At 38.1% G+C, this 72,089-nt stretch overlaps 1 long non-coding RNA gene across 1 annotated transcript; it reads right to left on the bottom strand.

Annotated features, from left to right (window-relative positions):
• Nucleotides 1-12,951: 12,951 nt before the first annotated feature.
• On the bottom strand, nt 12,952-55,966 carry LOC122893339. Its single transcript, XR_006381616.1, has 3 exons — nt 55,896-55,966; nt 49,973-50,037; nt 12,952-12,986 (listed from the first exon to the last, which is right to left on the bottom strand). It is a non-coding gene; the product is annotated as an uncharacterized LOC122893339 (long non-coding RNA).
• Between the last annotated feature and the right edge of the window lie 16,123 nt (nt 55,967-72,089).

Here is a 72,089-nt window from a genome sequence, read left to right as displayed (position 1 = left end):
CACTAATTCAAAGGGATATATGTACTCCTATGTTTATTGCAACATTATTTACAACAAATTATGGAAGCAGCCCAAGTGTCCATTGATTGATGAATGTATAAAGAATATTATCCAGTCATAAAAATAAGTGAAGTCTTGTCATTTGTAAGAACATGGATGAAGCTAGAGAGTTTAATGCTAAGCAAAATAAGACAGAGACAGACGAATACCATATGATTTCACTCACATGTAGAGTTTAAGAAACAACACAAACAAGCCAAGAAAAAAAAGAAAGAGACAGACAAACCAGGAAGCAGACTCTCTTAAATATGGAGAACAAACTGATGGTTACCAGAGGGTAGGTGGGGAGGGGACAGGTGAAACAGGTGATGGGAATCAAGGAGTGAACTTGCGATGAACACGGGGTGATGTGTGGAAGTGTGGAATCACTAAATTGTACACCTGAAACTAATATAACACTGTATGTTAATTATACCATAATTAAAATTAGAAAATCCAACCCATAATTGCCCTCTTTGTCTAGGGAAAGATAGTCGTCCTAACCTAAGAGAAAGGATAGTGTAACTTACACTTTATTTCTATAAATAAAGTGAGTCAAACTCTAGGTAGAGTTTAGTCTCTTGCTTCCTTCCCAAAGGGTATTTTCCTCAGACCAACAGCATTGGTATCCTCTGGAGGCTTTTAAGAAATGCCAAATCTCAGGCTCCACCCCTAACTCCCTGAGTCAGTACCTGCATTTTTAACAAGATCCCCCAAGAGACTTTTTTTTTTTTTTTTTTGCACATCAAAATTTAAAAGGCAGTGTTTAATTTACCTTGTCAGAAATGAATAGAAAATCCTTTAAGGAAAAACTATAATCTTAACCTCAAACTAACACTTCAAAGATATTAAAGCTAAGTTTTTGGAAGAGGTAACATGAAAACCTTAATTTAGTTTATTTCTGATAAAACAATACATGAAGCTCAAAATCAATTTAAATGTTTGCTTATTTTTAATTAATTAATTAATTTAGAGAGAGAAAACAGAGCGAGTGAGAGAGAACATGAGTCGGGGGGAAGGACAGAGGGAGAGAGAGAAGCAGGCTCCCTGAGCAGGCTCCCCACTGGCTTGATCTCAGGATCCTGGGATCATGAGCTGAGCCGAAGACAAACACTTAACCAAGTGAGCCACCCAGGCGCCCCACTTACTTATTTTTTAAAAGGATGCAACTAACTGGTGCTAGAAGAGACTTTAGCATGTTCACTTAATTGGTATAGATGAGGAGCCAGACAACATTTATTCACTCAAGAAAACTTTATAGGGCCCCATAATATGCCAGGCGCTCCAGTGAACAGAATAGCCATTGGAATCCTAGCCATGCTACCTCCTGGGGTTATTGACCACTGTAAGCCTCAGCCTTCTCATCCATAAAATGGCTGTAGTAAGAGCTGACCTCAAAGGTTCTGGGGATCCAGCAACTATGTGGGTATACTGTTTAGCACAGCGTCTGGTGCAGGACAGGTGCCAAGCAATCCAAGCGCGCTGCTGTTCCAGCAGGTGAGTGCTCTAGTCTCTGTCTAGACTGGAGGGTGGCGGGGGATATAAGATGTGCACACTGACACGTACACCAAATAGCACACAAGTGCCAAACAAAAAAAGATAAAAATGTAAAACACTATGAGGAGGGAAAGACAATGAAGCAAGGCTTTGGTGACAAGGAGAGAGCCTTATGAAGGGGCCAGCACTGAGGTGGTTGCCTCACATCTCTGGGACTTGACAGACAACCAGGGAGAGAGCATCACTGTCCCTTTGAGATTGATGCAGTGGAGGGAACCTCTTTCTGAGTCAACGTGAAAAGCTGGGCTGGTTTCTGACTTGACTTGACTTCACAATCCCAGGTATGGCAGCCTGCCTAGGAAGCACTCGTCAGGACTCCAATCTGCAGCTGAAGCCTGCAGCTGGCAGGACCTCCTTCCTCTCTTCAGCTGTCACTGGGCCCTGCTGGGGAAATGGAATTTGGGAGACAACATAAGGAGATGGAGGAATGGTGCTTTTCCTCCCCTCCTCTTCCATCCCCTCCCTTCCCCTCACCCCTTCCCTCCCCTTTCTCTTCTTCTCTCCCCTTCCCTCTTCTCTCTTCTTTTCCGTCCCCTCTTCTTCCTCCACTTTCTTTCCCGTTCTTTTCCTTTCCTGTCCCTTCTCTTTCTTCTCGTTTCTTGTCACCTTTCATTTTTGATGATTGGTCTCTTCTGTTTAATTTCAGACTGATTAACCTAGAAAAGGACCGTGATCAGAATACCAGCCTGGGCCAGCTGCATTGCACCCCAAACCAGGAAAGGGACCTGCTCGGGGAAGATCTGCCCTCCCATGGGCCAGCTGGCCACAAAGGGCAGTCCTGTGTGCCTGAAAACCTACAAGTAATGGAGGCTAGCTCTTCTAGGGGTTTTCTTGAAAGATTCCCAATGCCTAGGACAAGTTTAACTATGATTCCTAGGACAGGCACATTACCTGGGGCGGGGGGTGCGGGTATTTCTTGATCTCTCCCAACCATCCCCGGAGTGGCTCCTGTTCTCCACTCTTATCCATGGGAAGCATCAGCACACCAACACTGACAGACTGAGAGGGGCTGGGACAGTTCACTCACCTTCCTGCCTTACCAGAACGGCCAGCTGCTATCACAGCTTCTAGGACTCCTACGGACCATCAGACCAAGGTGGAGATGTCTCCTGAGTCCAGACTTCCAGAGTATCATAGAAGGCTTCTCTATAATTTTGTGAGAGAAAGCAGAGAGCTGCACACACTTCTGGGTGTGTGGAAGGAGTGGGAATCCATTGCATGGGGGCTGTGCTCACGCCAGGAAGATCACCCCTCCGGTCCCCTCCGTTCTTCCTCTCTCTCTCTCTCTCATTTCCATGTTTTATTCTCAACAGGATGAGAGTTTGAAACTGTAGGATTTTTCTATTATAGATTCTGCATGAGATAGTCTGACACATCACTTTGCCATCACACTTCAACTGTATCTCAATGCTTATAAGAAACTTGCATTTTAACATACTGTTACAAGTGTTTTCATGTAGTAGACTCAGCTAAGAGGCTTGAGCAGAGAGAAGGTGGGAGCTGGGTCAGGTAGGGGGAGATTGAGGCTGCAGGTTGGACTGCAGTGCAGGGAGTGTCCAAGGGGGTATAACAAACTAGGGCCCAGTGTGGGCAGAACACTCTGCACAGTGGTGGGCAGGAGTAGACAAATCCAGGAATGAGGGAAGTAGGACATCAGATCCCACCTATGTGGCCAGAGATAAAGGAGGGATGTAAGTCTTAACGGGTGAAGAGACAAAGCCCCAATCATGGCAATGGTGGATGGACAGGTCTGTGTTTCAGGCTGTGGCTCATACACCTGATTCCAGCCCTTCCCAAACATTCTGCCTGTGCAGGCATTGGCCTCATGCACTGGTCCTCCATCCTAGCTGAGCAGTGGAATCCCCTGGGCAGCATTTAGCATGCTACCAATATCCTTTCCCCACACCTCAAGATTCTTTATTGGTCTGGGTGCAGTTCTTGTTTTTCTCTTTAAAGCTCGCATGGTGATTATTTGAGAATCCTAGAGGTGAAAGGTAAGGTTAGGGGAACCTAAGTGGGGAACCCTGTCACTAGGTGAGAAGGGCTGTAGAAAGCAGGGGCTGGCAGGAGGCTGGAAAAGTGGGCTTGAATTCCTTTATATAAAGCACTGAGGGCCGGACTATAATTTACACGCAGCACGGGGATCATGCTGACAAATTTGGGGTAGGAAAATTATATGATTGGAGCTGTGTTTTAGGAAGACAAGTTTGGCTGTTTTGTGTAAGATGGGTTGGCTAGAATTCAGAGACCAGTGAGGAAGCTACTGCAGAAGGAGATGTGTAATGAAGACATCAAAAGCAAGATAAGGGCCAGGGGGAAATTCCAAATCCTAAAAATATTTCAGCTCCAAAGGGCAGGTGTTGCAGCCTGAGCCACCCAGTGTGAGGAGGCAGCCAGCTTGTAATTAGCCTGCACACGCTTCATTGTCGCCTGAGATCTGGGTGGCTGCTGGCTAATTAGTGCTTCCTGGAGGACAAAAACAGCTGGTATTTTCCTTTCTGATTCCAGTAATGACATCCTACTTTAACATAATAAAAGGATTCACTGGCAAGGGAGGGGGGCTGATGAGATGAAAGGCCTAGGTGACTAGGGGCCCCTCTAGGTGCTCAGATGCTACTCAGAGGTCCAAGGAGCATTGCAGTTCTCACCAAAGGAACAGCCAGTGTTCTGCTACAGTGTCTGAATGTTAGGCTTGTTCTAAATTTACATAGTGGGATGATTAAAGCTCAGAGGAAGCTCAGAATCATCTGTATTATCTTTGATCCTTAGAATCCTAAATCTTGCTGTTTATGGTTAAGAAGCAGAGACACACACATGCCCAGCAGCAGCGCTGACCTGCCAGTCACCCTTAGCTCCCTCTGCCTGCTCACATGAAACAGGAAGGCAGGAGGAGCCCTCCCCACATCAGATAAGGCTCTAGTAAAATATTTTCCCCTGGAGAGTAGACTTTTGATATGAAGACTACTCAACCCTGGGTATGCATCCCAAAGATGACTTGTCCTCCTCCCATGCTTAGAGCACTGAAGGGATCTTCCTTGATTCTTCACAATGAGAACCTGGTGGAATTCCTGTAGGTAAAACACACACATAGGTAGGCAACAGCTTCCCTAATGCTGGGACCTCCAAACTTTCCCTCTCACAGAACATTTCATACTCAGAATGCTATTTCATTTTATGTAGCAACTTGGCCAGGCTATGGGTACCCTGTTGTTTTGTTAAACAGACATCTAGATGTTGCTGTAAAGGTATTTTTAGATGATAGTAACACTTAAATTGGCAGACTTCCAGTAATGCAAATTACCTTCTATGATGTGGGTGGGCCTCATTCAATCAGTTGCAGGCCTTATGAGAAAAATCTTGCCACTTACAATGAAATGGATGGAGCTGAACAGTATTTTGCTGAGTGAAATAATTCATTCAGAGAAAGACAAATACCATATGATTTCACTCATATTTGGAATTTAACAAACAAAACAAAACAGCCATAGGAGGGAAGGAAAAAAAAAAGAAAGAAAGAAAGGAAAACCAAGAAACAGACTCTTAACTGTAGAGAACAAACTGATGATTACCAGAGGGGAGGTGGGCAGGGGGATAGATTAAATATGTGATGGGGATTAAAGAGGGCTCTTGTTGTGATGAGCACTGGGTTTTGTATGTAAGTGTTGAATCACTAAATTGCACACCTGAAACTAATATAACACTGTATGTCAACTGCATAGGAATTAATAAAATAAAATAAACTGAAATTACCCTTCCAATGTTCCTACCAGTTTATGGCTCCAGTGGCTTCTGTTCCAGGTAAGCAGATGTCAGCTGTGGCTCTTTGTATTCTTCTGTCTCTCCACATTTCAGCCTGGTGGTTTGCCCTGTGATTATAGTTCTCTGGTGGTTCCAAGAAAAGTCATTGATTTTCCAGTTATTCAGCTTTTTCTTTTGTAATAAGGATAGGAGTGATGCCTTCCAAGCTCATTACATGTTGGTCCCCTGAAATTGGAATCCTCCAGAAACTTAAACTTTTTGAAACAGATCATTTTTACTAGTTGTACCTGTTTTACTGGAAAGCAGTTCTGCAAATCTCCTTACCCTTCCATTCCAGAAGTAGAATTCACTAGGCTTGTTTTCTTCTTTACTTTCTTTTTTTTTTTTTTTTAGTTGAGAGAGAGAGAGATAGTGAGCGAGAGCACAAGTCGGGTTGGGGGTGCGGAGCAGAGACAGAGGGACAAGGAGTTTCCCTGTAGGGCTCCATCCCAGGACCCTGGGATCATGACCTGAGCCAAAGGCAGCCACTCTGGCACCTTCAGTAGGTCTACTCTTAATGACATTCATTGCTAATATTTGTTGAGTGCTGAAGCTGGAATCTCCTCAAAGTTTTAAAATGCGTCATCTCATTTAATCCCTGTGAAGAAGGAATTAAAACACCCTTCTTATGCAAATACCATATGAAGAAGGTTTAATTATTATGCTCAACTTTTAAATGAGGAAAGAGACTCAGCGAAGTTAAGGTCTGCAAAACTCAAATTCAGAATCCTTTAGGAAAACTGCAAAGACTGGATTAGAGAAAAAGAAAGGATTTAGGCTCTAGAACAGGAAACATATGATGAATATCCAATGGAAATATAAAGAATAGAAATAGAGTGCATACCATGGTGTAATTAAGATTTTTTAACATCACATTAAAAGATAAAAAATAAACATGTAAAATTAACTTTAATAATATTTTAACACAGTATATTCAAAATGCTATCATTTCAATTTGAAGTCCATATAAAATTATTAGTGAGATAATTTACTTCCTTCTTTTGTATGAAGTCATTGTAATCTACACAGTATGTGTAGTTTGCACATACTGTGCATCTCTCTTTAGACTAGCCACCTTTGTAGTATGAAGTAGCATCCTAGACTACACGGTTGATATTTTTATATTTAAGGATGTTGTGCACAAAGGAAAGGCCTTATACAGACTTTAGGAATATCATCAAGGAGACAGTACTGGGGGAGAGGTGGATGGAAGAGGAACAAGACAGGAGGCTCAGAGATTAGAATGGAGCATTCAAGTTTACCGGGAAAGAAATTACAAAACCTGGGCAAAACAGAATAGAGAAGAGAGAACAGAAAACAGATATAAAAGAAAAATATCACATCCATATCTTTAGGATAAAGTTTAACTAGACTTGGTGACAGGTTGCATGTTGGTGATAAGGAAAAAGATGACTAAGATAATTTATAACTTCTTCCAGATGAGTATTTTCATCTAAGTCTCAAAGAGATATTGGACAACAAAGAAATGATTTGGAAGAAAAGGTTAATTAACTCTGATATATCTTTGGGCCTCCCAAAAGAGATGACTGCTGGCCAGTTTGTATAAGTTGAGTGTGGCAGGACATTTTGTTTTCTGTTTCTAATTGCATTTGTTGTTAATGCATCATGGAAAATCTAAGAGTTCTTTTTAGTCTGTTTTGTGCCTGGAAGTATTTTTGCTTCAGCTGTAAGCAAGTGATTTCTCTGCTGTGCTATTAACCAGAGAAAATTCTGCCTAGTAATCCATTCAGTAGTACTAGATACAATTTCTTTCACTTTGGATATAATAACAAATAAAAGGGGCACAAGTTCCTTCCTTCATGGAACTTATATTTTTATTGGGTTTGGGGTAGAGTATAAACTATAAATAAGATAAACAGTCTGGACAAGATGATGTAACTCTTTTCTCACTGCTGCTTTAAGCACAACTATAAAACTTGGAAATAACAGAAGAGACAGCCAAAGAACTATGAAAGGTAGTTAGGAAAAAGGTGATCTTGTTTGGGACTCCAGGACTGTAGGTACAAGATAATGGCAGAATATCTTACATCCCTCACCCAACAGAACTAGGCCACCCAGAGCTGGGATTCCTCAATACACAGCCTAGCAAAAGAAGGCAGCCTAGGCAGGCTCACTGCATACTACCAGCCTGGTCTGGGAAGTCCTTTGTCCTTGTGGGCCCAAGACCCGTTTCCACACTGGGCGACTCCAGGTGGAACCTACAAGAGATACAGCTGCAATATAAGCAGCACAAACTGGAAAGCCTCTTTGACTCCATAGACCCAATACCCTGCTACCACACTGAGAGACATTCAGTGGCCCAGCTTGGAAGAAACACTGCACACCCCATCAACAGTGCCAGCAAGGATTAGTGGGACCACCAAAGGTACCATATAAACCAGTCAGACAAAAACAGCACTGCAAAGGGTCTAAAAATTAAACCATCATTGGAACCACAACTCACAAAAGTAAGCCAAGATCTGAGTACTAAACCTGAACAGGGTGACTTTCCACTAAAATGAAAGGTTTAAATAGGACTAGGTATATCCTGGACAAAATTCCTGGATGTAGCAAAATATCACTTGCTGTGCCAAGACCCAAGAAAATCATAATTTGAATAAGAAAAGACAATCAGGTGCCACCAGCACCAAGATAAGCCAGATATTGAGATAATTTATCTCACAAGGATTTTAAGGCATCCATCCATTCATTCATCCATTCATATAACCTAATCTATAGATTTAAGAAGTGAAAAACAGAGTAAACCCCAAAAAATTCATGCCCGGTCATACTAATTAAAATAATGAAAATTAAAGACAAAGAAAAAATATTGAAAGCAGCTAAAGAGACACATGATACATTACTTATAGGAAAATAGCAATTTAAATGACAGTGGATTTCTCACATGAAACAATGGAAGCCAGGAGGACATGGCTCAACTTTTCAAGTGCTAAAATAAAAGAGCCTTTAAAAGTGAATTTTATGCCCAGAAAACCATCTTTAAGAAAGACAAGGAAATAAAGACATTCTTAGAGGTAAACTAAAATAATTTGTTATTAAAATACCTGCACTTGAAGATAAGCTAACGGAGTTCTCCAATAGAAAGGAAATGATAAAAGAAAGTATTTTAGAGCACTGGAAAGGAAGAAGGACCAGAAGAAAGAGCAAAAATATGGATGCATATGGTAGGTTATCCCGTTATTCATAAAATTCACAAATCACACTTGATAATTGAGACAAAAGTTATAGCACAATGTGATACTCAAAACAATATTTTAAAATAAAGAAAATAAAGAGTACTAAATGGAAGTGAGTTTTCCACACTTCATTTGAAGAAGTAAAATTGTGATACCAATAAACTGTTATAAGTCACATATGTAAATAATAATACCCAAAGCAACCACTATGGAAACTATGCAAAGAGATACACTAAAAAATCCTGTAAGTAAATCAAGTAAAATCCTAAAAATATATATACTCAATAATCCACAAGAATGCAAGAAAAAGAGACAAGAATGAGAAACAGAATAAACATACAGAAAATAAATACTACAGGGGCAGATTAAATCCTTACCTGGCAATAATTATTTTAAATGTAGCTTAATTCAACAATCAAAAAACAGAAATTGCCACAAGGTATAATGAAATATGTGCAATGAAACATAGCTCAACTATACACTATAAATGAAACTCATTTCTAATCCAAAAACACACATAAGTTGAAAATTAAAGGATAAAAGAAGATATACCAGGCAAAAATTAGTTTTAAAAAATCAGGATTCTATTAATACCAGATAAAATTGACTTCAGAGTAAAGGCATTATCAAAGAAAGTGAGATATAACTCATAATGATAAAATAATCATTCCACCAGGAAGGCATAGCAAACCTAAATGTATATGCACCAAACAACAAAATACGTGTGACAGAAACAGAAAAACAGAAAACACAAAGTATGGGAAGAAAAACCTAATAGCACTGAAAAGAGAAACAGAGAAGTCTACAATTACAGTGTGAACTTCAACACTCCCTTCTCACCAACTGATAGAACCATTAAATCACAGATTACCAAGACCTAAACAACACAATCAACAGAACCTAACTGAAATCTAAGGAATGCTCTACCCAACCACAGAATACACACTTTATTCAAGTGTTCATGTAACATTAACAAGATAGACCACATTGTGAAACATAGAATGACTCTCAACAAAAGTAAGATGATTAAAGTAATAAAGACTGTGTTTCTGACCAGACTGCTGACATCAAAGTAGAAATCAATAACAGAAAGATAATAGGAAAATCTTTATACAGGAAATGGAATACATGGAAATGATACAGCATACCTGCAAATAATGCACGGATCAAAGAGGAAATCCCAGAGGAAATACATAGAGTAGAATGAAAATGAAAATACAATGTATTGAAATATGTGGAATGCAGCTAAAATAGTGCTGAGAGGACATCTACGCCTAGGAGTTTACAATAGAAACAGGAAAAGGTCTCCAATCAACATTCCAAATTCTTCCATTTTCTTAAAGGAGGAAGAAATAAACTCAAGTAAATGAAGGAAAGAGTAAAGATAAGTGTAGAAACCAAGGATATGCAAAATAAGATAAAGAAAAGAAGAGAAAAAAAGAAAACAGGAAAAGTTCTCCAATCAACATTCCAAATTCTTCCATTTTCTTAAATGAGGAAGAAATAAACTCAAACAAGTAAATGAAGGAAAGAGTAAAGATAAGCGTAGAAACCAAGAATATGCAAAATAAGATAAAGAAAAGAAAAGGTAAGAAAAGTAAAGAAAGCTGCTTCTTCCAAAAATCAATAAAATCAGTAAGCCTCTAGCAACTGACAAATATAAAAAGAGAAAAGATACTGATCACCAATTTTGGGAAGTAATAGGGTATACAATCACAGATTTTATAGCCATTAAAAGAACAATAAGGGAATACTAGAAACACATTTACACTCATAAATCTGACAATTTAGAAGAAATGAACCAGCTCCTCAAAATCTACAAGCTACCAGAACTCAATTAAGATGTAATAGAATCTGAATAGTCTTGCTATCTTTAAAGAAATTGAATTTAAAATCTCCTGAAAAAGAAATAAGGAGAGGCCTACCTGATTTCATTTCAAAATTATATTAAACATTTTAAAAGAATAGCAAATTTGCATGATATTTCCAGATGATAGAAGAGAAAGTTTCCAACTCATTATTCCAAGACAGTATTACTCTGATAGCAAAAACAGAAAAAGACTTGAGAGAGACAGAGAGACAAAGAAAACTAGAGATCAATATTTATTAACTTTGATGGAAAATTTTTCAACAAAATATTAGCAGTAAAATCCAACTGTGTATAAAAAATATTATAAACCTTGATCCAATGGGAATTATTCCAGTTTTAAAAGACTAACTCAGCATTCAAAAATCAATCAATGTCAACCATCATATCAACATATTAAAAAAGAGAAATCATGCAATCTTATCAATTGACAGAATAGTATTTGACAAAACCCAGTACCCACTCATTATGAAAACTTCTAGCAAGTTGGGAATGGAGGAATATTACCTCAAGCTGGTAAAGAGTGAATTAGAAGAAAACAAAACAAAACTGTAGTTCTCAACATACTTATTGCTCATGAGGACATGATATGACCTAAGTAGAAAATTCCAGGACTCTAACCAGAAAAGACAAAGCAAACTCCTAGAACTAAGACAGGATTCCATTAAGTTCTCAGGGTAAGGAATAACCTATAAAAACCAATTGCATTTCTATATACTAGCAATGAACACATGGACAGACATTAAAAATACAATTCCATTTTCAATCTTTAAAAAATGAAATAGGGGGCACCTAGGTGGCTCAGTGGGTTAAGCCTCTGCCTTCGGCTCAGGTCATGATCTCAGGGTCTGGGATTGAGCCCCACAGTGGGCTCTCTGCTCAGCAGGGAGCCTGCTTCCCTTCCTCTCTCTCTCTGCCTGCCTTTCTGCCTACTTGTGATCTCTATCAAATGAATAAAAAAAAAAATCTTTAAAAAAATTTAAAAAATGAAATACATAGGTATAAATAAAGTAAGTCATGGAAAGAACTTGTATGCTGAAAATTACAAAATTCTGATGAAAGAAATCAAAGATTTAACACATGGAAAGATATACCATGTTTTAAATCAGAATACTCAACAAAGCAAAGATGTCAATTCTCTCCCAATTGATTTATAGGTTTAGTGCAATTTATATCAAAGGCCTAGAATGTGTGTGTGTGTGTGTGTGTGTGTACATAGGCAATCTTATGTAAAAATCTATATTGAAATGCACAGGCCCTAGACTAGCTAAAGTAATCTTTACAAAACAATAAGAGGAAGTAATCACTATATCTGATACCACTGAGATTTCAGGGCTTGCTTATTAATACAGAATACTTAGCTAGACTAATGAAAAGTTTTGAGCTGGGAATAAACATACTTGATCTACAAGTCAATAAGATATATCCAGGCTATTCTGAGAATGGGCTGAATAGAGAAAGCAGGGAAAGGATTTCAACAACTTAGGCAAGGTAACAGCTCCTAGCACAATGGTAATATTGGAGGTGCTGGTATCTAAATATATTGTGAAGTTTGATTCAAGAGCATGAGTTCAGCTTTGTATATGTTAAGTTTGAAATGCTTATGGGACATTCAAGTACAAGGGAGTGGTCTAGGTTAGGATTCCCGTGGTGTGGGGAGGTTGGAAGTTATGCTTTTCAGGTCTCTAATTGCACCCTGCTGTCAGGAGATGGCATGGCTATAAAGGTGGTTATTTTTCTTTCCTTAAGTGCCTTTCACCTAGGCCAATACAATTCAGATGCAAGTCCTGGTATTTGAAATTCACACTACTCATGTTTCAGCTGGAGATTACACAAAAATTTTCTCCTTGATGCCCCGTTTTTGTCTCCCAAAGAGTGAGAACTGCTGCTATTGAAAACTAAGGGTAAACTAAGACACTGGTACCAAGATGTGCTCTGTCTCAGAAATAAAAAATAGTCTCATGAAGAGAAAATATTCCTTCTGTGAACATGACCTAGACCTTACTCTGTAATGCAAGAACAGACCCCAGCTTTCTGTGGCAATTAGCATTTTACACTTTCCTGATTTGCAAGAGACACCAGACATCAGTGGGTTTCCCTTTGCCATGCAGCAGAGGAATGAGTTCAGATCCAATTGAAGTATTTTGTGTTTTAAATTCCCCTCTTTGGCTGAAGGTTAAGGAAGTGGAAGGTGGGGTGAGGAAAGTATTCTATGCCTGTGGTTATATGGTGATAGAATTCAGAAGAGCTGCAAAGGTATATGTTGCTGTCTGCAAGCCTCTTTGGGGGAAAAATTTTATTTTCCCCTCTTCACACCCTCTATATGAACTCACCTCTTTTACCACCAGGAAAAGGGGTCTTTCATCCAAGTGGGTCATATGGAGGAATCAGTGACATATCTGATTGTTAAAAAGTTCACATGGTTGAGTGTGTTGTCTCTTCCTCTTCTTTCCACATAGCTTGTCTCAGACTTTCACCCACTGAGCAATTGTCCTGCCATCTACCCATCTCCTATTTTCTCTCTGCACCTAAAATAAGAGTATAATAAGACAGGAGGGGTTCAGGTATCTAGATTTATTTTCCTTTAATGTTTCTCATAAACACATGTGGGCATCTCATCTTTTCAACATAGGGCAGCAACAGCTGGCAAGATTTTGAGTTTGGGCTTTAGACTGAAAGAGTTCTGGTTGGACCTAGACAGTTCTATGTATTGGAGTTTGGAAGACATGCTAAGTAGTAGATATGTAGTAGAAGTTGGATTTCCCATTTCCTGTTGCCTTTGTTCACATTTCTGATTGGGAACTTTTGGGGTGGGAGGGTGCCATGTTTGGGGGTAGGTTTGAAATATTACTCATACCCTCTGATTTAATGTGATAGAAATCTAACCACAGGAAATTTTAATCCACCCCTGACAGTGATGTCAGCAGTGTCTGTATGCATTAGGAGAATGAAGGTGGTGGGTTTTGGGAACCAGACTCAACCCACTAGCTGTTGGGAAAGTTATTTCTTCTCTTTATATATCAGTTTGCTTATCTGTAACATGGAAATCCCATTTTACAAAGTTGTATGGATTAAATGAATTAAATGTAAATCATTTAGAATTGTTTCTAGCATAGCTATGTGAGTGTTTGCCATCATTATTTTTGGCATGTAGGATTAAAATCATGAATATGGTGAGATACATCAGGGAAAATAAAACTGTCTAGATAAACTTTACTATCCTATCAAGCTCCAAAAACTTTTGAAACCAGGATTCATTTTTTAGGACTGGGATACATATATCTATCTACATTTTACAAGTGTCACTTCTTGTATAGGAAGTGTCAACCATCACTTCCTGATGGTTTCAAACTCCTCCTGACCACAAGATGGCAGTGAAAATCAGGGTCAGTGCATGAGGTTGAGAAACCTGCCTTAGATGAAGGATCTAGACCTCAAGAACTAAAAAACAAAACAACAACAGCAACAAAAAACAAAGCAACACAACAATGCAACTCCCTGTTCAGGAAGCATAATGCTCAAGTAATGGCAAAAGCAACCATGAGACTATACGAACCAGGTATTATTAAAAAAAAAAAAAAAAAAAAAAAGATTCTGGTGGGGATCAGGGAGCTTAAACATTGTCTAAAATTAAGGAGTAGAAGTAATGACAAAAAGAGAAAAGAGAAGAACCACTAGATCATCTGCATATCATTCCAGTGACCTAAAGAAAAAACAGGTCAGCAGACTGACTAGGTGAGAGAATGAGAGGTGACTGCTGAGCTTTTAATTTTGGGTGGAGATTCCTGATGCTGAAGAAATCTCAGGTAATGTCTGAGGTCAGGAAGCCAATGTGCACCTAGCTGCAACCTGACAGGTTAGAACTCAGAAGATATTCTCAATTCATAACAGAATAAGGGTACATTCCATCCACTCTGGCCCTGAAAATTGTTGACTTATTCGTCAGTGATAGTCAAACAGATAGCAACTCTATGAACATTAGGGATCACTTCTTCAAAGACGAGCCCACACTAAACCTTGCCTCAACAATGTCTCACTTCTTCTTCTTCTTTTCTTTTCTTTTTTTTTTTTTTAAGATTTTATTTATTTATTTGACAGAGAGCAAGATCACAAGTAGGCAGAAGCAGGCAGAGAGAGAGGGGGAAGCAGGCTCCCTGCTGAGCAGGGAGCTATGCTATGTTTTCATTTTTGTTTAATTCAAAATACATTCCAATTTCACTTTTGGTTTCTTCTCTGACACATATTTTATTTAGAAATGTTTCAATTTTTTAATATTTGAGGATTTTTCAGCTATCTTTCTGTTAGTGATTTCCAATTTAATTCCACTGTAGTCAGAGAATGTACGTTGTATGACTTGAATATTTTTAAATTTGTTGAACTTGTTTTATTGTCTATCCTGGTAAATGTTCTAAATGTAAATGTTGTCTGCACTCTTGAAAATAATATGCATTGTGCTGTTGTTTATCTACTTGTTTTGCAAATTATTGGGAGAGTAGTGTTGAAATTCACAATTGCAGTTATGGATTTGTCTATTTCTTCTTTAAGTTCTATCAGATTTTGTTTGAATGTACTTGGAAGTTTTGTCATTCAGTATATAAAAACCTTTAAGATTTTTCTGTTCTCTTAAAAAATTGACCACTTTATCATTATCAAATGATCCTTTTCACCTCTGAAGGCATTATTTGCACTGAAATCTATTTTGTCTAATATTAAAATACCTCTTCATGATGTTAACCTGATCTTTTCCCATCTTTTCATTTTTAACTTCTTTGTGACTTTGTATTTAAAGTGAATTTCTTATAGATAGCATATAGCTAGGTCTTGTTTGTTTTTTTTTTCAAATAATTTAAAAATCTCTCTGATGATTGTGATGTTTAGATCATTTACATTTAATGTAATAATTGATGGGATTGGGTTTAACTATAGCATGCTGCTATGTACATTCTATTTGTTCTGTCTCTTCTTCATTCCTATTTTCTGCCTTTTCTACCATCCTTTTAATTTAGTTTTTTTGGTTGTTGATGCTATTGTTGTTTATTGGTTTGTGAATTAAGTTTTTGTTTGTTTGGGCTGTGTGTGTGTGTGTGTGTGTGTGTGTGCATGTGCATGTGTGCTTCTATTCCATCTCCTTTGTTTGCTTTCTAGGTGTAACTTTCAAGTAGTAGTCACTTTAGGATTTATAATGCATATATCTTAAACTTATTATAGTCTACCTTCAGGTAATGTTGTAACATTTCAGATAGAGTATAAGAATCTACTTCCAATGTCCTTACCTAGATTTTGCTATCATGTATTACATTACATATTTCTATAATACATTATTATTTTTACTCAAAGCAGTTGATTATCTTTTAAAGATATTAAAAATAAGAAAAAATTATTTAAATTTACCAGTTTGGCTGCTCTTCATTCCTTTGTGTTGATCTAGATTTCTGTCTGGTATCATTTTTCTTCTGCCTAAAGGATTCCCTTTGATTTATTTTGTGGTATGTTTCTGCAGGTGAATTGTCTCAGCTTTTGTATATCAGAAATAGCAACTGTCTCCTCTATTCCTGTTGAGTAGTTATTTCCTCAATTTTGGATAGCTTCCTCACATACTTGTGCTTTACTCAGCTGGAGACTCAAGAGGTACCTGTTTTGGATCTTTGGTGCTCTCTCTTCCTATGTTCTGGGAATCATGGCTGTTGTGGGTGTCTCAGACTCCTAATTCCATCTTTTCAACTCAAATAGACTATTGCAGATGACCTGAACTTCCCATCCTGTGAAGCTTAGAAACTTTTTCCTAGAAGTAAGCCGGGTGATCATGGTAAACTCACTTGTTTTTGTTTTTAAGGAACAATATACCTTTACTGCACAATCTCCAATATCTGAAAACTATTGTTCCATGTATTTTGTCTAGTTCATTGTTTTTGGTTTTGTTTTTCAGGCAATTAAATCCAATCCCTTTCCTTCATCTGTTGATCAGAAACAGAAGCAAATGGTTCATTTAATATATTAAATAATACATGTATTATAATACTGCATCTAACCTGGATATTTGGATTTTGGATTATAATGGACCAAATGTGCAGAAATGACAACCAGTTAGTTTCATTCTATACCAAGATCTTATTTTCAGGGATCCAAAGTTCTTTGTAGTTCTTTTTTTCTCTCTAAATTATCCTATGACCTTCCTCTACTCTTGTTCTGTCACTTTCCTCTCTTAGAACTGAAATCCAGGGATCAAGTCCTACCATGGGCTCCTTTCTCAGCAGGTGGTCTGGTCCATGGCACATAAGTTTAAGGCCACTCAACATGCAAAAAAAGAGAAATCCCGTAAGTGGAATCACCATCACAACCCACTGTTGCTGCTGCTGCTGCTTCCTCTTTTTTTTTTTTTTTCAAAGATTTTATTTATTTTATTTACTTACTTGCTCTAAAGAGAGAGGGAGTACAGACAGGGGGAACAGCAGGTGGAGGGAGAAGCAGAATCCCTGCTAAGCAAGAAGGCTGATTCCAGGACCCTGGAATCATGACTTAAGCTGAGGGTATCTGCTTAATCTACCGAGCCACCCAGGCATCCCCCATTGTTGCTTCTTACAAACGGCCATCTTATACAAAATTATTAGACCACAATTTAATTGGGGTGGTCTATATATGGAGATGATGTAATTATAAGGGCATGCTGGATGGCTGAGGAATGAGGCTTTAACAGTTGCAACACTTCTGTGACTGGTTTCTCATTACCTCCACACCCTAGACTAGACAAAGCTAGAGCTATTAATTTTGATTGTTAGAGGAAGTAGTGATGCAACATGGGGGCTTAAGTGGGTAGGAGAAGAATCCATGAAACAAGATGAGATAGGGAGGGAGACAAACCATAAGTGACTCTTAATCTCACAAAACAAACTGTGGGTTGCTGGGGAGAGGGGGGTTGGGAGAAGGGGGGTAGGGTTATGGACATTGGGGAGGGTATGTGCTTTTGGGTAAATTGGAAGGGGTGGTGAACCATGAGAGACTATGGACTCTGAAAAACAATCTGAGGGCTTTGAAGTGGCGGAGGGGTGGGAGGTTGGGGTACCAGGTGGTGGGTATTATAGAGGGCACGGCTTGCATGGAGCACTGGGTGTGGTGAAAAAATAATGAATACTGTTTTTCTGAAAATAAATAAATTGGAAAAAAAAAAAAGAAATGCAAGTTCTTTCTTGGCACTTCCCTGTGACACATTGAAAATACAGCCCCTTAGTCACTGATTCCTGTCAGTGCCATCCTAGGATTTATCCCACACAGCTCCCTCATTATCAACTCCTCTTTGCCTAAGCAACCAGTCAATAGAGCCACCTGTCTTAGCAGCTTAGTTATAGAGAATTTTGTCAGTTGCATGCAAAAGCAAAGGGGTCAGCATCCCTCTTCTTTTCAAAGGATTTGTTTTCAATGCTGGAGTTTCTACAAAAGGCTGACTCTATCTCCAAAAACCATGTTTTCAGGTTTCCAACATCTTTCTCAGAGTTACCATGTCTCAGATCTGTCTTATTCAGACCCATATCAGCAAAGACTATTAGTATGACTACAGTTTGATTACACTTTATTTCATCACAAACATAGTATGCACCCTCAAACCATGCTGCAATTATAAGAATGAAAACATCTTGTTTGCTTCCAATATGCAGCTCTTACTTCTGCTGTTTCCTGGCATTGTATCTCCTTGCTTGTGTATACTTTCTCACTTATTCTGAGGTGATTGCTGCTTACTCAACAGGAAAGAGGAGAAATATTGATATTTAAACAATAATAGACTGCCAAGCTGAAAATTGTAATTGTAGGCTTTTCTTGAGAAGACTTTAAATAGAGAGTGTACCTGTTAGCTGAAAGGATTCTTTGTGAAAATGATGGAGTATATTGAAAGGGAAGGGTTTTGTTCACTGTTGGCCATCATATATGATGACAGAAAAAATGCCTCACATTTACTTCTTAGACACTTATACATTCTAATATATTTACTTTATCATATATTTTTCCAATTGTATAAAAATAATGATCTTAAAAATGCACATTGTGTATCTAAAGATCAAACTTTTTATGAAAAAGATACATTAAGATTATATGGCATAGCCAAGATTAGACCAAGTTAACTTAACCTTCAGAGAATTGCCATCTTAGGATATTTCAGATGGAAATCTGCTCGGTACTAAAAGTTTAGGTTCCTCTATGGATTCCCAGGGTTGTTTGAAAGATTCCATTTATGAGAAACTTGTAAAGCAATTTCTGTAGGGAATACTGCATTTCCTGAAGGATTTTTAAAAAATGTTTTAAATAGAGATGGAAATTGAGACTATGCTGCCAGCAACTAAGGAGGCCCAGGGCTAGGGATTTGCGAGGAGAGAATTCTCATCTATGTGCAGCTTGGGAGATTTCATAGTTTGACTTTCTTGAAAGAATTACTGCCTGAAGCAAATGGTCTCCTTCTTCTTGCTGGTCTTGCTGCTTATGCTCTTCTTTATCTGTGGTCTTTCTGAAACACATCTGTGTCAGTGGCCTGGACATTTTCCTTCTGCTATTAAGAACGTTTAGAAAACTCCATTCACACAAAGACCTTCCAGTAATTATTTCAAGTGAAACAGGGCTCCACTTTGGGGCCTGTGGCATCAGCACTTCCTCTGAGGTGAGCTATGCTTGGGTATGTATGTTGACAGAAAAGCTGTGATTTGCATGTTCTGAATTTGGGGTTACCTTTCTACCTCTTGTTATCAAGAGGGATCATTTGTTAAAGAGGGACAAACCATCTTCCAGAGAGTGGTTCATACACCTGAAATTAATATAACACTGTATGTTAATAACACCGGAATTAAAATTTAAAAAAAATAATTTCTGAGGATGTGATGTACAATGTGACTACAGCTAACAATATTATATTGTACATTAAAAAGTTACTGAGAGTAGATCTCTAAAGCTCTCATCTGTAGAAAAAATACTTTGTGACTATTCATGATAATTGATGGTAACTATAATTATTGTGGCAATCTTTTAGCAATATACACATATGTCAAATGTACTGTACACCTGAAACTAATAAAAATGTCTTAGGTCAATTTTAACAAAATAAAGTGATTATTGTTATTTTTTTAGTTAAGCTCCATGACCAACATGGGGCTCAAACTCATGACCCAGAGATCAAGATCTGCACTCTACCAACTGAACCAGCCAGGCAACTACATTTAATTGCTATTTGGATCAATATTTACATAAAGAATAAAACAAGTTGAGGGATTCTGAAGAGAAAGTGTGGAGGGATGCATTTAACATGGCAAAGAGACCCAGAATATAAACTTGTTAATAGACATCTCTGTGAAATCAGATGACAGGATGCTCTATATTTGCTTGACCAATTAGCAGTCTTAGACTAGACTTCTATTTTGACATTTGAAACCCAGTAAACCAACACCATTTAAATCCTTTTCTATTCCCTCATGTGTATGAAGAAATTGCATTTTCTTACTGAGTAGGTTTCAAACACACAGTGTCCAGAATGTGGGAAGAATAAACAATGAAAGGATCCACACATTGTTATGTTAAAGTATCCACATGATCAGACAAGTGACTACAGGACTGTTTATGAAATATTCAGATATCAGGGATTTTACTTCAAAGGAGAGATAGATGTTTGTTAGTCCCAATTCTCTCCTGGGAATTCGTTAATACATTCACAGCTGCAGATGTGGTAGTTATATTTGCCCTAGTTATGAGAGACATAAGTGGTCCAGCAAATGCTGGATATTTTTCCAGTATACACTGCAAAGTCCAGTCCTGCTTATGCTCCCCCCCAAGAACTGTGGTCACTATATAGTTGTTATTTATTATTATTAAATTTCCCTGATGCTTAGGAAATTCTCTTGAAAATATATTACTCACTAAAAAACGCCACACTTCCAGCTATGCAATGTAATGTTGTGGGGAATGCAATTCTCATGTAAACACCTTCTCTGAAACATTGTGTTTTGATAGCATAAGAAATATCTCACACAATTCTGTTTCTTTGTACTTGTGCACTTCCCTGTGGGTGTTGTTCAGTGGAGGAAAACAATCTGGGGTCTTCCAGGGTATTGAATGTCTCTAACTGACATTCTCTGCTCTTCCCTCTACATGCGGCATATGGGAAGGACACAACAAACGTTTATTGAAACAAGTCTGAATTTTTTTGGGGGGAAATGTTCTTTTCCTTTGACAAGCTTTGTTTTTGAAGCTAAAATTTATCTTATGGTTTAAAAATATCCCCCCCAAACAGCATTTGTTATAGATTGTCCTTCACCTTGTCTGACCACAGATAAAGTTTCAGGGAGCCTTCCTGATAATAGAAGGTCGATGGTAAAAGTTAGTGAAGCCCACCTAGTCCATGGGGGCAATCAGTGGAATCACTGGGAATGATGGGTTCATCCTATGAAATAAGAATTACGTACCATTTTCTAGATTAAAGAAGAAGAAGTGTTGTAGTCCTTAATACTTTACACTGGGGTTTTGATATTGGTTTCTGTTTTTCTCACTAAAAATAGTAGAAACAAAAACCTGTTCAAGTGTAGCTAGGGAATGGTCTCTCTCCTGGAACCAGGTCTATTCTCATTATCTGTTTCTGTGGTTATCTCTGCAAGCAACACACTGCTGTATTCCGGAGTGCTCTTTAAACTGCATGCAGCTAATGCATTAATATTTGAGCTGGCTTCTCCACCTACAGGACGTAGTGTTATAGACATTTCCTGGCCCTTTCTGGATGCCTTCTTCTGGAGAGGCTATATTGAAAGCTCTAGTTTGGACTCATATGGCTTTGATTTCAGGGTGTCATCAGCTTGTTTACAATAGTAGCCCTAGTCAAAAGGCCAGCACCACTTAGAGAAACAAGTGCCCACAAAGTGAACACAAAGCTCCCCCCAAAATCTAATGAAGAGTCAACTCACCCTTCCCTTGTCAGAGGTCCGTAACCTCTGTTGCCACAAATACCTCTTTCCAAACCTTACCTGTGTCACAAAGTATTCCTGGACACATTATAAAGAAAAACAAATTTTCTGGAAAAGCAACACTCCTCTCCATGAGGGTCAAAGTAAGTTCTTGGGCAAGACCCAAGCACCTTCAGCATATGAGTTCTATATAAAGGTGTAGGAATGGCTGTGAGTCACCCCCAAGGTACTATGTAGTTGAGAAAGAGGAGATCTCCTGAGTGGCCATGTACTTGCTAGTATTTCTCCCCTTTGCTCTGACTCTTGTTTCATTGTCCCCTTCTTACATATAAAGGACAGAATCTTAATTTAAAAATTTGAGTGTTCGATCACGTTTTGAGGAACTTTGGCAAGGAGTAAAGTCCTGAAATGGTAAACTTAAGGACAAGACATAAAATACTGGTTTCACAATAAAGGACACCATTTTATTGCTGAGGACCTTGCGACTTCCTGTATGATGCTGCTAGAGATTCTGGCTCTGAATTAGTCCAATATACACAGACACTGAAGAGCCAAACTCCTGAGAATTTTGCTGGCAGCTAGATAAAAACAAAGTAATCCAAGCCAGATTGTGGAAGACAACGAGTAATGTCACGTACACTAACTCTACTCCTGAACCAACAGGGTGGACTCCACAAAGTTCCCACAGAACCCTGTAGTAGAGAGACCACTACAGATGCAGAAACTACTTGTTTTATGCAATGGTGAAGAGCTAAGCCAAGCAGGCTATCTGTATCCTTTGAGTTCACCCACACCCCTTCCCCTGCAGCAGCCATCTTGCGATTACTACCTTGGGATCTTTCTTGAATTGTTGTTCTCTAACCCTTTTCTACTTGTCTTTTCAGTTTGTAAATGTTTATGTTCTTTGAGGAAAGGAGTCAACACCGAACACTCCTTTATAACTCCTATTATATTTAATACAGCGCCTTTGAATGTTCATTACTGTTTCTTCAATCTATGAAGAGAGAGTTGAAACAGGCACACAATCAAACAATCCATATCTATATGGAGGGCTTACTGTGTGACTCAAAGTGAAGCCATCGAAATGCAGAAGACAATCCCTGACTTCATGCTGTGTCACTGAATATCCACCTGTGGTCTTACCTGATTCTAAGAAAGACATTTAAAATCATGTTTTAACTTTTGGAACTGCTTAAATTTTTTTTTTTTAAAAGCAGATCCTTCCTTCTAATCTAATGGATTTGACTAAAATAACTTTATGAACAAAGGAATATATTCCATGCTTATAGAGTGAATAAAAATGTTCTCTACTTGATTTATTCTTTACTCAATTTTCCCCTCTTATCCATATTCAGAATCATTAACTCTGCTACAGAGGGCAATGTTACAGGCCATTTGTCAAGACTGGAATGCTGGACGTCTTAGAAAACTTTCCAAATTAATTAGCACTGGGTTTTTGGTGATTTTTGCAGTCCTAACTCAACTACCATTGTTAGAGCTGCTACTGTCTAAACAAGCCTGAGGTGTTAAGAAAGGTATCTGTATTCTTAGAGTAAATAGCATCTTTTCAATGTTCAAAATTATTAAGCTGTTTTGTTCTGTCCTCATTTCCTGGAAAAGCCCCTTCAGCATCAATTTTTTTTTTTTTTTTTGCTCCTAAGCACATTAATCAATCTTCTTGACACATGAGTAACCAGTGTCACTGACACCTTCATCTGAATATATAGTTGCCATGACCATCCTTAACTTTTTTCACTGGTGTGCCCTGGAAAAAATCTGGGAAGGAGTGGCTTTAACACAGCATAGATGTAAAAAGTGGGTCATATTTATTTATTTTTTACAAGATACCATGAAAAGAATTTTCTGCAGTGAATATTCATACATTCTGTCTTTGCCACTGTGATGATTTAGACCTTTTAGCAAAGGAGAGAGATGGGTCAGGAATGGAAACAGAAGACCAAACAGTGAGGAACACTGTGGTCAGGCTCAGAACTCCGGCTGGCCAAAGCCTCTGATGGTCACTGCCTCTGCCTCTCCAGGTCTGCAAGCCAACAAACATGGAGGCACTCTCCTGGACCAGAGCCTGCTTCGGTTTAGGGCCTACAATGCCACCAGAATAACCCCTGCTTCAAGAGAATAGTTGGATACAGTTGTCTTTTGGCTAGAGGTTTCAAATGAAAATGAACACATGGTTCAATAATGTCCGTGATCCTTAATTTGTATAATAATTTTCATAAAGAAATTGGCTAATACTTAAATAGAAGATTTTTATTGGCAAATGGACTATAAATTGTGTGGTTTGGATTTGATAGAAGAGGTTGAACAGACATAAACAAAGAGGATATTAGGAGGCTGCTTTCATGTATTTTAAAGGCCACATGGAAAAACAATACATCAATAGATAAATACACAGAAGTTTTCAACACTCAAATTTAACAAACTGCATTCATATATATTAAGTCATTTAGTCCTCTGAAACACCCTGTGAGGTTCAAATGGTTATCACCTCATTTTACAGAAGAAGAAACTGAAATGTAGTCACTTAGCCAGTTACCCAGGCAACAACTGCTGAAAATAAACTAAGATAAAGAGTCTAACATACATACACACAAATAAATTCTAATTGAAGATCAACAACTTTCCAGGGCACCACATTGAGAAAATAAATTATATTAATTTTATATTACGCTTGAAGACATGACAATTTGGGAAGGATGGAGAACAAGAGATTTCCAACAGAAAGAACAATCCAACAATGGGAACGATGCCCTGTGCAGAAATGAGCCCACTCCACCAAAAGCCACCCCCCCATAAACAATCACAAAACTTGGGGGACAGATTAGAAGGTACATGTGTTAGTTATTGCTTTTGTATCAATCATCACAAACCTAGTGGCTTAAAACAACACAAATTTATTATCTTATTGGTCTGGAGTTCAGAAGTCTAAAATGGGTTTTCAATGGGCTAAAAATCAAGATGTTAGCAGGGCTGCAATTCTCCTAGAGACTAAAGCTGTTCCCTTCCCTTTCCAAGCTTCCAAAGACTGACCACACTTCATGACTCCTGACTCCCCTTCCATCTTCAAAAACAAAGTCTCTCTAACCCTGCTGTCACCACATGCATGTCTTTGACCATCCAGGAAAGGTCTTCTGCCCTTTAGGATCCTTGTAATTATTTTGGGCCATCCTGGGTAATCAAGGGTAATCTCTTCATCTCAAGGCCCTTAACTTAATCACATCTGCTAAGTCCCTTTTGCCATTTAAGCTAAAATGTACAGGTTTCAGGAATTGGGACACAGACATCTTTGGATGACCAAAGCCAAAGGCAGATGCTTAACCCACTGAGCCACCCAGGTGCCCCACTCTCTGAGATTCTTGATGAAATCTCTGACTTATGCTTCCTGTCCATTCAAATAACTCTTTTAATGGAGTTGATCATGCTCCTGAAGAACTTTTATTATTATCTATATTATTAGCTCAGGCTGCCATGACAAAGTACCACAGACTGGGTGCTTTAAACAACAGAAATCTATTTTTAACAGTTTTGGAGCCCAGAAGTCCAAGATCAAGGTGCAAAGAGGTCTGGTTTCTCCTTCTCTTGCAAATGTCTTCTCACTGTGCCACAGAGTCTTTCTTCTGTGTGCACATCCCTGCCGTCTTTGTCCAAATGTCTTAATTTTATAAGGACACTAGTCATATTGGTTTATAGTCCACCAGAGTGGCCTCATTGTAACTCCATAATCTCTTTAAAGGCCTTATCTCCAAATACAGTCATAGTTTGAGTAGTAGGATTTCAAAGTATGAATTCTGGGGAACATAATTCAGTCCATCACACTAAGATTTTAAGGTATAAAACACATGGGCTTTTCACTCAAAGGCATATGCTTCAAGACTTGACCTGAGTAAAGACAAGGTAGATAAGCTACAAAACACTAGAGCAAATCATGCTTTCTGATCCTCCTGGATCATCTCTGTCTCTGCAGAAACAAGGATTCTCCCCTGAGGAGGACCCCTACTCTAAACACCCTTATAGACTCAGAGGTCCCTGTGGTCTGCCACAACAGTTCTTTCTCCTTCCCTCCTATCCTGTCTCCTACCCTTACCTGGGGACATAGAGATGTTGGAGGAGAAAGGAGGGAAAATGCCTCCTACTCCTGCTCCCTGGGTGAAAGATAGTCACCTCTTCCCCAATAAACTCCATACATTTAGCTATTCATTCTTTGTCCCATTTCAAGGTCCCTGTTGAGTCCTACCTTTCTCTTTCCTTTGTTCCATGTATTGGAGTTGAGGCTGAAATTAGTGAAATACAATGTTGTGATAACATTTTCCATAGATTACTCTTGGGAAAAAGAATTCCTTTTCTAGTTCCAGTCTCATGGACTTCACAGCATCAGCTTTAACTCCCTCTGAAAGTGGTAAATGTTTATATAATTTGGATTTCAGTGAGTGAATCTATTTGTTTAATGTGGCAAACTTTTTTCACTGATTTCAAATCCCAGCAGCCAATATAATATCTATGATATTTACTTAAATAGAACTCTCTACACTCTCTTTAAATGTTGTTTTGTTCTATAAGGACATTGGAAACCACTGTTTGAGACAGTAGTTCATTTTATTTAATAATGGCAAAATGGTCCACTTACTCATGGAATAGTCCTTTATTCCCAGAAGGCAGTGAAATACGACAATTAGCATATTGGTCTGGCCAGAAACCTGCCCAGTTCTATCTCTGTGTGAAGTGGTCTGTTAGAGATTGAGAGCAGCTCTGGTTGCCTACTAGGTTTTATCACCCAACATTTACCTGTGCTCTCTTGAATTCTTTGGTCAGAATCTGCCCTGATCACTCTCTCTCTAAGCCTTCTCAAGAAATAATATGTAACAATTAAGGCTGAGAGAATCTGTTTATTATTAAGGCAATGATATATTTAAAACATATCCTACACAATTTTGTTTAAGCACTGCAGTGTATTTCAGCCTGGAAAGGAAGGGAATAAAACTTACTTTATAACAGATGATTGATTAGTCCTGCTAGTCCACAATACTAGTACTTACCTGAGATTGAACAATCTTCAAAGTTCTGAAACCCAAATCTGTATTAAGTTTGGCACCAAAACTCATCTGCCAGCATGACCTGATCAGAAATAATGGAAAGCTATTGGTAGACCTTATTTATTCCACTTTTGGATATTTACTTATTTCACTGCAGAATATTACTGTGTTTGAGTCCACAGTGCTCCTTCAGATGACATAAAGGTGCAATATACATGGTAATATGCATCAAAAGCCTTTTGAGGTCCCAAATTTTTAAATTACCAAATATCCAGCTATAGTAGTTTTGTGTAAGGTATTGTGGACTTATATAGCTGATAAGAATACTTCACATTAAGATTTATTTGCAAAGTTATATTTATTTTTTTAAAAGATTTTATTTATTTACTTGAGAGAGAGAGAGCATGAGAGGGGAGAGGGTCAGAGGGAGAAGTAGACTCCCTGCTGAGCAGGAAGCCCGATGTGGGTCTCGATCCTGGGATTCCAGGATCATGACCTGACTGGAAGGCAGTCGCTTAACCAACTGAGCCACCCACGTTATATTTAAATTCTATGTACATGCTAAACAAAACAAGTGCTCAATATAGTGAATACATAAATAAAAAAATCAAACCAGTTGTGACTTGTTTTTAGACATGAACACTACCCAACTACACTTCTTCATTTTCAAACAGTCGGGTAAAAACAGCTTTAATACTCTGTAGGGAAAATTCTCTTTGTTCAGTTAAAGGAAATGTATATATTTATTTAATATGTATTGACTATATCATCCTTTGCAAGGCTCTGTGCCAGAACCTGCTGGAAAAATAGAATTACTGGTTACACAAATGCTAGAAAAATTATCTCCCATGAAAATTCATTTTTTTTAAATTAATTTGAAAGAGAGAGAGATCACAAGCAGGCAGAGAGGAAGGCAGAGAGAGAGGGGGGAGCAGGCTCTCTGCCAAGCAGAGAGCCCGATCTGGAGCTCAATCCCAGGACACTGAGATCATGACCTGAGCTGAAGGCAAAGGTTTAACCCACTGAGTTACCCAGGGGCCCCTGCCATGAAAATTCTTACATAAACCTTAGAACTGTAATTCTTCCACATGTTTGTGAATCAATTCAGGTGGTTTTCTTTTGGCTCAGTTTCCCTTTATTGTTAAACTTGCAAGTGAAGCTTATTAAGGTTTTAATAGTTTTACTATTATTATTGGTGTTACTATTAAGTTTGTCTTTTATTTTATTTCCTGAAACTTTTATTATAGTTATGTAAAAGCTTCAAAAAGTTTTTTAGAAGTTTAAATTAGGAATTTATCTTGAACTTGAAATTTATTTCTTCAATGTTTATCTGAATTTCTTTGATGTAACATCAGACTGAATTTGTAAAAAGAAGCAGTAGGCTTCTCTTTACAAATATTACTTCTGGTAGGATCAAAGTTCAATGAAAATAGTTTTCTCAAGGGATTTAGAAAGGTTTTCTTCCAGGCTAGGTTGGAAAACCATGTGAAATCAAACGGGGGAGAAACATGTTATTTGAGCCATTCAGAAACTCCAAGTAGAATGCACTCAGCTTAAACCCTAAGTCATAGCTCTAGAAAGCAAAATACAATAATTAACTTTTTTTTTTCAAAATGTGGGTATGTGTATTTATCAAGAATACTCATTTTAATTAAAAATATTTTGGGGGGATGCCTGGGTGGCTCAGTGGGTTAAAGCCTCTGCCTTTGGCTCAGGTCATGATCCCAGGGTCCTGGGATGGAGCCCCACATCAGGCTCTCTGCTCAGTGGGGAGCCTGCTTCCTCCTCTCTCTCTCTGCCCGCCTCTCTGCCTACTTGTGATTTCTGTCAAATAAATGAATAAAATATTTAAAAAATAAATTTTGTCATTTCAAAAGGTGTCTACTGCCTATACAAAGCTAGAAACTAGAGATCAACAAAAGTAAGACAGTGATGATATACTTTGTCACCCAAAGTAGCACTATCCATCCCCAGTGGATGTCTCTAGATCTTTTTATACATGTTCATCTACCATTATAGTTTTACCAAAATGAGTTTATACCAAAAATGATATTTTTAAACTAATAGTGTATATATTGTTATGTCAAAAATTTTATTCTATGCAAAATCAAATTTCTTCAGTTGTCTGAAAAATCTCCTCTACAATATCTTTTTCCAATTCATGATTCAAATCCATGACTATGCATTGAATTTTGTGGTGATGACTCTTACATCTTTATCACTTTGGTAGAGTATAACTTATTTTCTTGTTTTTATTCATCACACCAACTTACAGAAAAAAAAAATTCACAAGCTAGGTATCCTGAGAAAAATATTCAGCTAGCTGGATTTGCCTGGTTATTTCCCTATAGTCTTTGTCAGCTTAGCCCTCTCACTCCTATACTATCTACACACTGGCAGCTAGATCTGAAAGCTTGATAAATTCAGGCAAAATATTATTAGCCAGTGTTCGTTCTGTGGGATATTGTGTACTTTGTATTTCAGGACATCAGGAGGGCAGGACATCTCTTTGACAAGTGGTTAGAAGTGGTCAGTAATAGGAAATCATGACTGAATGACGGTCATAACAATATGATCTTTCCTATACAATTAAGTTTTTTCCTCTTGCTCCTTGAAACTAGTCTATGTGGGATTATGCTATCACTCTGTGAAAACCCAGTTCCCCATGAACAATATGTGGTGCCATAATGATGATTTTTCTAATTCTATGAGTTATCTCATTCTTATAACTATTAGTTGCTTTCTCGTATAACAAAGAGCTTCCTTCATCACTCAGGTTTATTTGTTCTTCTCACCTCTAGTTCCTACTAAAAAAGCAAAATAAAGACACCAATTTTCAAAACAATAATACGGGTTTTAATGATTTTTTTCTGGAACTCTCTTTTCTGAGTTCAATAAAATGTATTCCTATCTACTATGATAAAACACTTGGATCCCTTTTCTGTGACCTCATTGGTCTTTAAATGTTTTCTTGTTTTGTGGCACTAGATCCCTTATTCACCCTGTTCCTTCCTGTGTTCCATGTACCACCATTTCTCCATTCAGCCAGTGATTTACTTATCAATGACTAAAGGAGGTTAAAGTTAGATTCCTTAGAGCTTTGAAGATGGCAATTTAATGCTAAATCAATAGAAAGTTAAAAGCCATTTCTGTCAATTTCTATTGATTAAAAAGACCTCAAGTTTAAAAGACTAAACTACTATTAGAATAACGAGTACATCATTCAAAGTAACCTTTTCATACTTACACATTGGAAATTCAGGACAAAAATTAAATGATTTTTCAGGATATTTTCCAGAATTATAAAAATTTGTCTAAGGAAATTTTAGACATGCAGCCAGAACTGATTTAAACTTAGATCCAGAGTTTCTTTCACTGGGAAACTGAATCTAGACTCCCACAACTAAGTGTTCGACCCCATCTGTTACTAGCAACATTCCTCTAATATTTCAGTTAATTTAATAGGAGTCCACTGGGTAATGGTACAGCCAGCTGGACACGGGACACACAAGAAGAGAAAGGGTATTCTCTACAAGAAGGAACTGACCATTAGAAATGAATTAGATGAATAGTTCTTTCTGTCCCACAAGCCCCCAAGTTCTGGCAGCAGATCGCATGCAGTATTGGGGACATACTTATAGTAAAAATGTGCTGTTTATCTGAAATTCAAGTTTAACTAGGCATGCTGTAATTGATCTGATAACCTTACTCTTAAAGCCAATTCTTGCATGGTTGGAAGGAGTCACATCTTCTGTAGTTGCCCCATAACTTACTGGAATATAAATTTCCTCCTTGCTGGGATCTTTGCCTTACATTTCTATTACTCACCTGCTATGGCTCTTCCCAGATATCAAGTTGAGTCAGGGTCTCCTGATATTGGTCTCTATGCCCTACTTTTTCTTCTCACCCTGAGCTGAGCATCCACTTTCAGATCTTACGTCTTTAAATGCTTGGACCAAACATAACCAAACCTTACTCTCATTCCTGTGTTCGGATAACCCATATTTTCATGAACCTCAGTTCGGCCAGTTCTGGTTCTAGCCCATCCACAATCTGATGCACACTTCTAATGTCCAGAAGACAGTTTTGTAGCTCACATAAACTTTATATATGAAAACAGTACTAATCTGGCATTGTGAAGGCTTTACTTTATGCTATGTTTATTACAGGGATGGTAACAAATTATATTATATGTGCCTATTCTGCTTTGTGATAAGTGACTCGCTGTTGATTATGTTGTAAGGGTTTTTAAAGAAGTGGTTGCTTAGATTATCTCTGCTCAAAGCTAAATGGGTTAGATGGGTGTTGCCACTTGTCCTATTAACATTTTGACTGAGCTATCTTGATCCTGGAAACATGTTACAATGTGTTACACATGTTACGAGTTATACATATCATGCAGGGAGGTTATCTGGCATTTTTTTCTTTTGTTCAAATATTGCTGTCTTGTCCCCACTTCCAGAGAATCTGATTCATTTTGGTCTTGGGTTTGACCCAGATAGTTGTATATGTTAAAGTTTTCCTGGTCATTCTTATGTGCATCACAATTAAGAACAACCTAAAATGAAACAGAAATGGGATCAGAGTATCGCAGTTAACACTTACTCTGTTTATTTGGATGAAATTAATTTCACTAAAATTTGGATGAAAATAATTCTGGGAGTAAGCAGTTCTTAGTAGGATCTTGGCTAATAACATCTAAGAAAGAAAAAGAGGATTCTAGGTAGATAGAAGACAATCAAAGCACAGCTAATGAGGGAATGTATGCCATGTTTTGGAAGTAAAGGATAGATTGGTAGGACCAAAGGTACCGGTAGAGGAGACACATACATTTGTGCATGAGATTCTTTCTGCTTACCAGTCTTCTTCAAACAGCTTGTGGAATCAAAACTGAAGTGTTAAATACTATGGACTGTACCCAGAATATATAATGTTCATTAGGCTCAAAAAGCTAAGAAAATGTCCAGATTCTCTGTGAATTAAAATCAAGAATGAGGGGTGCCTGGGTGGCTCAGTGGGTTAAAGCCTCTGCCTTCAGCTCAGGTCGTGATCCCAGGATTTTAGGATTGAGTCCTGAGTCAGGCTCTATGCTCAGCAGGGACCCTGCCTTCCCTTCTCTCTGCCTGCCTCTCTGCTTTCTTGTGATCTCTGTCTGCCAAATAAATAAATAAAATCTTTAAAATCAAGAATGATACTAGAGAAGACTTGAATCAAGGTATTGACAAACACTCAGGAACTAGTACCAATGGATAAGGATGAATCACTGAAGGATGAGAAAGAGAACACTAGTTTGTATGTGAGATTGTTTCCAACAGGATATTATGCTCAAACTGGATGGCACATTCCAGCTTCTGGATAAGGCAGCTTGATAATGGAGCTGCTTCCACGCACGTGTGCTTGTCTGTGCATGTAGACATAAGACACCTTCTCAATCTCATCCACATCTCCTAAAATATTATCTCCGTTTTCACTCCAGCCCTTTCTCACCTTTACCTGTGGAAGCATTCAGAGCATTTCTCTCTGAATATTTTAGAGGAACCTAAGAACATAGTCATACAAATAATTGTAATCATTTTTTCATGTTTAATAAAAAGAAGAAAACTAATCTTTCTGGGAATTTCTTCCCAAAGAGAAATGACTCAAACTGAATATAGACCTTTCTCCTTCTTTGTATCATCAAGATCATCATCATCCTTCAAAGACTTCCAGTGAAGACGGAAGAAGCTGATTGCTGTTGTCTTCTGGAAGGCTTTGACATAGAGAAGTTTGAGTTCATCCTCTACACATGGGGATTTGAAGCCCCATGAAGCTTCTCTTCATTCTTTTAATCCTGTGACAATGATTCTGCAGGTAAATGATCACCACAGTATTCTCTAGAGATGGTTCTGTGGAGGTGGATGGGGGCAGGGACTGTGGTTAAACTGCTAACTTCACAGAGAACAAGGTTCCAGAGGTATAGCCACTTTGCTTGCCCCCTTCCCTACAGACTCACTTCCAAAGACTTGGTGCTACACATTTTTTTTTTAAAGATTTATTTATTGTTTGAGAAAAAGAGTTCAAGCAGTTGAGGGGCAGAAGGAGAGGAAGAGGGAAAGACCCTCAAGCAGATCCCTGCTAAGTGTGGAGTCCCACACCAGGCTCAGTCTCAGGACCTGGAGATCATGACCTGAGCTGAAATTGAGAGTCAGACCCTCAACTGACTAAGCCACCCAGGTCCCCTGGTGCCGCATATCCTGTACCAGATGCTCCCTTAGTGATCCTCATACAGTGTAGACCTTCTGCTCACTTAGGCACCAAAGCAAACATTTTTGTTTTGGTAACACCTTGAGGAGAAAATTTAATTGCCCTTCATCCTAGAAAGGAAAGTAGGGGGTTTCTACCTATATATTTTCTCCCTGTTATATTTTTAAGAATATGTAATCCTGAATCTTCCATAAAGGCAGGAATGGATCTAATTCATTTAGGACTATAGTGGCCCCAATGCCAGTACCACACCTGCCCCAAACCAAGTGTTCAATAAAAGTTTGCCAATAAACATATGAATGAAGGAAGGAAACTGAAAAGGAAATCTGACTTTACAAGAAAAGAAAATGTAACTTATTACCTAATATAAAATGTCACTAAAGTAGTGATTTAGTTTTCTTTTTTTTCTTTTTTCAAATTTTTAAAGCTTTTTTTAAAAAATTTATTTATCTGACAGAGAGATAGAGAGCACAGACAGGCAGAGCAGCAGGCAGAGGGAGAGGGGGAAGCAAGCTCCCTGTCAAGCAGGGAGCCTGATGCAGGGCTCCATCCCAAGACCCCGAGACCAGGGCCCGAGCAGAAGGCAGACCAAGATACCCAAGTCCCCCACCAAAGCAGTGTTTTAAATGTGAATTCTGAATGGAAAATAAGCTGGCCAAAAAAACATGTGTTTTTCCACAAAAGCTTAGGAAAGACTCTGTCCCAAGGAACTTAAAATTAATCCATCTCACATAGGCAAATATTGATAAGGCATGTACTATGAAAAGAGAAAAATAAAGTCAACATCCTAGATAAATGTTCTAATTTCTCAGAAAAAAATTATAAATCTATCCAATGAAAGGTAAGTACCCTTTACATAAATTGTGACTATAACAAATGGGCTAATGATAATGGAAATTAATATATTGCTGGATTTTTTTTCATTCCCATTTTGTTGAATAAACACGTGACTCATTTTATGATAAAATCAAAATCATTCATAAAACGTAGAGATGGAATTGGTATGAGTTGAAATGAGACTTTCTTCTCTTGCATTATACATGAGCAATTTGCCAAATTGCCAACTAACTGTCCAGAGGCCCATTTTTTAATACATGGATGAGCTAATGTAGCTGTACAGATGATGGTAAAAGGAGGAGTTCACCTTGCATTAGCCTTGACTCATCACAATAAATTTAAAATGTTACCAGAAATAGTCGTCCTCTTTTTGTAAGTGACCTACATGCTGTGATTTAAACATTTGCATGTCCAAATGCCTTGATGGAGGGCATTCTGCTTGCCTAAGAAGATATGTCTCTTGAGGGAAGAGTGCTCAATAAGGACCCAGAGGCAAAGTTGGTAGCTAGTGATATCATGAAGCGGGAGCCACTTGAGAGCGGTGGTCTTGTACTCCACCCACACCGAGAGACCCATTAATGAAGAAGTCAAATTATGAAGGAATTAGTATTAATGGGAATATTCTTTAAGTTAATTTTCAACCAGAGAACCTCCTTTTTAAAATCTTTAAAGGGATAGTCTCCTGCTTTTTCCATGTCTCTTATAGATTGAAATATATTTTGTAGCTACCTTCATTGTTTACACAACAATGATATACAACAATAGATAAATAAATGATATGAATTTAATGTGAGATATTCCTGAATAAGAATTTTGCCTCCATCACCTTATTGTGGTATATATCTGGATAAGTGCCCCAGTGGCCTAGAGTCCAGGTTTCTGTGTTTATGATGTATGGACAACCATTCCTACATAAGGGGGTGATGGTAAACAGCAAAAAAAATAATACTTGTTAGTTTCTATTGTAGCACTGGCAGCCTCTGATGTATGAAGAATGGACTACCTGATGGAAGCACACAGGAGAATAAACTCTCTCCCACCCTTCAAAAAGCTCAGAGTCTTGTGGGGAAGTTATATATGAAACAATATTTATACCATAGCCATATGTCCAATAACCTCAATATGGAGAAAACCATGAAATACAATGAAGGAATTTTCCACTCAGTTTTACTGTAGGGTGACTAAAATAACATAATAAAAAAATAAAAATAAATAAATACTTTTTCTTCTATCTCCATCTCTATTTCAAAGATCTTTGTAAAAAATGTGTGATTTCCTTGGAGATTCAATTCCTCTGATTCCTTTCTCATCATGAGGATGATGCTTACACCTTTGGGTATTGAAGTTTTTTCTTAAGCACACTATAGAAAATCCTCTGAAAACACACACACGCAATGATCAAGAGGCTGGAGTGTATAATAATAATTCAACTAAAAATTAAAAATCTATGGGATCAATACCAAACGAACGTCACAGACTATGAAGACTTAGAGAAGTAAATATCTAATTCTGACATTTCATATTTTAAGCTAGAGTTAGTGTGTTCATTGACGAGTTATTATGATACTGCAATGATGGGAGGTCATACTGCAGTAGTAAATAACTGAAAATCCGAATCTCTTACAACAAATAGATTGTTTTGTTTTGTTTTGTTTTGTTTTCACAGGAGGTCTCTGCATACCTCACTGTCAGCTATGTACCCAGGCTAACAAAAGTTCCACTGCTATCTTAATTCAAACCCTCAGGGTTTGTCGAGAGCTTATAAAAATTGGTTACACTTCTTAACTACATCCACTTGGAAAGAATACATTTCTTCACCTCACATTTCCTTACTAAAAACAAGCCATAACATCAAGGAGATTGGAGTGTGCCTCGGGAGAGGGAAGACTCAGTAATGAATGACATGTACTAGTGTCTACTACAATCTACCCTTCCTTTTCCAAATATAACAAGCCAACACTTACATAAGTACCCAAAGTCCCATTTAGTACATCATCAAGCTCTCAAATATGCACAGAAATGTCTTCATCAAGTACAAATTCAGTTTTTCTTGATCCTTTTAACCAATAAACTAAAACAAACAAACAAAAAAAGCCAGGTTGTTTCCCACTCCTCAATGAACCACACTCCACAGTGGTGGAACAAGGATGGGACCACTGCATCAAATACTGTCCTTTGGAGAGGGGAACAATAGGTACACATAGTCACTGGTACAGAGCAACACTGAAACCCCACTAGACAGATGATATGAGAGTCCCTGAGCTGTAAAGGGAGAATTTATCTTAATTCCCTTCCTTGGGAAGAATTCTTAATTCAACTCCCCAAAAAAGATTGTTCGTGTTTCTTCATTTTCTGCCTTCAGCTTGTAGAGTCTTCCTTTTCTATTTTCTTCTTCAGCCACAGTAAAGGAAGTGCTGAGGATGAACTTCATCGGGAGGGAGTGGAAGGAAGGTCTGTGAGAATTTCTATATGTTCTATCTAGGTGGTTAGGTGCTCAAGGGTCATTTTACACCTAGAATGATCTCAGCTTCCTGGTTCCCTCATCAGTGATTTGGACAATTTCTTATCAACATCTTATCAGTTTGATTATCAGTTTGATTCCAGTGGGTGGTGTATGCCAGTAATCATACTCATCTTCTTTTCTGAAATGGTCCAGAACAGAACTGCTTTTTCTTTTTCTTTTCCTTTTTTTTTTGGGTTTCTTGGCTTCAAGGAGTTTTATTCAATTTAGTGACCAGGGCCTTGAACCTTTGAACTTATCTAGCTTGTGTTGGGAGGACCGCAACAGTTATGATTTATCCTCTATCCTGATTTTATCCAATTGGAAAATGTGTACCACATTCTACTTCTGATCCTTTCCCTGAACCATTTTAAAAGGTTGGAAGTTTATACTAAACATTTGAACCTGGAAGACTTTCATAATTTTATCTTCTACTGTATGTGGTCAAGAATATTATTGTTTACCTTGCCAGGTTCTGAGTTTTTGGATGCTTTGCATTCCTTGTTTTTTTTAATTAATTGTTTTTATTAACATATAATGTATTATTTGCCCCAGGGTATAGGTCTGTGAATCATCAGGCTTATAGACTTCACAGCACTCAGCATATCACATATCCTCCGCAATGTCCATAACCCAACCACCCTCTCTATACACCCCTAACCCCAGCAACCCTCTTATCTGCTCATTGTTTTGTGAGATTAAGAATCTCTTATGGGGGTGCCTGTGTGGTTTAGTGGGTTAAAGCCTCTACCTTCAGCTCAGGTCAGGCTCAAGTCATGATCTCAGGGTCCTGGGATCCAGGGCAGAGTCAGGCTCTCTGCTCAGCAGGAAGCTGCTTCCCCACCCTCCCCACCCACCGCTCCCTGCCTGCCTCTCTGCCTACTTGTGATCTCTCTCTGTCAAATAAATAAAATCTTTAAAAAACCCAGTCTCTTATATTTTGTCTCCCTCCTGATCCCATATGCTTTGTACATTGCTCTTTCCTACGTTCACCTTTATCTTGTAGTATCTTGCCAGGTAAAGCTGACAGCAATCAACACTACTAACGTTATGTGTATTAACTTCAAGAGCTATAAATCTACTCGGTACGTGGTTCACAGGGGTCACGAGGCACAACTTCCTCTGAAGTTATCAAAGATGAGAATTTCAACAAATACTATGCCACTGCATAGTAAGGAAAGCTTTCTCTTAAAACTCTCACATCGATATCCTCACTTTTTGCCATATGATTGTGTTTTGTTTGTAGCTGTACTCTTTTAACCTGTGACAATTACTATATTTGTCAGGATAGATTAGATAATGCTATGTAACAAATAAGATCCAGATCTCAGTGGGTTTAAGCAATAAGAACTGCTTATTTCTTGATTTATTTTTTATTTATTTCTCGATTATGCCTCATGTCCAAAGGAGGTGGTAAAAAGTGGGGATGGGGGAAGAGAGGAAGGAGGTAAGCTCTGTTTGTCTGGGATCCAGGCTGACAGGGGTTCTGCTCTTAGTGCTCTGTAATGCCAATAAAGAGGGTGTGTGACCCAAACGACTTAAGCAGTTCAATTAAGGCAAAAAATCTAACTTACAACTTTGTGAATTGAAATACAAACTAAAATATTTTTATGATGCTTTTTTTAATGATGCTTTAAAACATGTTCATATTTGTAGACCCCACATATAGTACACCTGGTATTAGAGAATCAACACTTGAAACTTTTCTCACGTAACATTAATAAGCATCAGATGTTATTGGCCATGTTACTCAGAGCATCTATTCTTTCATTTTAGTTAATCATTGAATGAAATGGTTTGTTTTTTTTTTCCAATTTTGAGCAGTCGTTGTAAAAATATAGATAAACAATTGACCAAAACAAATGAAAACAAAGACCTTACATTGAAACAGTAAAACTGCCCCTAAGGGAAAGAAGTAACAAAAGACATTGTGGAAGCATGGATTACACAGGTTACAAAATAATGGCCACCCCAATTTTGGCTAGGGTTTTGCCTCTTTATACTTTCAGGAAGAGTTTCCACTGATGCAGAAATGGACCCTGGCCCACCACTGGGACCTTGCTGCTCTAATGTGGACCAGTTGCAGCAACAGCATACCCTGAGAGGTGTTTAGAAATGCAGAGTCTCGGCCCACCAGGCTTCAGTTAGAATCTGTGTTTTAGCAAGAGGCAGGTGTTTTCTATCCATGTTAAAGTTTAAAGAAATCCTGCACAGGAGAATTGTAAATCATTTCGACCCTGTTAAATTAAAGAAAGACTTTGACAATCCGTACAGCCCCCACAAAAACCTGTAGGCATAAAGAAATTGAAAGTACCTTTCTTCTAGTCAGTTTTGAAATTAGAAAATTCCTGAGAAGATAGACACAAACAATCTGTGCCCTCTTTCCCCTACCTTCCAGATCACGTAAGCCAGTAAGTGATCTATCGGCTTTGCAGAAACTGATCTGAAGAAGGACATTTGCATTTTCAAATATCATGTCAATAAGACTTGGGTGTTGCCTGTGTGTTAAGGACCCCAGATTTGTGTCAGACCCTCTGACTTGGCAGGGCACATTTGGTAACAAGCTGTGGAGGAGAGAGAAGCTTCTACTTTCTTCTAAACCGGTAGAGAAGAGAATTTACCCTAGGGAGAGAAAGGCCTGTGAGACAGTCTCTGGAGTGGGAGGAGGAATATCGGGGGCTACAGAGTATCAGTGGCATGTCAGTGCTACGCAGGAAACACTGATATATACGGCAGCCACATGTTCCTCCTTGCCCTTTCAAAACAGCTATCAGATATGCTACTCCTCTGCTGCAAATTCTGCCTGTAGAGACCAGACCCAGGCTCTGCCATGGACTTCAAGCCCTGCAGGACCTAGTTCTGGTGACCTCTCGGTCCTCCGGCTACCCTCCCTCCACCTTACTCCATGTGTTCCAGATGCACCAGCGGCCAAGCGTGTGCCAGTCTCGGGTCTGGCCATGACCTCTTTCTGGAATGTTCTCTCTCAGGCACAAACGGGGTAAGCCTTTTGTCAATGCATTGAGGTTTCCTTATCTAATACTCCTAACCCGAGCCCCAGCATGAATGCCCAGTGGACCTGCACCCACCCCAACCCAGATCCCCCTATTCTCTTTCCCTCTTTTATCCTTTATAACACCCATCCCTGTCTAACATATTTATGATTATTTATTTAATTAATTGTCCCCATCCACCAGAACATAAAATCCACCAAAATAGTGACTTTGCCTCCCCACTGCAGTTACCCGTGTCTAGTGTCCTGTGACGGGAGCTCATGAATGATAAAATCAGTGTCTGAGTCAGGGTGGCTGTGATGTTTCTATAACTCCCATAAGGCTCTCATCCCCCCATCAAGACCTGTCACCAGCCCCTAAGACCTCGGTCCACTCCCTTCTCCCAAACTCAAAACGTCTGGTTTACAAAGATTTTTTTTTTTCTTTATTTGACAGAGAGATCACAAGTAGTCAGAGAGGCGGACAGAGAGAAAGAGGGAAGCAGGCTCCCTGCTGAACAGAGAGTCTGATGCAGGGGCTCCATCCCAGGACCCTGAGCCTAAGGCAGAGGTCTAACCCGCTGAGCCACCCAGGTTCCCCAAAATGTCTGGTTTATAAATGAGCTAACTTTGTACTGTCATTTAAGAGGAGGACTACAGGAGATACCAAGGTATTACGAGATAACAAGGTATTAAGAATTTTTAATTTCTAAGGAGAACTTGGTTAGAAGTTATACCCTTTCCCATATATAGTTTCTGGTGATTTCTGTCACAAATTACCATGAACTTCATGATTCAAGACAACAGAAATGTATTCTCTCTTTTTACTGGAGGCTAGAAATCGAAAATCAGCACTAAAGGCTGATTTTGGTAGCAGCAGGGGCACACTCCCTCCAGATTTTCTAGGGGAGAACCATTTCCTCAGGCTTCTGGTGGCTGCCAGCATTCCCTGGCTTTTGGCTGCATCACTCCAATATTCAAGAGCAGAATATTCAAATCTCTAAGTTTCCTCTTCTTTTCATTCCTTTCCTTTCCCTTCCCTTCTCTTCTTCTCTCTTCCTTTCCCCCCCTCTCTCCCTTCCTTCTTTCTTTCCTCTCTCATCCTTCCTTCCTTCCTTCCTCTTTCTTTCTTTCTTTTTTCTTTCCTCCCCCCTCTTCCCCTTCCTCCTCTTTCTTCTCCTCCTTCTCCTAATAGGTTCTAGGGATTAAGGGATTAGGACAGAAATGTTTTTCAGGGAACCCTTTTCCATCTACATACTATAGATTTTGTAATTTATATTAAAAGACAATTCATAAAATAACATTTCAAAAAGGAAAAGAAATTAAGAATCAAAGAATTAATTTTTAGTATTCCAATGTAAAGTTGTATAATTTTTCTTCACTTTTTCCCCAAATAGTATGTGTTTCTTGGAACCACTTTGATTTTGGGATCATCCAATATGATAAAATTAACTATAACTGCTTCTGATTAAATGGCATATTGGCTTTAAAAAATGTCAACTAAAATTAAATCTTATTATAAAAATGAAACTTAATTATTTTAAGGAGGAACAATGTTTGGTGCTCTGGTTTTACAATGTTTGCACATAAAAGCAAAAATATATCTATGTAGTTTTTTTTGTTTGTTTGTTTGTTTTTTGTTTTGTTTTTTTTTAAAGATTTTATTTATTTATTTGACAGAGAGAGATTACAAGTAGGCAGAGAGGCAGGTAGAGAGAGAAGGAGGAGGAAGCAGGCTCCCTGCCCGTATGTAGTTTTGATAATATGAAGCCCTCCTTTTGTTTTTTATATGTAATTTGTACACAGAAAGCGCACTGCATAATACATGGATAATCATGGATAATATTTGAATGGTGATATAAATATATTTTTAGTCATGAATTTTATCTGTTTCACTTTAAAGGAAATATCATTTGCATATATTCATGGGTTATGAATGCATGAGAGACACTGTTTTTCTTCATTTAGTACTTTTATGCTGGTGGAGAACAGAATCCTCTAGTTATTAACAGATTTAGTTCTCTGGCAAAATCCTATAAGAGGAAATTGAGAATGCCATGAATAATATTGAAGACTCACACATAGATTCAGAAAATCTTCAACTGCCCTTGATTTTAAATGCTTTTAGAATCTTTTCAAAACCTAAAACAACATGTGGTTATTTGAAATGCCATGATATGTTATTCTGGCTAAAAAGGTATTTGTAATGAGGGTTGTGAAAAGAAAAGAAAATGATGTCAAGTTATATTTGGTTGAGATTATTTAAATTCCCTTTCACCTCTGAAGTCTTTAGGTCCTATTATTTTCTAAACAATAGGCTTCTAATAATCACACATGCCACATTTCCTCCAATTGTAGGATGCATGTTTTTATTTTTGTGTTTTAGTATTTCTGTACTTGAAAAACTCATCTGTTATAAAGGGAGAAATAAATTATGATACCCTGGGACGAATCCTTCTCCATCCAAGTGAAAACAGCCACTAGGGTGAGGGATGTTTTTGTTCTCTTTTCATGTTTATCTTCATTGGTAATTTCATAAGGAGTTGACCTGTAGAGTTTCTATAACTCTTGTTATTGTTTAAAATGCTTTTGGTGATGTATCATTCCTCACTGAAACAAAAAGTTGGACATGCATAATATTTCCAGCAGTGAAACTTGGAGCAGTGTACTTTGCCAAGGCTCTCGGAATGGACTGTAGAAATTTCAGTTAGTTGAGGTTGTATCTTCAAGTATCATTATTCCAGCATTGAAAAGCTCACACTGTACTTCTATAAAATATTGGATGTCAATTCTCTATGACTCTATTTATGATGCCTCCTAAGCCCTGGAAAGCATTTGGCTCAGGCTTAACTCATGGGCCATGGTTATTACAGATGATAGAATTGTCCCCTAGACTTCCTTCTTGTAGGCTAAGGTAGAGTCTGTGGAATTGCTGCTACATCCCGCCTATCTGAACTACTGCTTCTCTTGAGTAGAAAGGTCAATACAGAAACTGAAGGAAAAAGACATCTAGTTTTCTAAGGTGTCCCTGATAGTTTATGGGATTTATTTAACTCTTAACTCTGGGATCCTGGGGATATGGGGACCTGAATGCTTTATGAAACAAATTAAATGGATTTGGTTCCAGCCTTGCCAATCAGATTAATCAGAGTGACTGACAGAATGATATAGTCATGGGAAAATTTACCAAGAATCATGATGGTACAGAAATACTAATATTATGGATACTGCTATTGTTGTAATACACTGTCCTTCATCTTTGACCCAGGAGTCTTTTGTCTTCTGCCAGCATCCATGAAACAATGGAAGGCTACCATATAAGCTTACAAATATGGTGAAATTACAGACCTTTCCCAGTTCTTGACGTATTAGAGAAACTATTTAACCTTTAGCAATATGTTATTCAATTAAAGAAAAGATTGAAATGGATTTAACTTGATAGAAATGTGTACAGAATTTTCTGATATTCTTTAATTTCCCTTTGAAAATTATATAGTTGGTCCTAAAGGTTATAAAGAAGTTAAAATCTCAAGCACTAGGTAAAGAAAGAAAATTGCATATATTATGCCTTTTATAACTGCTAACGGCCAAAAGTAATTCAGAAATACCTTGAATCTACAAATACAAGCAATGTAGAGTCAAACTTTGATTATGGAAATGAAGAAAGTGGGAGGTAATTGTATGCAAAAGTGTGTACTATTGTTACACAGACTATTAAAAATATATTTAATATATATTTTTTCTCCAAAATTTTTATTACTTTGGTGGTACATCAAATAATTGATGGAATTTTGGACTCAAAAGTTTTTAATTCTTTATTTCAAAGATAATTTATTGCACCTACAAAAAAATAATACTCACAACTTTATACTCTTCAAATTGTTAAGAGAAAGAAAAAAAAGAGAGAAAGCTTATGGATGTACTTGAAACAAGTAACAGAAGAGAATTGGTTTAGATCAGAGTGAAGTCTGGAAAGTGAGAAAATTCTCATTTTTCTCATTGTTTGTATATTTCAATTTTTGTGCCTTAAAATGTAACACTAAGAATTTTTTTATGATTTACCTTATAAATTTTGGAAGCAGAATCACTCTTTGTTTCCATTTCTCATTTTACTTTGCACATATTTGAAATGATGAAGGAGTAGCCCATGATTCTTAAGCTATTTAGGCCAGTTAAAAAACCAAGTTGGTACCACACCGAAGCTGTTTCTTGATCTTCCCACAGTGAAAAGTACTGTTATCCATGGGAAATGACTGCAATAATTTTCAGTCTTCCCTGTAGCCCTTCCCAGGTACCTAGCCCTGGTCATACATGGCAGTAATCTACTTCTCTATTAATAGACTTTAAATTTACATATCCACATGTTGAACTGGACATAGTTTTACTGTATCTCAGCAATATTGATATTGATAAAAATTTCTGACTATAAGTTAATCGGAGAAAGACAACTATCATATGATCTCCCTGATATGAGGAAGAGGAGATGCAACGTGGGGAGTTTGGGGGGTTGGAAAAGAACAAATTAAATAAGATGGGATCCAGAGGGAGACAAAACATAAGGGACTCTTCGTCTCACAAAACAAACTGAGGGTTGCAGAAGTGGAGGGGGCAGGTGGGGAGGGAGAGGGTGGTGGGGTTATGGGCATTGGGGAGGGTATGTGCTATGGTGAGTGCTGTGAAGTATGTAAACCTGGCGATTCACGGACCTGTACCCCCAGGGCTAATAATACATTATAAGTTCATAAATTTTTTTTTTTACAAATTATAAAAAAAAATTATTTAATCCCCCAGTCATTGCAGCATTATTTACAATAGCCAAGACATGAAACCAACATAAGTGTTTGGTGAATGAATTAAAAAAAACAGGGGTGTCTGGGTAGCTTAGTCAGTTGATCATCTGCCTTTGGTTCAGGTCGTGATTCCAGGGTACTGGACCAAGCTCAGCATGGGCTTCCTGCTCAGCAGGGATACTGCTTCTCTCTCTCCCTCTGCCACTTCCCTTGCTTAAGTTCTTCAAAAAAAAAAAACATTTTTTAAAAAAAAGAAAAAATTTCTGATTATTCATGTTATGGAAAGCAACTATAAACTCATGACTTTTGCTCCTTTATTGCTGTGAGGAATTAATAACACTTGTTATGTTGTATTCGTACTACATTTGTTGTTTCTCTTTGAAAGGCAATACTACATTTTGTTCATCTGTGTATTCTTTACTTCCTTATGTAGTGGTCATAAATATTTATTTAATCAGTGATTGAAAGCCAATCAAAGGAAAATATGTAATACAGTCAATTCTTCTTATTCACATTAGTTACATCCTAAAAATTTGTCACAAACACTGAATTACTGAACACTGAATTGCTGTTTCTAGGGGAAACACAGGGTGAGATTTCTATGAGCCTCGGTCACAATATTTTTGTTAATGATCAATAGACAACCATGTATTTAAACAGACAGTGTGTGTCTGCTTAAAGAAACTTTATTAAATACATACTGTTGATTCATTAACATTGAACTCATGGCCAACAACACTATAAACCATGGTTGCAGGAAGCTTACCTAGATTTTCTCTATAAAGCACATCACAGCTTTCTTGTACTTGGAAAACATTAGACAGCCCTTTATCATTACATGCGGGGACCATTTTAAATGGTGAAATTACCAAAAAGCACAAAAGTACAAAAAATGACACTAAGTAGACCACAAAAAGGACACTTGTTTATAATATGAGAGCTGAAGTAAGAAAGCAGATTGACATCAACTTCAACATTAGTTGGGAATGTGTCCATGATGAGCCTCAAATTTTTGCTTTTCTGTGCATGTCTGCAAATGACCATGAAAGCACTGAGACTGTAGATTTGGGGGTGACAAATTTTAGTGAGTAAGAAAGTTTGCAAATATGGAACTTTCAAATAATGAGGACTGACTATACATATTAATTGCCATTCTGGTCACACTTAGTTTCCCAAAGCAAGGTTTGAACTTAAATTGCTTCTGAGACACAAGTGTCAGCACTGAAAACACTGAGTTTAGGACCTTGTTATCAAGTATACACTTACTAAAATCCCAACATGTATTTTACTAACTCTGTTTTCTCTATTATGCTTATGTAGTTCTATAGATTTTGGATGCATATTCTCTACAGACAGTTTTTTTTTTTGTCTATGGAATAAACGTTTAAATGTTTAAAGTATATTTGTTTCTTACTATCTGCATACAGAGATCACTCTTTATTTTCATTTCCAAAGAAGAACACTGAGTGAACCATAAGCCAGATGTGTAAGCACCAAAAAATTAGGAATTATAGCAGACAAGAAGAGCTAATCAGCACAAGTGATCACTCCTCATAGCTTGGTGGAAAGAGAAACAGCAGCATGAGAGATAATAGATTAACCAATGTCCCAAGAGAACAAGTATCCCTGCATCATCTGAATTAGTAATTCAGAATTACACTGAATTACTAAATTACAGAATTACTAAATTACAGAAAGCCTCTGAATTACTAATAGTTTACACTATGAAATAAGCTTTTTGTGGGTCAAAAATGGGCAATTTTATATGGCTTCAGGTAATAATTAGAATGGGTTATAATAAGTCATAACAGAGAAAATAGTAAATGGATGTGAGGCTTCCAATGACTGGCACTTCACTGCCAAATATCTACAGAGGTGGTTTCCAGGGAGGTGTTGAAGTGACAAAGGGAGGAAAGTGGGATGGTGCTGTGCTGTTGTACAATTTATAAGCCAGGTTCACTATTGAACTGTCGAATCTTAGCTACAATTGAAATTTCTGCTATAATGACTCGAATTGTTGGTGCAGAAGACAGTGAACTACCTGAAGGCTATCTGCAAACAACTATCTTGGTAACTGTGATTTGATAATGGTAACCACACACCCTTTAACAGGAGACGGCCATAAATTTTTAAATAAATAAACAAATTTACTTTGTGAATTGGGAGATAGATGACATATATCTAAATATAACTTCATTTTTTAATAGATCTCCATACACCTCCACTTTTAACCCCGAGTGAAATCATCACCAACATTGAACAAATATCTTCTATGGTCAAAGCATCATTTTAAGATCTAGAGAGGATACAGAGATACTGAGCATCCTTTGGGATTTTAGATTTTAGTTGGAAGCATGATATATGTGACAAAAATTAGAGAGGTTGGTATACTTTTTAATAATTTTTAGATTATGATATCAAAGAACAATTCATTAGTAGTAGCAGTAGTTAATATTATATTACATAAAATAAAGTTCACTATTTTGCTATGGAATCCAGTAGCTTGTCTGTGGTGGTTACCACACTGTAGGGAATCCTCTGGTGTTCTGCTTTCACATAGACAGTCCCCGGTGCTGACTGACCAGTGGAAGAGACTGGGTTTGGGCCTCTAAGATGTTCTTCTTTGCCACCCATTATCTAAACCAATATCTAATATCTAAATATCTAAACCCAATATCTAGATATCAATATCTAAATTAAAGCAAAGGCATCAGATGGAGAACCAAAACACCACCTTTTTACAGAACGACACTAAGTATGGAAGAATATTGGAAGTTTTCTTAAATCAAAGTGCATGGGGACTTTCCAGACCGTACCCTAGAACAGACTTCACGTTTTCAGTCATCCCCATGGGTGAGAGGGGGAGAGAGAAAGGGCTCCTCTTCTTAGAGGATGGAAGATGATAGAACTGGGTTTATCCTTCTGCCATTCTGAGTTATATCAACTTCTCTTCTCCCTTCAGCACAAGGTGAGTGAGTGGTGGCAGGGAAGCACACCATCACTCCTGCTGTCAGATAAAGTCCTCAGTGCACAAATATCAGTGAAAACAGATTATTTAACAACTTCAATTTCTATGCACTGCAATTGGGACAAAAATATAGATTCAGGATCAAAATTCAGGAGCAATAATTAGAGTGCTGCTTTGGACACCGCTGACCATGTAGGCCTTTCAAGTTACCAAAATAAAAATCCAGGACCAAGCTTTCAGGGACACAAGTTCCAGTCTCTCACTTGCCCTTTAATGAAATGCAATTTTCAATTATCTTGAAGACCTCGAGTTCTCAATGAAGAGGCAGAACTTCATGTTAAAATGTTAATTTCCACACATAAGTCACGGAGATGGTGGCAGAAGAACTATGAGCTCCATAATTGCTGCTTACAGGATAATTAAGAGATTAATATTAAGAAAGTTAATTATAAAATTATATTAATTAATTTTAATAGCCCTATGATCCTTCTGGAATTGATGTCTGGGAAGAATGTGGTCCCTAGAGAGGCCGGGAAAAAGCAGAGACAGACTGACATTTTCAGTCCCAAGAGATGCCCTCTTTGGTCTGAACTGTAGTCCAGGCTACACAGGAAACATTCAAGGGATGCATGTAAATGTCTCAAATTCTTGGCCTCCTGGGGCAGACAGGGTGGAGGAGTAACAGCTGTTTCCAAAGGTGAGTTGGTGGCAAGAAAATCCGTTCAAGGACGAAAGGTAAGATCTCCCCGCTCCACAAGATTTTATTTATTTATTTGTTTACTTTTGTGAGAGAGAGAGACAGAGACAGAGAGACAGAGACAGAGAGACAGAGACAGAGAGTGTGTATGAGCAGGGGGAGGGGCAGAGGGAAAAGCAGACTCCCCGCTGAGCAAGGACAAACCACCCCCCACACCAACGCCCCGATGAAGGTCTTAACCAACTGAACCACCCAGACATCCAAAAGGTAAGACTTACAATGACTTTATAAACTTTATCAGCCTTACATTATACAAGTGGCAATTTTTTTAATATCATGATGATCTTTCCTAAATGTAAGATTTGATGATGCATTCACTATCCAAATTACTACAATAATGAACTATCTTCTGGTCCATTTCTAATATAATTTTGAGATCTATGGTATGGAGAATTAGTTTAGTGTTGAAGCTCAATACTCTGTCACAGGCTAGAAGCCTTGGGTTTGCCCTGGTGATCCAAAACATTTTCATTGTGATATTATTTGTAGTCTGTCTTCCTCCCTAAAATTCATAAATTATGCCTTTTGAGGTTTGCTTTTCTTTCAGATTATGGAAAATCTTCAGTTATTAATTTTTCAAGAGAAAAGAGATATATGGAAACAAGAATAATAAGGATTTGAGACCTCATTGTGAAGAAAAGAATTTGTTTATATGAAGCCAATGATTTTGGTCTGACTGTCACACATCCCATGTCAGACATCTGAAAGAAGCCATAGTAGATGTTATGATTTAACCCTGAGCCCATGTAATTGAAGGAGTAAGCACCCTGGGAGTAGTTGGGAGCATGGGCTCTGGAGAAAGATTAATTTTTTCCCTACTACCAGACCTTGGATTGGTGTGCTGCTGGCCCCCAAGGCCACTCTTAGGTTCAACAATTTGATGGCTAGACTCAGAACTCAGAATTATAGTTTACTACCATAGAAGGACACAGATTATGTCTAGTAATACACTAAGTTATAGTTTATTACCATAGAATGACACAGATTGAAATTAGTAAAGAGGAAATGCACATAGGATGAGGTCAGAAAAAAGACACAAATTTCCACAGGGAAATATTTGTCCTTTCCATGTTGGGTTGCAAAGTAAGTGCTTAATTCTCCTGGCAGCAATATGTGACAGCACCTGCTAAGTGTTACCAACTGGGGAAGCTCACCTGAACCTTAGTTTTCAGGGCTTTTATTGGAGGTCAGTCATACAAGCATGCAGCAACAACAAGACTGATAGTCTTTCACACCCTCATAAGTGAAACTGATACAACATGCCTAAAACCTCAGGCATACAACAATGGGCATCACCATAAGTCACATTGTTAGTGTAAACCCTCTGGTCATACTGATTCAACCTGGTCCAGGACCTCCACCATACAAACCCTTTCTCATAGGTCCCAAAATGCAGTTCCAGGAGCCAGCCAAGACCACTCCTTTCTTTGGAATGTGTAGTGTAAATACCCAAGTCTACTTAACCAACCCTTCACTGCAATCACTCACACTCTCTGGGGCTCGGTGTCTTTTTGGGAAAACTGGTCTAATAAGAAGTAGCTGCTTCCAAAGCTTATCATGAGGACAAAATATATACATAAGTGTGTGATGTGTTCAGAAACATCCTTGGCTCATAACAAGAACCCCATGTGAACATTTTTAGGCTTTAGAAAGCCATACCAATTACATCCACTTCCAAGAAGCTGTAATATCCATGCATTTTCCTAAGCCTCCTATTAAGTAGAACTAAAACCCTGGAGATTATATGTGAAGCAATCACAAGAAGACTCAAGAAGACACAAGAAAGGTGGAGAGCAAAAGGCAGAGTTAGGGACCAGGAGACCCAAGGAACAACACAGGAGTGAGTTCTCTGGGCTGACTTTTTGCTTCATACAACCCTAACAAAATCTAAAGAAGCAGGTGAGCCAGAAGTGTCAATAGGAGCAAATAAAAATATTCCCAAGAAAACCTGCCCTCTCTAACCAAAGTGGCAAGAAAGGGGGAACTTGATAACTTTTAGACAATAACCTCTCTCTTGCAGCTAAGGACTATAGACCTACATCCACCCAGGTTAGCAAAGGCCAAGTGAGGAGCCTAAACTTCCAGTCTTACCAGGTACAATGAAGGGCCCAGTATCCTATCTAACTGAGTTAGTGTCAGAAAAGGCTGTTAGGGAGCAGGGATGTTCATCCCTGATGAATAGTAATGAGCCTCTTCCATGTGCCTCCTCTCCCCAACCACCACCATTGTGTCAGTGGAAACCATATAAGGAGTCTGAACTTCCTGGTCATCATGGTGATACCAAGCTGGGGCCACATCAGAGGAGACCTGAAGGAGAGTAAGGACTCTCATCAAGACCACATTACACCTCTCTCATCCCTATGGAGACCATATGGATGGCAATAAGGACAGTTATATACATTCCAGCCAGGGTGATATTAGCAAGGGTTTACTGTGGAGCTGAAATTCCTACCTTACCCATTCATCACATGGAGACATTCTTTTCCTCAAATGTCAATGGTGGCTGGATGTGGAGAGAGGAGCTAAAAAAAAAAAAAAAAAAAAAAAAAAAAAAAATACTCAAAGACATATTGGCTGAAAACATCCCAAATTCTGCAAAAGCCATAAACCTGGAGAAACATGAGGTTGCTTAAATCAGAAACAGGATGAAACTAAAATAATTTACTCCAAGACCTATAATATTCAAACGTCTGCAAACTAAGGACAATGAAAAGAAATTTTAAAAAAAATGTAAGAAATATTTATCAGTGATATTGGTCTGAAATTCTTCTTTTTGGTAGGGTCTTTGCCTGGTTTGGGTTAGAACCAAGATGCCCTTCAACGGACGAATGCATAAGGAAGATGTGGTCCATATACACTATGGGGTATTATGCCTCCATCAGAAAGGATGAATACCCAACTTTTGTAGCAACATGGACAGGACTGGAAGAGATTATGCTGAGTGAAATAAGTCAAGCAGAGAGAGTCAATTATCATATGGTTTCACTTATTTGTGGAGCATAAGAAATAGCATGGAGGACAAGGAGAGTTAGAGAGGAGAAGGGAGTTGGGGGAAATTGGAAGGGGAGGTGAACCATGAGAGACTATGGACTCTAAAAAACAATTGAGGGGTTTGAAGTGGCAGGGGGTGGGAGGTTGGGGTACCAGGTGGTGGGTATTATAGAGGGCACGGATTGCATGGAGCACTGGGTGTGGTGCAAAAACAATGAATACTGTTATGCTGAAATTAAAAAAAAATTAAAAATAAAATAGTAAAAAAATGTGAGAAATAACAATTTACTTATAGGAAAAAAGACAATTTGAACGAAAACAGATTCCTTTGAGAAACTGTGGGAGCCAGAAGAAAGTGGCATGACATATTTTTATGTGCTAAAAGAATTATCAAGTTATAATTCTCTATCTGGTAAAAGAGAACAGTTCCAAAAATAATATTCATTCCAAAGAGAATAAAACATTTAGAGGTCCCCCCCCCTTATCTGAGTTAAAGTCCTTATTTCCTGTCTCAGGTTTAATCTCTTACTAGAATTAATGCATACAGGAACATCTAGACACTTTAGAAGAAACCAACTATTAGCCAAAATAGTATATTTACTCAAATCCCATGGCTCTACATGGAAACCACAGAACAGCTTGACATTGGTACATTTCCCAAATTTAGAGATGACTTTTAACTTGTGTAACATTGTGCAAAACTGGAATTACATTTAATTTATATGATGTTTAATTTTCTTTTGTGAGAATTTGTTTAGATAACTACTTTTATAGCACTTACTTCTGACCTTCTTATATATGTATTTTTAAAACATGCCATGTTGTAAGGGGGAAACATCTTAAATATGCAGACTAGTCTACTTGGAAAAGTCTACATTAGAGAGTTGTACCTGCCAGTGCTATAGTTCCTAACCACATAGCCATTACAATTTGCATTTGGTAAAGTTAAAATTCAGTCCCTCTGTTGCACTAGGTACATTTTGAGTACTAAATCTTTCTAATGGCTCCCATATTGGCAGCATAGATCCAGAACATTTCCATCATCGAAGAAAGTCTCAATAACAGTACTACTTCTCGAAGGTATCTAGTTACTGTTACTTGGGACATAGTTTAAATAAATTGTGAATTGTAGAATTAAATATCTTTTTTTTAAAAGATTTTATTTATTTATTTGACAGAGAACACAAGTAGGCAGAGAGGCAGGCAGAGAGAGAGAGAGAGGCAGTTTCCCTGCTGAGCAGTGAGCCCGATGGATGCGGGGCTCTATCCCAGGACCCTGGGATCATGACCCAAGCCCAAGGCAGAGGCTTTAATACACTAAACCACCGAGGTTCCCCTAGAATTAAGTATCTTAAATGTATATCAAAGTTATCACATAAAAAAAAAATCTAGTTTGGCTTCAAAATTTTTTAACTTCCATTAATATCTCAGTCTTTTTGTCAGAAAAGTCCAGCTGCTCAATGGAAATATTAAGGGCAGATAGTGCAGATTATTGTACTTGAAGGAAAAACAAAACAAAACAAAATAAAGCCTTAGAAAAGTTAAAATATAAAGTACACAGATTTGTTTAAATTGTCCTTCTCCAAAACTGCACCACATGCCATCTCTCTCTCTCTCTCTCTCTCTCTCACACACACACACACACACACACACACACACAACATTAAGCAAAATTCAAGGCCCCCAAAGTTATTTGCGGACTTTGTTTAAATGTTATTAACATTTAATTGCAAGGTTTGCATGTTTCTCCTGCTATCTAAAATGCGTTCATGGTGCCCTCATGCAACTGTGTTAGAACTGGGACTGTATTTGGCATACAGATTTAATGGAATAATTGTATACAATGCCCTAAACAAGTATATTTGGAGTGAAATTATTAACATTAATTTCAGTAATTTGTTGTGACTATTTCTGCTATGTGGAGGAATCTTTTGCGTAAGTGACAAGATACAATATTCATGTAAAGATGGTGATATGGGGTTACTGCATTCACTGTAGGCCTAGAGTTAGGAAACAACCCCAATTATAGGAATTCTTCAGGCAGAATATCAGCAGATGCCTAATTATAAAGGTGAAAATCTAAAAACTGGTTAAGTTACAGAATCAAATCCAAGAATGCAGTGCATCCTTGATAAGCGATGGAGAGGTCGGGGTGCCTGTGTGGCTCAGTGGTTGAGCATCTGACTCTTGTTTTTGGCTCAGGGCATGATCTCAAGGTCCTGAGATCACTTAGCACGGAGTCTCCTTGAGATTCTTTCTTTTTCCCTCTGTCCTCCCCCCGCTCACACTTCCTAAATAAATAAATAAATACAATCTTTAAAAAAAAAAAAAGAAAGAAAAGAAAAGAAATGGAGAGACTACATTGACTGTCTCTCTCCATTCTGCTCTGCCACCTTCAGGATAATAGATTCTCAGTGATTTCTTTATTTTTGGTTAGGTCAGTGGTTCTCAAGCTTCAGTGTGCTCAAGCATCAAGTGGAGAACTTGTTAAAATGCGGTTTCCTGAGCTCTATCAACAGAGATTCTGATTCATTGGATTGATGTTAGACCCAAGAATCTGCAGCTTGGAAAATGCCCCATATTAATAAATGTAGGTATTCCAAACACACATGTATCAGACATCAGACACACATGGTAATTATTCTTTGAAAAACATGAACCAAAGTCCCTTTTTCTTCATAGATTCTCTAAATTTTGAACTATTTTATACATTTTTTTATAATTTGAACTGTTTTTATACAATGGATAATAACAGGAATTAGAGAATTGGACAGTCTAGGATTAATCTACATCTCTATTTGACTTTAAGCTTGAACAGATTACTTATTGTTTTTAATACTGAGTTTACCTCAATATTATTGTTCTTGTTATTACAATGTACCTTCAATAGCCATCATCAGTTTAGACACAAGCACATAGTTTTTCTTACGACCTTGCATGTGGCAGAAGAATTTCTTCCAGGCAACTATGTAACATCCTGCTGGATTTATAGCCCAGTAATCACTAGAGTCACAGTTATTTTCATCCTTTCTGTAGTTTTAGAATTGTCACTCTTTTCGTTTTTTGTCTTCTTCCATTCTACTTTCTTTCCTTCCTCCCTTCTTTCCAGCTTTCGTCCTTCCCTCCTTTTCTCCCTTCCTGATAGTTCTAATTCTGATGTTTATTCTTAAAACTATAATTTCTCTCATGTTCCCCCCAAATACCATAAAAATATATATGCAATCTGTTAGATTCAAATGAGAAATTTTATTTCTGGAGGTTTGCATTCTAACTTTGGATTTATTGAAATAAGATCATTTTATTGACACAAATGTTTAAAGATTTGTTAAAGATCTTAGCAAGGACGATCCTGGTAATTGCATGAAAAGAAAACTATCCTAAATGCCCAACTGCAGCTCACAAATATTGTGTCTACATCACCTCCTGATATATTTTTAAACACAATATTCATAATGTTAATTTTTTACTCACATTGAATACTCTGAAATTGGTCTGGTTTATATTTATTGAAAAGTGTTTTTACTTAATTTTTGCTTTGGTCCAACAGTGAAATCATTTTTTGTCCATTTGTGTACGGGTTGATGTGCCAGAATATTGAGTAATTCAGTTCATTAAAGGTCTAAACCTCATCTCAGGTAATTGATTCACTACAAAAAATAGAAGAAAGATATGATATAAATAGCAATGCATTCTTGATACCCTTTGGGTTCTCTTTTAATTGATATTGGCACATCATCTGCCAAAGCAGAAGGACATAGTGGGTTCTTCCTGTGGGCGTGCACATATGTTCATGGATCACTTAAATATACTACCCAAACAATGTAAGCTCTCCTAATTGAATTTCAACCAAGAGAGCAGTTATAGGGGTCAAGCAACCCATATTTGGTTACTCTACTTCCTATCAAACAAACAAACAAGGAAAAACACTGGGAAAATGCCTAGCCAAACCCGAGGCACAATAGGTTCATGACCCAGTTTTTTTCAAATGCTCCATAACTGGCCTGATAAGAAAAAAGCCTAGAGCCCTGTGTCCTGATCTATTGAAACTAATGACCAACCTAAATCAACAAATGGAATTTCTTATTTTTTCATGAGTTGTACCGACATTTATTTATTCATTATTTCATTTCTTTAGTCAACAAATTTAAATATATTTCATGCGCATGTCAAAGGTGATTGAAACAGTGGCCCTTTGGGAGCTCATAGTCTAGTCCAAGAGACAGGCTACTAGAGTTCCAATGCCATGTGAGGAGAAATAGTGAAACCCAGAACATGGCATAGATTTCAGACATCCAGGTACTCGATTTATTGTGCCAGGCACTTAGGCACACAAATTGAGCATGCCTTTGCTCAACTTGAACTCAGTTCCTACAGCCACCTTCCTGGACTTATGTGATAGATGAATTTAAGTTTGTTCTTTGACAGCTTGTTCCAATATGACCCTTCCCCTGAGGCCTTCCTTCATCCTTCCTTCATCATACTTTCCACACTGCCCCCAATCTCCCTCCCTCTGCAAAATCGATCACTCCCTTCTCTGAGCTCCCCAAATGCTTAGAACATGGTTTTGTATAGGAGCCACCCCATTTTATTACATTTGTGGCTTCTATTTGTTTCTCTGAATTAAAGGTAACCTTCTGGAGAGATGACACCAGCCATTCTAGGTCCTTGCAAAGCATCTGGTCCACTGCAGGTATTAAAAAACATGTCTTGGATTATATTGACTCAAACAGGAGAAAAGCCGTTGCCTGTGGGTTGCTCTCCACCCTCTGCATCAACCCCAGCACCACCTGTCTTCTTGTCTCCCTGAAGTGCTGCTGGGTGATTTTACAGCAAGGAATAATAACAGGTAGCCCTCTTGTGGATGAGTGTGAGATGAACCAGTTCTTATTTTTGTTAAATACAGAAAAGGCTTGTGCGTTGCTGCCACACTTCTTGGGACTCTCCCACCTTTATGTTTCAGTGCTGACCCCTCACAGGAATCCTGGGGTATCACACTGTGAGGCCTGTGTCTGTTAGCTTGGCTGATGTCTGGACTTACAGATAAATGGAATTTTGGGGATACAAGGACATTTTTCTGTGCTTGGGCCAAGAAATTGCTTGACTATGACACTGGAAAAGCAGCAACTTTGGGGATGATTAGCAACTTCAGACTGTTAATAAGAACTGTGTTTGAAGTCTCTCATGTTCTAAAATGTGGCCACAATCAGGCTGTGCGTTATAAATTACCTCAGATCAAATTGAAGTAAATACCAAATTTAAATAGAGAACCTAATTTACTGGGCCAAACGGTCCCTAAAATTAAACATAAATACTTCACCTCAGACTCATCATTTCCTTTTTCAGGTTATTCATAACACAATGCAAAAAAAAACAGTATATTTTTCCTTACCTTTAAGGCCTTTCTTTCCACTTTGGAATATTCATCTTTTTACGCCATGGGAAAAAATTGTTGTAAAAAATTAAATTTTAACTTACGAATTCTGGGCATGTTTCAGTGTAAAAAGAAAATCACTGCACATTTTGGGCAGTAAAACGAATCTGAAGTCTGTCACACGTGTAATTGTCTCCTAGGAGACCGAAGCGTAAATCATCACCATGGAGACCACTTCAGCCTTCACTGCTTGAAATCATTAGCATGGATAATCAGCTGGGCTTTGTTTTGGGGGAAGAAAGATTATAAATACTGGCCAAGCCTTACACACTACGACAGAAGTTGTGTGCCCGAGGGTGAGCTGTGGGATGCATGATTCCAAGTCTCTCTGGGATCGTGGGTGGGAAATTCCATGGGCTGTGCTCTTTTTTTTTTTTTTTTCCCAATTTATTTATTTTCAGAAAAACAGTATTCATTATTTTTTCACCACACCCAGTGCTCCATGCAAGCTGTGCCCTCTATAATACCCACCACCTGGTACCCCAACCTCCCCCCCCCACTTCAAACCCCTCAGACTGTTTTTCAGAGTCCATAGTCTCTCATGGTTCACCTCCCCTTCCAATTTACCCAAATTCCCTACTCCTCTCTAACGCCCCTTGTCCTCCATGCTATTGGTTATGCTCCACAAATGAGTGAAACCATATGATAATTGACTCTCTCTGCTGTGCTCTTAAAACACCTCTTGCACCCAACAACAGATGGGGACAGCCACAGAAATGCAACATCATCTAGGAAAGATATCAGGTAGGCAGCCAGTGCAGGAGAGAGAATTCAAATTCCTAATCTTGAAAGCAAGATTAGGAAGATGTTTACCTAGAAGCAGCCTTCTTTTGTTTTCCTTCTCTGACCTCCCCCCTTCTCTGAATGCTTCCAAGGTGGGGCAGACTTAGTCAAGTGCCCACCAAGATACAGTAATGCTCTAGAGCTGCCTAAGAAGAAGAAAAGAACACATGATGTTCTGTTTCTTGTTTAGATTTCCCAGAACTCAATTTTTACCTAATAACAACAACAAAAAAATCATATGAACAATTCTAATAGTCATAAAAATTAAAGCAACTTCTTATTGAGCTCCTGCCTTACCAGAGCTAGGCATGGACCGAGGTGTTCTTTCACCAGCGCACGGAGACCTGCCAATGAGGCTCTGCTGCAGCCCTACCCTCCTCGGGCTGCTCTACCTTTACTGATCACAGTGCTTGCAGCGCACCAGCCATATGTAGAGAATGGTTACCGTGTCAAGAAAGTATTTTGACAATGTTTCCAAATGGGAATAGTGGCAATATTGCCTGGTGATCCACTCCTAGGGACTAGTTTGGTGAAGGCTGGAAGATGAGAAGGAAAAGGAAAACATGAATTTACCTAAATAAATAAATAAACAAATAGGTATTAAAATAAGTGCATTTAAAAAGATACAGATGTAGTGAAAAGAAGGGTCATATGCACCCCAATATTCATAACACCAATGTTCACAACAGTCAAACTGTGCAAAGAGCCAAGATGCCCTTCAACAGATAAATGGATAAAGAAGATGTGGTCCATATACACAAAGGAAGATTACTCAACTAGCAGAAAGGTTGAATACCCACCATTTGCACTGACATGGAGAGAACTGCAGGAGATGATCCTAAGTGGAATAAGTCAAGCAGAGAAAGTCAATTCTCATGTGGCTTCACTTACTCATGGAACATAAAGAATAGCATGGAGGACATTAGGAGAAGGAAGGGAAAAATGAATGGGGAGGGGAAATCAGAGTGGGAGATGAACCATGAGAGACTATGGATTCCAGGAAACAAACTGAAGGGTTTGGATGGAGAGGGGAATGGGTTGGCCCAGTGATGGGTATTAAGGAGGCACATATTGCCTGAAATACTGGGTGTTACACACAAACAATGAATCATGGAACACTACATCAAAAACTAATGATGTACTGTATGGTGACTAACACAACATAATAAAAAAATAATTGCATTTAGCAAGATCACAGAATACAAGGTTAATATGCAAAAATCAATGAAGGGATAAATATGATGGAAGAGGTTCAAGACATACACATTAAAACTATAAAGCATGATTGATAGAAATGATTGAAGACAAGGAAATGAAGAGATACACTTACAGATTGGAAGATGAAATACTGTTAACATGTCAGTTCTCTACATACAGATCTATACATTAAACTCAATGCTAATCAAAATACCAGATATCTTTTTTATAAAAACTGTAGGCTGATCCTACAATTATATAAAATGTAAAGAACTTAGAATAGCCAAATAATTTTGATGAAGGAGAACAAAATTAGAGAAAGTACACTAACAGATTTCAACATTTACTCATCAAGACAGTGTGGTGTTGGCATAATAGGCATGTAGATTAATGCAGCAAGATGAATTGGCCTAAAATATAGTCACGTGTATAGGGTCAGTTGATTTTTTATTAAAGGTGGTAACATAATTCAATAAGGAATAAATGTGTGGTTGGTTGTTGGTGGTGTTTAAAACAATTTTTTTAAAGAAATAAAGGAAGAAAGGGAGGAAGGTAATGGAAGGGAAGGGAAGGGAAGGAAAGGAAAGAAATGACTTGAAAAGATAAATGTTGAAGTATTGGTCATTGCATAGCAGGCAGGCATAACATTCTCTTTAGATTCGGGATAGTTGGCACACAAGTTATATATAATACCAGGAAATGTGTTTTCTGATAATCTGTTCATATAAGTTTGGGTGCTGACAGTATTTAAATATATTTCTAACCCTTTAATAACTTATTTATTTGGTAAAGACATATTAATATGTCTTCCACTCTTCTTGAACCTCTATGAGCATTTTTCCAGATGTACTGTTCTCTTTGAAAACTCGTATGTACCTCCTGCTCCCTGATTCTTTGCAGACTTCACAGTCACCTCTGTCCCCCCACTGACTACTGTGCTTGTGTGGTACTTAGCGTGGCCCAGTTTCACGTACCCAGACCTGACTTCTCATGGGAGAGTTGTGCACATAACTGCTTCTCCATCTGGCTTGGAGTTCCTAGTGGGAAATGCCTCTGAGTGATTTATCTTCCAGTATTCCTTTCATTCATCCAATCATCCACTCAAAAAAATGCTTATCAAGCACCAAAGGGCCAAGCATTGACAACACAATGCTGAATGAGACTAGTGGGCTCTCCCCAGAGAGAAGCAATAAAGTTGCAAACAAAGGGTTCAAAGGAGCAATGGCCTGGTTCATGCTTTGAGGAGCAGGGACCTGCTATAGCCAACAGTCAGGGAGAGCCACTCTGAAAGACAACAAGAATTTAGCTCTGCAAAGAGACAAGGAAAGAAAGCAAAGCATCTAGTCTGAAGGAAGAGTGAATGCAAAAATCCAGAGGACGTGAATGGATCAGGACAGTTCTAGAAACTGAGGACAAACCAACATGATAAACATTAATACGAGAACATGTGGATGGGATCCGGGTGATGAGACTGGCAAGGAGCTTGGATTCTAGGTGTAATGAAGAGCCAGCAGAGGGTGTCTGGCAGGATGGTCACCATGGCATTTACATTTTAAATAGGGTCGCTCTAACCTTTCTTAAGAGGTTGAAGGAAGGCAAGAATAGAAATCATTCAGAGAACTTTGACCACAGTTGTGTCAGACTTCTTTTTGCCTCTGTGCAGCTATTATTAAGTCCCCAGAACCAGGAGAGGAAGACATGATATCATCACACCTACAGCCTCAAGTTACTGGTTTGGAGCTCTATTTGAAATGGGGAAAAAGTCTGACAAATCAGAGCTGTCCAGCTGGTGTGTCTGCAAAAACTCATACTGTAAAGGGGTGGCAAGTATATCCCAAATGTGGCTCCCCTCAACCCTCAAGGAGGCTGTATGGAATCTAAGGTTGCAGAAGCCTCCAGCTCATGTTGCTAGCCACAGCAAACTACTCTGTCCACCCCTGCCGCCGTGTTGGGCAAATATTAGCCCGTTCTGCATGTGCTATGGTGTAAAAGGATCTGGGGGCATGGCAGAAAGCTGTACTTCTCTAAGAAGGTTCCTTGGAAATCTGTTCCTGGGAAGTGATTTTGGGGGAGTAAGAGGCTTCCACGAGGAAATAAGTTCAGGAATATTTGGATGTTGCATCTTATATACATCTTTTGGAGATTTACAATGCATTACCATACCAGAGACAGAAAGCCCTCAGTAAAATGTCCTTTCTTAACTTTCTTTAACATGGAATTTCTCAGACATATTTGACCATGGGGTCAATTTTTAATTATGTGATGCATGTTAATATTCCATAGTATACACATTAGGAAACACTGTTACAGTTTTTCTTAGAACAATTGAGATGGGTGTTTGGAGGCATAGAACAGAGAAACCTGGAGAACAGAAACAGAATCACCAGAAAAAATAAAAAAGAAAACAACCAGAGCGAATGCTTACATAAAATATGTATAAATAGATCCTTTAAAAAGTATGCATTTTCAAAGCATGTTCACTACTAAGGCTTTTTGTTCTCACAACTATCGTGGAATAGACAAGAATTATCACAGATTACAAAAGGACAAGACTGAGGAAAGAACTGGCTTGCATAGAGTGAGATTCTTAGTAAAAGAAGATGAACCTTGAATCTGACTCCAAACCCATAGTCATTTCTACTAAGCAGAATGCTTCCACGTGTCACTGAAGGGCTTAAGGATTTCTAGGGAAATTGACATCCAACTTCGCATAGGTTGGAAGTGCTGTGTGTTTGGACAATGTTTCATTTATTTATTCTGGGTCGGGGGCACCAAGTGAAGCCAAACCATATATATCATTCAATTTAAACAACTAAGAGTAATTATTACTCTCCTCAAAGGCAACTAAAATGGAGAATTTCCTTAGTAGGATCTTTGGTTTTAGGAAGACCTATCTCAATTTTAAGACTGTCTTGCCTATACTGTTCAAATGTCAATGTTGGAAGGAACTGCTGGCTCTCACACACACAAACACCACACATGTTATATGGATCAATAAAGGTGAAGTATCTCCAGCCACATAAAAAGCTGGTTAGGAAAGGAGCTGATAACCAGATGTGATTTGCTCTCTGTTGTTGGGGCAGGACATCTCCTGATGAAACTTCCATGAATGATTGGTCTACGATGACATAACCTAAAAGCTACTGTCCTTGAAATTCTTAGAGTGCTCAAGGTTGGCAAAGAACTCATCAAGCACCTAAACAGTTGAAACCAAGCTATTCTGATGTTCCTATATACAGATTCTAAATGGAAATGTATAAAAAATGTATTAAAAAACTTTAAAATGCAATGAAATAAATGTACCCTTTAACTCAAAGAATGGATATCATGTTTTGAGAGCTGAAGGTACAAGACCTACACCTCAGGAGTGGTAATCTGACTATAGAAAGTATTTTTTTTCCAGACAAAAATTATATGACCCATGTTTCAAACAGCCATATTCTACCTGCCTTGTTGTCTGTTGGTTTTTTCCTTCTAAACATAATTGTGGTTCATTGTTCTCCCATATTATTCTAAGAATCAATGTAGCATTTCCTAACTCTTCTAATGTGACATCACTGCTAGAGAACTATAAATGTGGAAATTTCTATATCAGTGACTGTTAATCTGAATTTTTTTTTTCTACCTGCTTTGGAACAAAATCTGTTTTATCCAATTCTTGTGCCCTGAACTCTTTTCCTGAAATTGCTCTTGTTCTAATTAGAAATTTGGCATCCTTGGTTCTTCAAAGCATCTCACTTTTTCCTCTGACATTCATGGGTAATAAAAATGGTCCTATATACATGTGTGTCTTCTTTGTCAAGTATTTCTAACCTCTGACAAATGGGCAGGTATGACAATAGATGTTGCAATGTTTGAAGTACATTTAAGTAGAAAAATTCATCCATAAGACAGGGATGAAAGCAGATGCAAGAATGAAGTCCAACTGCGGGAAATTGAATGCGACTGAAGAAAGCCCATATTTCTGAGCTTCCAGATGCTCATTAAGGCGTACCAGACTCGGTCTATGTGTGCTAATGGGAAATAGCATGGCTCAGGTGTGCAAAAAGGAAACACCCCCACCCACAATGATGGTACTTGGTTGCTGTATGCCTTACACATCATGGCAGAAGTGGAGACAGAGACAGGGAGGAACATATAGTCTGAAATAGCATGTTTGTCCTTTCTCTGATATGGTCCTTCCTACTGTGCAAGGTGGCAAACAATGGAGTGGATGGTGAAGTGCTCCTCAGGAGGAAATGAAACAAAACCAAACCCTGATCTTGCTGCTAATTTAACTCTCCCTGCTTCACCATTACATATCATGGATTGTTTCTGCCAAATCGCTATTAAACTGTTAATCACAACCAGTACACCAACTATCAAAATAACATTTTCTACACCATAAGATCCATGTGAACATCTCTGACCTACAGGTATTTAGCATTTGCCTGAATGGGCAACATAAATCTCATCCCAAAAGATAATCTCTCAGAATGTCGTCAGAAAGAGAGGATGGAGAAGGTTACAAAGAAAATACTGCATCGGACACGGAAGTGTCAGGATCAAATAGAACTCATTCAGGAATGCCACTCTCTGCAATGAGTCCTGAATAATAAGGGAGTAATTTAACTTTATTTATCAGGTAATCAAGCAGAAAACCCACAATATTTACAAAGGGAATTTCTAGAAGTCACTTCCTTAATTATTTTATATCCTGGGCTCTAGTGTTCATCTGATGCATAAATCCTGTCTCATTTGTAGCCTTGGGTATCACTGTGTGCCTGCCACATCCCTTCCACTGTCATTGCCATAGTAACTAATGTACTTTAATGACAGCAAAGCATGGGAGACTAAAATGAAGTAATAAAAGTAAAAAGGATACAGTATTGTTAAGTTGCGTATCAAGCTAAAAATATACTTATGTGAAGTACTATTGATTTTATTAATATAGATTTACAAAGACATGTCAAACTCATGTTTTAGCTGTCTATAAATAACACCAATATTAAATCATCAAGATATAACTTGTATTTTTTCTTTAGGATCCAACTTTCCAAATTAATAACTGTTTTATTTATTTTCTTAAATGAAGCAACTACAAATTAGGAATATGTCCTGCATTTGGTCCCCATTTATTTTCTCACACACAGACTTAAATGAAGTCAAACATAATTTTAACATGGTTACATAATCAGATTTTTCTGTCTGACAGGGCTGGAGTTTGGGGGTAATTTTTAAATAAGGGCATAAAAATGTAAAGTAAAAATTAGTTTCAGCAAAGTTAATAGCAGAGAGGAGTAAAAAGAGTCAAAATGAATCTGGTTGAAAGGGAATAAAATAACAAGATAAAACAGGAAGGGAGAACATAGGCAGTAATCTCTTCGATATCAGCCACAGCAACTTCTTTCAAGATATGTCTCCAAAGGCAAAGGAAACAAAAGCGAAAATAAACTTTTGGGACTTCATCAAAATCAAAAGCTTCTGCACAGCAAAGGAAACAGTCAAAAAAAACAAAGAGGCAACCCACAGAATGGGAGAAGATATTTGCAAATGACAGTACAGACAAAAGGTTGATATCCAGGATCTATAATGAACTCCTCAAAGTCAACACACATGAAACAGGCAAACATATCAAAAAATGGGCAGAAGATATGAACAGACACTTCTCCAATCAAGACATACAAATGGCTATCAGACACATGAAAAAATGTTCATCATCATTAGCCCTCAGGGAGATTCAAATTAAAACCACATTGAGATATCACCTTACACCAGTTAGAATGGCCAAAATTAACAAAACAGGAAACAACATGTGTTGGAGAGGATGTGGAGAAAGGGGAACCCTCTTACACTGTTGGTGGGAATGCAAGTTGGTGCAGCCTCTTTGGAGAACAGTGTGGAGATTCCTCAAGAAATTAAAAATAGAGCTTCCCTATGACCCTGCAATTGCACTCCTGGGTATTTACCCCAAAGATACAGATGTCGTGAAAAGAAGGGCCATCTGTACCCCAATGTTTATAGCAGCAATGGCCACGGTCACCAAACTAGGGAAAGAACCAAGATGCCCTTCAACGGATGAATGGATAAGGAAGATGTGGTCCATATACACTATGGAGTATTATGCCTCCATCAGAAAGGATGAATACTCAACTTTTGTAGCAACGTGGACGGGACTGGAAGAGATTATGCTGAGTGAAATAAGTCAAGCAGAGAGAGTCAATTATCATATGGTTTCACTTATTTGTGGTGCATAACAAATATCATGGAGGACAAGGGGTGTTAGAGAGGAGAATGGAGTTGGGGTAAACTGGAAGGGGAGGTGAACCACGAGAGACTATGGACTCTGAAAAACAATCTGAGGGGTTTGACGTGGCGGGGGGATGGGAGGTTGGGGTACCAGGTGGTGGGTATTATAGAGGGCACGGATTGCATGGATCACTGGGTGTGGTGAAAAAATAATGAATATTGTTTTTCTGAAAATAAATAAATTGGAAAAAAAAAAAACAGGAAGGGAGAAAAATGAGAAATGAGAGAGCGGTATAGAGAAGTCCTGAAACACTTCTCATCATTTTGACTTTAGCTAGCTCACAGCCCAGTGCACTGAGGACCTGTTGCACTTTACAAGATGCTCCTGGGAGGCAGAAGGGGGGCAAAAGCAGCTTATAGGTGTCCTGCATTTTACAGACATGATAGAAGGATCAGATAGATACGCCAGTTTTTCTTAACATTGAATACTCTTTTCAAAGAATTGCTAGACAGCAGACTTGCCAATATGTTTTCATTTCCACTAAGCCTCAGTTTTGAAATGATAAAGAAAGAACAAAGGGAGACCTTACCTTATTCTCCACCTCTCCTGACATCATCATCAGATTTCCTAACCACATAAGAGTAATAACTGTTATTTACTGAATATTTAAAATATGCCAGGAACAATACCAAGGCTTCATAAGCATTGTCTTACTTTATCTTCACAATGACAATTTGGAGGAGGTATGGTACTTCTTCCCGTTTTCAAATAAGGAAACCAAATGACCCATGTTGGTCTGGGTTCTAACACCAATACCCACTGCCTTGCAAACATACATCCTAGCTTTCCAGGTTCCAATGGCTTCTACTCTGGAATAACATGGCACAGTGGGAAGTGGTAATGAGTGGAAAACCCATCACGTGGCATAATCCTAAAAATGTTATTGAATGCCTCTGAACTTATTTTCATTTATAAATGGGGAAAATAATAATACCAAGCTGGTTGAATAAATTGCAATAAAGCATAAAGAAAAATTGTTTGTGAAATCACATCTCTCAAATGGACTCAATGCAGAAAGAAGGTTTCTTTCCTTCTGGTTAGGGTTGGTCTCTACTCTGCCTCAGCAACTGCCTTGCAGGCACTGAACCTTGCCTGAGATCCAAGTAACATATTCTGAAAATCCCTTCTCTAGCCATGGCCAATGTTCATCCAACACTGGCTCAAATCCACTCATCATTCTCATGGCAACCCCTCCCTACCAGCAGTGCTGTGTCTTATACTCCTCTCTCTGGGTTCATGGGCTCCAACCATCAGAATGGCTCCCTGTGAGTCAGCTTACCAGCATAGATCTTCTTTAGGTTTTTGCTCTGTGTCATGGACTCACTCTCCAACTAAAATATTATAGTGCTTTCCAAAGTGCAGGTGCCTTCAGGATCACCTGATTGCTGATTAAAAATGCAGACCTCAGGGCCTGAGCCCAGACTTATCAAACGAGATCTTTGGGTGTGGGAAGAATAATTTGATTTTTAATAAGTGTCCCAAAATAAGTATTAGATTTATAAAAGTGTAGGGAAAAGAAAAAAAAAGCTTGATCTTAAAATCAAGAAACTTGAATTCAATCCCAGCAGTTTCTACAGATTATACTGTACCATTATGCCGATGTTATACTGTGACATTATCATAATTAGAATAATGTAAACTATACAAACAAATAATTACAGTAATACTTTTATTGTGGTAGAGGGGAAAAAAGCAGCAGGCTGAATGTGGGCATTACCAGATAATAGGGTCAGATAAAAAGAAATTCAATCGAATGTTTCCCAAGACTCTCCTTCAGAGAGCAAGAGAGAGAGAACTACTATAAAATCCTTTCTTCTAAAAAGTCTAATGTAGAGTACCAGTGTCTAAGCCAAATTTATAGTGGGTCATCTAACAAGATTCAGAAAACGTGTATTCAGACAGATATCGATATGAACAGGAGGCCTTGGATCCACCAAACAAATAAAACTTCTCACCCCACAAGTTGGGATTATTCAACACTCCTGGATTTAGTTATTATTTCTTCCAATAGTTTATGAGAACATTTTTCAAATATACAAAAGTGTTGGAAGAAGAATATAATGAACACCAAAGTACTCTTTATCTAGATTCAACACTTGTTAACATCTTGCCATATTTGCTCTCTCTCTAAATATATGTGCATTTTTTGTGTGTGTGTTCAAACTCATTTGAAATCATGTTGTAGACATGGCAACATTTGAGCTCCAAATATGTCTTAGGATGTAAGAATAAGGTATTCCTCTAATATCATCTAATATATGTTCCATATTCAAATTTTTCAAATCATTCCCAGAATTCATTTTAGTTTTTCATTATTTATTATTATTATTTTTAAAGATTTTATTTATTTATTTGGCATAGAGAGATCACAAGTAGGCATGGGCAGGCAGAGAGAGAGGAGGAAGCAGGCTCCCTGCCGAGCAGAGAGCCCCATGTGGGACTCGATCCCAGGACCCTGAGATCATAACCCAAGCCAAAGGCAGAGGCTTAACCCACTGAGCCACCTCGGCACCCTCAGAATTCACATTTTATATATTTTTTTTCCCTCCTAATTCCCAGAAAAGATTCAATCAAAGGCCATGCATGCATCAGACTGTTAAATCTCTTTTATTTTTTAGAAACTGGAACCTAGAACATTATCCCACTTATCCAGACTTTGACTTTCTCAAAGTCCGGATGGTTGTCTTATAGAATTTCACATTCTGAATTTGCTGTTTTCCTCATGGTGTCATCTAGTATGTTTTTGTCTCCTTTATTTTCTTTGTGAACTCTAAGTTGTATCTAAAGATGTGATGCCCCTGGATTAAACATTTTGGCAAAAATACTACACAGGTGATACAGGTATCTCAGAAAGAGTGTAATGTCTGGTTACCCACCATAGGTAATGCTAACTGATCTTTTAGCTAAGAAGGTAACTACTTGATCTCTCAGCTTTAACACTACATCTTCTTTGAAGTCCACATGGGTTTGGAGGGGTGACACTGTCAGCATTAGATGTATACTGCTTTCCCCAAATCCTTCACATAACAATTTCAGCACACATTGGTAATTCTTGACAGAATCAGTTTTTACATTTGGATTTGCAAGATGGTTATATTCACATTCTATTATTGATTTTGCATTTATTAGGTGATATTCTTTTAAAATAACAGCTTTTCTTTTTTTGGGAATTTCATTCTGAACTCATGAATTTTTGTTTTTAGTTATTATGGCTGTGTAAGATATTATATCAATGGAAAACAAAATGTTGTATTGTGTACATATATGCAATGAAATGTTATTTGGTCTTAAAAAAGGAAGGCAGTCCTGACACCACTACAACATGAATGAAGCTTTGAAGATGTTAATCTAAGTGAAATAAGCCAGTTACAAAAGGACAAATACTGTATGATTCCACTCATATAAGCTACCTCAAGTAGTCACATTCATAGAGACAGGAATGTGAGCCGCAGGAGTGGCTCGTCTCTGCCTATCTCAGCTGGAAATTTGAAGGATAGGAAGTGGAATCATCTGAAGGGTCACTCACTCACATGTCTGACTGTTCCAGACTGTCCTCTCCATGTGGTCTCTCTGAATATGACTGTCTGGGTTCCCTCACGGTATGGTGTCAAGAACAAGTGTTAGGAAGGGAAAGGCAAGAGGTAGGCTTTAGGTTTTATATTTTTTAGGACCTAGGTTTAGAAGTCACTCATTTTCTCTAGGTCCATAGTTTTATAAAGTTTTTCATACCTTCTTTGTTTTAATTTTTTAAATCTTACACTAAAATATTGGTTCCTAATAATGTTAACATTTTTATTCATTTGCTCTATCCTATAATATTCATTAAAAATTTCAAACACCAATATTAACAATAATATTACCAAATGAGCTTCAAAAATTATTTTTAGTTCAGGAGGCCTAGGTGGTTAAGTCAGTTAAGAATCAGAGTCTTGGTTTCAGCTCAGGTCGTGATCTCAGGGTGGTGAGAATGAGCTCTGAGTCAGGCTCCACACTTGGCATGGAGTCTGCTTAAGACTCTCTCTCCCTCTTTCTCTACCCCTTCTTGCTGTGTGTGTGCACACACACTCTCTCTCTCTTTTTCTTTCTCTAAGGTAAGTAAATATATCTTTTAAAAAATTTTAGTTCTCATTGCCTATAGAATATGTCTTACTAAATATGTTCAATCAGACTATAACTAATAAATTTCTCTACACCTTTATGTTATCAATTTCATATATATTTAGATTTATATATATCATTTGGCTATGTTCTTATTTTATTATTTTTCTTATAATCTTTGTCTTTTTCTTCTGCAATTATGAGCCCACACAATTTTCTACATGTTACCTTGATTTGGAAGAATGCAATAAGATATCACAAAATGGAGGAATCCTGGCCCAGATTCACATCATGAAGAAACCCCACTCTGGCCATTATTAGGCTTTGCATGAACTTACATTCAAGCTTCATTGTGCTCTGCTATGACATTTCAGAGTTTGTTACTGCCCACAGCCTGACCCCCTTTTTAATTTCTTATCTTATCTTATCCTGACCCCCTTTTTAATTTCCACTGCCACTGAAGTTACATGATTCCTAACACAAATGCTTAAGTCCCTCATTCTTTCTTTCCTGGACCACTGACCTCATTTCCTAAACAAGCCCTGATTCCTGTTCTTTTACATTTTGATAACCTAGACACTATCTTTATTTCCCTAAACATAAGTATCATGAAGATCTTTCTTTCTCCCCAATGTAATTTTCATATTACTCCTCCATAGTCATTTAAAAACTCTCCTATGCTACCAACTATCCCTCCAAATTCTTACCATTTATACATCTCCGTGATGTTCTCATTTATTCAGTAAATATATTAGACCTTGGTTCACCCCTTCCTTTCCATCCCCAGTGATCCTATCAATGTTATCAATCTTAGATAACATCACTGTTCTTGTGACTGACCCATGCAAAACTTAGCATCTTTATTCCTTGACCTCCATGTCCTAACAATTTTCATTTTCTCTCCATTACCCATTTTCTTATAAGGAAGAGTTAAAAATCATGATAAAAAATTAGAAATATTGTATCAATTAATGCAAATATTTACTGGAGTCTTCTTACATAACCAATGAAATGCATATTGTTTATAATCCTGCCCAGTGAATGTAATAAGTTATTGATGTAGATCTGAACACCTGACAGGCAAACTTTTTTGTTGACCTTTATAATGGTCCTGGAAACCTGATTTAGTCACAGCAAAAGAAGCATACTTAAAAATATTGACTAATGGTGGATGCATACACTCCTGGAGACTGATCCTTCCTCAGGGCTAAATCACTTTACATGAAATAAAGAGAGAGTTTGAAAAGGGAGAGGAACAATCTGGAAAGGAAGAGTCAGGAGCCTTGTGGTTTGAGAAATGAAGCAGGAGAAAGGCAAAGTATACATGGTAGCCATGCAGCAGAAAAAAGAACCTTGGGCAGGAAGTATGTCTACTCGAAATGTCCCCACGTGAAATCTTTATACAGAGTAAACTTCCATCTCCCCAACACCGTCTTTGTTAGTTTTTTCAACTTTTAATAATGCTATCATACAAAAGGAGTTTTGTTTTGGAAGAGTCCGATGAACATACCTGGGTGAGAGCCGACATATACGTTAATATCCATGAAGAGAAAAAAAGTTGTTAATGAAGGAACACTGAAGGAGGACCACATCATCAGCCTGCCATGGGGCACATACTGTCTAGGTGACCCTCCTGCCTGACCTAGGGAACCACTTTGATGAAAAACAACTTCCAAATAGAGTAGACATCTTTTGCTTCTTACTTTTATTAGCTCTTGGCAACATCTTATGTAACTGTAACTCACACCGTCCTTGTTGAAATAGTCTCTTCTCTGGGCATCCTCAAATTTCCTTTATGAGTCCCAGTTCCATGTGAAAAAATGGAATTTCTAGGTATTTTGAAAAGAAAAAAATTATTTTAATTCAGGGAATCTGTTGCTTAGCAAAAATCACTGACTGGACTATAAAAGCAGAAGTCAGCATCTTCTACTGGGACAGAGTTTGAGAGTACATCACTAAAGGAGTGATCTTAGAGACCAGAAAGGTGCAGCTGCCACACTTGTGCCCTTCACACCTGCCTCTCATAATGTATAAAGTTGGTGACTACATGCTGGAATGCTGAGTTCAACCACTGTAACTGCCACCAACACTTATGGCTTCACAGATTGTTCGCCAATAGTGCCAGGAGGAGGAAGATAGCCTCTATTTCCTGCAGCAGTCCATGTGCTACACGGGTGCATCTAGGTAGCCTTAGTTGCAAGGGCCTCTGGGAAATATTTTGGATTGTTTTTGCTTTTACCTTTCTAATTTCTCACACTAGAAAGAGAGGGAAGTGAAGGCAAAGAGTGAGCACTGTCTTTACCCAACTCCTGTTTGTAGATTTTCTCCTGCTTCTAAGACCATTCTGGTCCTTCTAGCATTGGTTCCTCACAGGTGTCCTAGGTCCACATGTAACCACATATTCCCTGGGACAATCTTATTCCCTTTTTACTTTCAACTTTAATTTGTTAGAGTCTCAAATTAGTGTTGCCTGCCCTGATCTCTCCCAGCTGCCAACAAGAAGCATTAGAACAAGTGATGTTGGATTAATAAATTGCTTCATTCAGTTCAAACAAACAGAACAAAATACTAAAGTATTTTCAGCTCTTCAAATCACCAAGTTCTCTCTTTCCCATTTTTTCACATTCTGCTACATCTAACCCGACCTCTTTCACTGAGTTCATCCATCTTTTACCTGACATCCTTAGGTGTCAGGTTAGCTGTCTCCCAGATGGAAAACATCTGAATGGGAGATGCACTTATATCCTCCCAGGAATCCTAGAGTCTGGGGACTTGAAGCTTATAGACTTGAAGCAGGACTAGAGTTGTATTGTACACAATGCTTGGGCCACAAGAAACATCTCCTCCAAGAATGACAGTTCTCAAAATCTGTTAATGGTCAACATTTCTTACAAGTTAAATCCCATATTCCAGGCCCTCCACACCAGAGCAGCAGCTCAACCTGTATCCTTATATTTCTGCTCTGCAGCTTCCCTCTGCTGCAAGGAACTCAGACTTTTCTCTGATGACTGAGCATTTGCCAGAGCTTTCCACAGATGTGGAAACCTTCTGGGGTTTTCCACTCTCTCCTTTCTACTGGGAGCCTTCTCAATCTCAAATCCTGCTCCAAGCAGAGCTTCTCCTCTGGGTTTTCTTTTACCTCCTCAGTAGGATTGAGTCTTCTCATATTTTTTTTTAAAAGATTTTATTTGTTTAGTTGACAGATCACAAGTAGATGGAGAGGCAGGCAGAGAGAGAGAGAGAGAGGAGGAAGCAGGCTCCCTGCTGAGCAGAGAGCCCTGTGCGGGGCTCGATCCCAGGACCCTGAGACCATGACCTGAGCCGAAAGCAGAGGCTTTAACCCACCGAGCCACCCAGGCACCCCGAGTATTCTCATATTTTAATCTGTAACTTTCCCCTTACCTCCCCTGAAAACTCACTATGTTCTACCTTCATTTGGATTAAAAGGCAACCATGAGCATGTGGTATCTGAAAAATCCCTCTGTTTTACAGAGTAGATGGTTCAAGAACCGCTTAGTGAAGACTAGGGCTTGTTCACTTAAAATACCCAAAAAGGAAGAAAAATCTCTTTTATCTATCAAAGAACAAAAGATGCATGGACAAAAGCACAAAACTCCTTATAGCTTCCTTAAAATTAGACTAATTTGTGAGATGCCATGGAAGACACATTCCTCTATACCTACCAATGTGGAGAGAAGCCTGTGGTCTCACTTCTGAAATCAGTTCCACCATTTTACAATTAGACCAGCTTCAATAGCATGCCAAGAAAATCACTGAACATTAGA

This window comes from Neovison vison, chromosome 13, assembly GCF_020171115.1.
Source record: "Neovison vison isolate M4711 chromosome 13, ASM_NN_V1, whole genome shotgun sequence".
NCBI classification, from domain to species: Eukaryota; Metazoa; Chordata; class Mammalia; order Carnivora; family Mustelidae; genus Neogale; species Neogale vison.
This window is presented reverse-complemented; position numbering and strand designations above follow the sequence as displayed.